The sequence below is a fragment of the Sciurus carolinensis genome, chromosome X (genome assembly GCF_902686445.1).
Source record: "Sciurus carolinensis chromosome X, mSciCar1.2, whole genome shotgun sequence".
Taxonomy (NCBI): Eukaryota; Metazoa; Chordata; class Mammalia; order Rodentia; family Sciuridae; genus Sciurus; species Sciurus carolinensis.
This window is the reverse complement of record NC_062232.1, coordinates 100,449,392-100,520,647: the sequence shown is the minus strand read 5'-3', so window position 1 is coordinate 100,520,647 and position 71,256 is coordinate 100,449,392. Positions and strand designations below refer to the sequence as shown.

The window sequence follows — 71,256 nt, the reverse complement described above, 5'->3', positions numbered from 1 at the left end:
GTGCGGAGACTTTAGCTAGCCAGATGGAAATACTGTTTGGAGAGATGTGACCAGTCTGCCCACAACTGTTCACCCCAGCCTAGGACCCAGACATAATGAAGCAGAAATGAGCCATCCATTATATGCCACGTCTGAATTCCTGACCCAAATAATTTTAAGATATAATAACAATAAATCATTTTAAGTCCCTAGGTTTTGGGATCGTGTGTTATGCAGAACTAAATAACTGGACCAGTGAAAACTGACCTTTAGGATCTGGAGATGTAGTTCTGTGGTAGAGGCTCGCTCAGCATGTGCAAGGCCCTGGGATGGATCCCCCAGCACTGCAAAATAACAGCAATAAAATGACCTTTTTTTGCTAAATTGAATAGATACACTTTCATCTTTACTTATTTGACTGGACATCAATTTGTTACAGGTAGTCATTCCCTCTTTTTGAAACATTCTCTTCCTGTGGCATATCTGACACACCCTAGTTTTCCTCATCTATCCCTCTCTGGTTATTCCTCACTTTTTTTTTTCCAGTACTGGGAATTGAACCCAGGGGTGCTTAACCACTTAGCCACATCTCCAGCCCTTTTTTATATTTTATTTTGAGACAGGGTCTTGTTAAGTTGCTTAGGGCCTTTCTAAATTGCTGAGGTCGGCTTTGAATTCTGGATCCTTATACCGTAGCCTCCCAAGTTGCTGGGATTACAGGCATGTGCCACTGTGCCCTGTGCTCACTTACCTTACTTGACCACTAAATGTTAACATTCAATTTGGTTATAGATTCTTCTCTCACTTTATAAATTCTCTTTAGGAGATCTCACCCATGGGCTTTTAAAAAAAATTGTAGTTGTAGATGGGCAGCAAGACATTGTTTATTTGTTTATTTTTATGTGGTGCTAAGGATCCAATCCAGTGCCTCACACATGCCAGGCAAGTGCTCTATCACTGAGCTACAGCCCCAGCCCCAGACTTTTTAAATATATATATATATATATATTGATTGTACACTACCATTGAACTATATCCCCAGGCTTTATTATTTAATTTTCAGACAGGGTCCTGCTAGATTGCTGGGAGTCTCACTAATTGTCCAGGTTGGCTTTGAACTAGTGATCCTCCTGCCTTAGCTCTCCAGGCACTGAGATTAAAGGCATACACCACTGTGCCCAGCATAATTCCAGCTTTTTCTGAGTTTTAGATTTTCTTTTCTTTCTTTCTTTCTTTTTTTTTTTTCTTTTTTTTTTTTTTTTTTTTTTTTTTTTTTTTGGTACTAGGGATTTAACTCAGGAGCACTCGACCATGAGCCACATCCCCAGCCCTATTTTGTATTTTATTTAGAGACAGGGTCTCCCTGAATTGCTTAGAGCCTTGCTTTGGCTGAGGCTGGCTTTGAACTCCTGATCCTCCCAACTCAGTCTCCAGAGCCACTGGGATTACAGGTGTGTGCCACAGTGCCCAGCCTGGTTTTAGACATTTTTATCCAAATGCCTACTATACAACTTGTGATGGCTAATCTGAATTATCAACTTGATTGTAATAGAGATGCCTAAGATTAAGAGACTTCTGAGTGTGCTCATAGTTCCACAAATGATTGGCATATGGAAAAGCAATCTGAGGGGCAAGACCTGCTCTGAATGTGAACAGCATAGTCCAATAGGCTGGGGACCTGGATGGAACAAAGGTGGGAAAGGAGGAAACCCATGTAGATATGAGCTAGATTCCTCTCAAGAGGATGCTTCAATTGCTGCTGTGATCACTGAAGGACATTGGCCTTTAGTGCCTTCACTCTTCCACAGCAGACTCTAACCAGTGATTCTCCCAGGGGTTTCCAGGCCTTCAGTCCCAGATTGGGACTGCATCATTGGTTCTTCTGAGACTCCAGCTTCTTGGACTGAGTAGCTACTTGTTCTTTGGGCCCTCCACATTCTGCACACAGCCATTGTGGGACAATCCAGCTTGTGATCTTGTGAGGCAATCTAATAAATACTTTTTATGGAGCTGAAGAAATGGCTCCTTTTGGAGAGCGCTCGCCTAGCATGCCGAAGGACCGCGGTTCAAATCCCCTGCCCAGGAAATGACAGGAAAAAAAAAAAAAAAACTACGAAAAAAAAATACTTTTTATGATCATTCATTCACATATATAACATATATACACATTACGTGTATGTATGCATATACATACACATATGTGTATATACACACACACACATATACACATCCTGTTGGTTCTGTACCAGGTGGTTCTAGAGAAACAGAATTGTAAGGATGTATTTGCTTAGTTGCTTTTGTGGTTTCTGGAGTTGGCTTTCTAAATTTTAGTATTAATTATAGTTTGTGCCAGGTGCGTGGTGTGAATTATTTAAAGATATTTGCAAAGTCAATGCATTTAATCCTCTTAATTTGACACTTGTGAGAAGTTGTTTAGTGATTCTATGGATGATACTTTTGAATATTTTTAGAAAACAAAAGAATATAATTGTTGCCAAAAGTTTGGTTCTTGTCCCCAATGCCAATCCAATAATGAGGACATGGTTTTGAACAAAAAAAAAGGAAAAAGAAGGTTTATTTATTGCTTTTCTAGTAAAGAAGAAACACAGGGGACTCCTGTCCCAGAGGCTGTTCTGTCCATCAACAGGAAAGTGGTTGGGGGGGGGGGCTTTTAAAGAGGCGATTCAAAGGCTCCATTCCACATGTTCTCTGTTGGAGTTGTAATTCACTTGTTAATTTGGGAGCTAGTCATTTCTGAAATTTTTTGGTGCCATCCCCAAAGTCTGAATCACGTAGTTGTTCCTGTGTGGGTGTGAACTCAAAGGAGATAAATCTGCCTAAGATGGGGAAGAAAGGTAATCCTGTGTCCCCTGAGATTAGGGATGGGGAGAGATTAGAGAGGAGCAGGGAGAGGAGAGGAAGAGAAAGAAACATGTCCATTTAAAAAAATAAGTTGCAGTGGCAGAGTGGCAAGGGCTACACTCAAAGCATTAAGTGGACACTGTTACATAATGATGTTGACTGGTTGCTTCTGGCTTCACTGGATAAAGGAACAATGAAGAAGGAAGTTCCAGATGCACATAACTAATCTAAAAGCTGCTCAGTGTGCTGTGAAGGAGAATTTCTTTTTTGTAGCCATAGGGCTGAGGTTACCGAAAACCAACACAGACCCTCATTTTGCAATTTGCTGAATTAGGATGCAAGTTTAACTCTCAGCCTGAAAGGGAACCTGCACTTAGAGTGAGGGCACTGCTTGGAAAAGAATGGGATCCTGTAAATTGGGACAGAAATGTGTGGAAGGACCCCAGAGACTGCAGGACCTTAACTCCTACATTCAGATGAGTTTATTTTGCCAGAGGAAGTGGCCCCCCCCAACCCTTAACACACATCCCCACCCCCCACCCTCTGTGAGTGGGTGCCTCCCCCTGAGGGAACTAATCCTGCATTGCCTATGGAGACAGTTATGACCTTTCTTGATGAGGTTGCTGAGCATGACAATGCTGATACTCTTCAAGACCCCCCTTCCCATCCAAGTTTGCCTCCAGGCCTGTAACCAGGTACAAGTCTAAGCAGGCCTTAAGGTGAGGTACACAGTGTGACCCAGGAGGAGACTGCCCTACACTACGAAGGAACTTGGTGAGTTTTCTTTTTAAAAAAATTTTTGTAGTTGTAGATGGACGGAATGCCTTTATTTTATGTTTATTTTTATGTGGCGCTGAGGATGGAACCCAGTACCTCACAGGTGCTAGGTAAGCACTCTGCCACTGAGCTACAGCCCCAGTCCTGAGTTTTATAATTCATACAAGTAGAGGTCTGGGTCTGGGGTACAGGTGTGGGAATGGATTTTTAAGGGGTTGGGATAATAGTGAAGAAACATAAAATTAGACCAGGTTGAATTTATTGATATGGCTTCGTTCAGCAGAGATTCTGGATTTAATGCAGCAGCTTGCAATGTGCAAAAAGGTGTTAGTATCCATGTGTGGTGGCACAAGCCTGCACTCCCAGCAGCTCAGGAGGCTGAGGCAGAAGGAGCACAAGTTCAAAGCAAGCCTCAGTAACTTAGTAAGGCCCTAAGGAACTTAGTGAGATCCTGTCTCAAATAAAATATAAAAAGAGCTGGGAATGTGGCTCAGTGGTTACACCGGTGGGTTCAATCCCTAGTACAAAAAAAAAAAAAAAAAAAAGGTACTCATAGTTTGGTTGACTGGTTGAAATACAGGACCAAAGATGGCCTACTGTGAATAAACTGGAAAGTCTGATGTCATTTCATCTCCAGTGAAAGATGGGATTCAGAGGCTGAGAGACTGCGATGTTGGAGTGGATTTGCCATGTACAACCTTCTTTTTTTTTTTCTTGGAATTAGAGATTGAGCCCAGAGGTGCTTAACCACTGAGCCACATCCCCAGCTCTTTTTATATTTTATTAGAGACAGGGTCTCACTAAGTTGCTTAGGGTCTCAATAAGTTGCCGAGGCTGGCTTTGAACTCAGATCCTACTAAGCTACTGAGATTACAGGCATGCACCACCACACCTGGCCATCAACAGTTTTGGCCAAGATTCAATTCACAGTGGGTCCCCAAACTCATCCTGTGGTTATTTCCCCAATCCCAAATGCATAATTGGGATAGATTTATTTAGCACTTGGCAGAATTCCCACACTGGTTTCCTAACTTTTAGAATGAGGCCTTTCATTTGGGAAAGACCAAATGAAACCCATAAGGGTTGCTTCTACCTGGGAAAAACAATATCACATCCCTTGAAGGGATTTCAAAGATTAATGCCACCATCAAGGATTTGAAGAATACAGGGTGGTGTCCCCATCACTTCCTCATTTAACTCTCCTATTTGGCCTGTGCAGAAGACGAATGAATCTTGGAAAATGACAGTTGATTATTGGAAGCTTAATAAGGTGGTGACTGCAATTGCAGCTGCTGTACCAGATGTGGTTTTGTCACAGGAAAGCAGGGAGCTGAAACTCCAAACCTCAGTTCTTGTGTTCCGACCAAAGAAAACTTAAAGTCAGACACCAAAAGCCATGCAAGAGAACTTTATTATAAGTGAAAGTAAGGAGAAAGTGAGGTGAAAGTAAATAAAAGCAAAGTGAGTCTCGAGCAGAGAGCACGAGAGAGAGAGAGAGAGAGGAGAGAAGAGAGAGACGAGAGAAGCGAGAGAGAGCGAGAGAGAGCGAGCAAGCCGTCTGAGCAGAGAACCACAGAGGAGGACAACCAACACTGTCTCCAAATTTATTACTGTTTGGGGTTTGCCAGAGATCGGGGGACCACCTTCTGTACTCTTTGTGCCAATCAGGTGTTCAACTCCTACGTCACGTTGGGCGGTGGGGGTTTTTGACCTTAGTTGGTGCTCTCTGGAACTGTCCTGGTGGCCGTCCTATTTAGGGAGGACTTCATCTACAAGTCAATCCCATGTTTCACGTGGGCACTGGGGTCAATAGCTGGTCAGAAGTTACCTTAGTGCACCTGCGCTACTAAAGGAATCTTCCTTCCCAGACAAATGGAGGCACCTACAGCATAGTTCCTGCTTCAAATCAACATCAATGGATCCTGTCAAGAGTTAGTCCCATTAATCCTTTTCTCTTGACCTGATTTCCAACTAACTCCCTTGCTTCTGTTTATTTTCTACAAATTAAGTACCACCCTTTGCTTTCTCATCTACTTTAAAAGTAGTTTAAAGACCCTAAAGTAATTTAAAGAACACCTGTGACCTTGCCATGCATTTCACTGTTCATTGCTAGTTACTGCATAACGTTTCTTTGCTTGAGCAGATTAACACATGTCCTGGAATCTGGTATGCAACTATTGATCTGGTAAGTTCTTTTTTCTCCATATCTATTCATAAGGCCCTTTGTACCTATAATAATGCACCTATTCATAAGCAGTTTGCTTTCAGTTGGCAAGGCCAGCAATATACCTTCATGGTCCTTCCTCAGGGGTATGTCAACTCTCCTGCCCTGGTCATATCCAATCCAGAGATCTTGATCCCCTTTCTCTACCACATTGTAACACACTGGTCTGTTAACATAATTGATGACATTATGTTGATTGGACCAACTGAGCAAGATGTAGCAACCACTCTGGACTTGCTAGTGAAGTATTTGCATATCAGGGGATGGGAAATAAATCCCACTAAAATCCAAGGACCTTCAACTTCAGTAAAATTCTAGGAGTCCAGTGGTGTGGGGTCTGCTGGGATATCCTTCTAAGGTACAGGATAAGTTGTTGCATCTGGCCCCTCCTACAAACAAGAAGGAAGTAATGGCACACATCTGTAATCCCAGTGGCTCACGAGCCTGAGACAGGAGGATCACAAGTTGGAAGCCAGCCTCAGCAATTTAGCGAGACCCTAAGCAACTTAGTGAGACCCTATCTCCAAATAAAGTACCAAAAAAAGAAAAAAAAGGGCTGGGATGTGGCTCATGTTTAAGCATCCCTGGGTTCAATCCTCAGTATGTAAAAAAAAAAAAAAGATACATTCTTAGTACAGTAATAGCCTTTTAATTTTTATTGTTCTAATTAGTTATACATGATAGTATAGTGCACTTTGATGCATCATATATAGAATAGTAATAGCCTTTTTAAAAATTTTGTAGTTGTAGATGGACAGCCTGCCTTTATTTTATTTATTTTTATGTAGTGCTAGGGATGGAACCCAGTGTCTCACACATGCTAGGCAGGCAATGTGCCACAGAGCTCCAGCCTCAGCCCAGTAACAGCGTTTTATTTGATCTTCCTGTTTTGACTTTTGCCCCTTATTCAATATTTTCAAGGTTCAAGTGCAACCTTCTTCACTTTAAACTACTGTTGGGCTGGGGAGATAGCTCAGTGGTAGAGTGCTTGCCTTGCAAACACAAGGCCCTGGGTTCGATCCCCAGCACTGCAAAAAATAAAATCAAAAATAAATAAAAAATAAAACTACTGTTCCTAGGATAAGGCCCTGCATACCTGACCAATATCTACCCCTTCAGCCTTATAACATTCTCCACATGCTAAATGAGCTCTAACCACACTGGCAGTCTTTGGTCTTCATAAATACTGGGTTTCCTCCTGCCACAGGGCCTTTTGCACATGCTTTCCCTGCTCTGCCTGGAATGCTTTTTCTTCCTCTTCACCTGGTTAACTTTGGTGCACTCTTTAGATCTCTGAGGAAGATCTGCTTCCTATGAGAACCTTCCCTGACTTTGTAGATTTGTGTACCTCTACTATAGAGCACTCATCACAGTTGTGATTTTACTTTTTTTTTCAGAGCCTCATGTATGCTAGGCAGTCACTCTGCCTCTGAGTTATATTTCCAGATCTTATTGCTTTGTTTTGAGATGATCTTAGTTTGACACAATCTTACTAAATTGCCCAGACTGTCCTCAAACTTGTGATCTCTTGCCTCAGCCTCCCAAGTCACTGAGTGTTAACATTTGGATATGAGGTGTCCCAAAAGGTTCATGTAAGTCAATGCAGGCAAAATGATTTGATTAAGAGATGTGACTTAATGGTGGGTTATCCATTTGATTGATTAATGATTAGAAAGGATTACTGGGTTGTAACTGTAAGCAGGTGAGGCATGACTGGAGGAAGTGGGGATTATATTTTGTCCCTGGTGCTTCTCTCTCTGCTTCCTGGCTGCCATGAGGTGAGCAGCTTCTGCAAAACCCTTCCACCACGATGTTCTGTCTCACCCTAGGCCCAGAGCAATGGAAACTCTGAAACCATGATTCTAAATTAAACTTTTCCTCCTCTAAATTGTTCTTGTCAGGCTTTTGGTCACATTAACAAACTCTGACACACTGGGATTAACAAGTGTGCACCACCATACTCAACTATAATTTTACATGTATTTTAATGAACATTTGAATAATGATTTTCTGACTATAGCTTCATGTGGCAGTCACCAGGTTGTTTTGCTAGCTACTCTGATCGCAGTACCTAACACAATGCCTGATACATACTAGTTGTTAGAGATGTGTTTGTTGGAGGACAGAAGAGGAAAAAGCAGGAAAGGGACAAGAGGAGAAGAGGAAAAGGAGGGAAGAGAGAGCAATAAAGGGGGATCTTCTCATATGTATGGTTATTTGTACATTTTTGTTCTTTTACTTTTGGAACTAGGCATTGAACACAGGGGTGCTCTACTACTGACACACAACGCCAGCCCTTTTTTCATTTTTTAATTTTGAGACAAGGTCTCACTAAATTGCTTATGGCCTCACTAAATTACTGAGGCTGGCCTTGAACTTGTGATCTCCTGCCTCAATTGAATTGCTGGAATTCCAGTTGTGCACCACGGCACCTGGCTTTCCTGGTATTTTTTTCTCTTCTTTTTTCTGGGGGGATGGGTACCAGTGATTGAACTCAGGGGCACTCAACCACTGAGCCACATCCCCAGTCCTATTTTGTATTTTATTTAGAGACAGGGTCTCACTGAGTTGCTTAAGGCCTCACTTTTGCTGAGGCTAGCTTTGAACTTGCGATCCTCCTGCAGAGCTGCTGGGATTACAGGCATGCACCACTACACTGGGCCTTTCCTGGTATTTCTAACAGACTTTGTTTTATATGTCTCTAATTCATGTTGTTGTATGCATAAAAGTCTATGACTATAACATGTTCTTGATGGCTTATTATGCTTTTTATGAATATTAAATATCCATTTATCTCTTTTCATATAATTTTTTGGCTCTGAATTCTATTTTTGTCTGATTCAAATATTTCTCCTTTTCCTAGAATTTGTATAATTCAAAGTTTATTGTTTCTTTGCTCACCACTATTTCTCATGTTCCACATGTTTCTCTTTTCCAGATTATTTTTTTCTTTTTGGTACCAGGGTTTGAACCCAGAGGTGCTCTACCACTGAGCCACACCTCTGACCCTTTTTATTTTTTATTTAGAGACAGGGTTCTCTGAGTTGCTCAGGGCCTCTCTAAGTTGCTGAGACTGGCTTTGAACTTGCAATCCTCATGCCTCAGCCTCTGGAGCCACTGGGATTACAGGCGTGTGCCACAGCTCCTGGCTCCAGATTCATTTTTTATTTTACTGTGATACATACTTGAGCAGTTACTAGAGGTCCTGAATATGTCTTCAGTGTGTTGTGAATGCGTCTGAAAATCAGAATTTGAAAATCAGAGTTTTGTTCCTTCTATTAGTTCACTCCTTCACCCCAGTCCCTTTTCCCTATGTAGGGTCAACTGTTCTACTTATTAGTTTGTCTTTCTCTTTTATTCTGTAGATTTTCTCTAAATATTTCTGGAAGTCCTTTGCTGACTGTGCTTATTATAGTGAAGAAGGGACAAATTGATGAGCAAACATAGCTTGCCTAAGTTCTCTCTGCAGTTCTGTTGGCCTGTGTTCCTGAACTGGCCCGTCTGCTGAGGGAGAGAGCTTTGTGTAAGTGGATTGAATGTGTTGACCTGTGAGACTTCACTTTAAAGTGGGTGGATACAGAGGAGACAGAAAGGCCAGTCCTTTCCCTCCATGCACATTGCCAAAATAACTCCTCTGGCAGTGGAGGACTTCAGTATATTTCTCTTCTGGTCAAAATCGTGTCTATTTTTTCTCTCTGCATTTTCTGTTCTGTCCAGATTATATTGAGGTTTGTTATTTTTTCTCTCTAGGATCCTACACTCACACTAGCAAACTTTGGGAAGAAAATATTTTACTTTCTTTAGTGTGAAATTCTAGAATCAGTTGAGGGAAGGTGGGGCAGGGCAGTCACAGAGGCACACAAGTGGCCTTTCTTTTCTGAATGCAGTTCTTTAATTATCTACAGGGGTCCCTTGATCTTTGCATTTGTTCATTCTGATACTTGGTTTTCTCTGGATTTGCTCCAGTGATTTGTTCTTGTAGGTTTTGGACTGAGCTCTCCTCCTCTCTTATCTATATAATTCCATCTGATTTTCATCCTCAAGGGATTCCTTATACTTTCTGGAGGGCTGATGGTACACTTTTCTTAGAGGATACCATTCTTGTTCTTTTTGTTTTTCTGATGTTTTAAGGGAAATGTGGAGGGAAGGATGGGGACAAAGTTACAAATGCTTTGACTGTCATCTTAATCTAAACTGACCAAAGTAATTTTCTTATTTTGATTTGCCTGTGTCAAGGAGAGTGGCCAGGGCTCACAAAGGAGGAAAGGGGTTTGAGGCCGAGGGTGTAGCACATTGGTAGAACATTTGCCTGGCATGCATAAGGTCCTGGGTTCCGTCCCCGGCACCCTCCCCTACTCCCAAAAAAAAGAGAGCAAAGGGGAAATCCAGTGTCACCTGATTATAGGACTTCTGATAAAGGACTCTTCATACTTAGAAATCTAGTATCTGCATATCATGCTTCTGAGAGAGCCAAGTGTGCAGTTAGTACATAAAGCCCCTTAGGGCAAATTAGAAAAGGGCATGACCCTCAGAGCAGAAACATTGCAAAACATAAAAGCATAGTCCCCTGCCTTGGGTGGATAAATTAGAAAAGGCACCCCTTTGGGTGACCAGTTATAAAAAAAAAAGCTTGCCTTTTTGTGCTGGCAATAGCATTTCTGAATTAAAGCAGAAGTCTTGGTTGACCAGCAGAGTATAGACTAAATTTCATTCCCCTATAAATACCCCTTGTGTAGGGCACATCGTGCAGAAGCAGATCATAGAGAATCACAGCTTCTGCCAGAGCCAGTGACAATGCTTAGAGGCAAGGCCTCTGCCCTCTGGGCCTTCTTCCATGTCCATGGCACAGGGCTGAGAGGGCAGATTGAAACTCACAGAGACTTTGCTAAAGTATAAAGTAGGCCTCCTATGATCACAGCCTTTGCTGCCCACCATTCACCACAAAAAGTGAGAGGCCTCTGACCTCCCTCAGCCCTTGCAGAGCAGCCCAGGACCATCCTTCCAACAATCAGGAAACTTGGGTTTTAAGGATTAGGCCCAAGGGACACAGTGGCACATGCCTATAATCCCAGTGACTCAGGAGCCTGAGGCAGGAGGATCTCAAGTTTGAGGCCAGCCTCAGCAACTTAGTGAGACCCTGTCTCAAAATGAAAAATAAAATGGCTGGGGATATAGCTCAGTGGTAGAGAACCCCTGGGATCAATCGCCAGTACCTAAGGCACCCAGGCTTCTAATTGAGTCACTCTCAGCATCAAGAAGTGTTTTTAGTTCTTAGTTTTTAGTTTTAGTTCTTAGTGTTTTTAGTTTTTAGTCAAGTGCCCCTGAGTTCAATCCCTGGTAGCCCCCCCCCCACAAATGGGATTATTCAATAGACATTGGGCTATGACTTGTTTTACTTCCCAATTAACACATTGCAGGCACATTTCACATACAATTCCATTACATTTTTTTTCCCTGGTACTAGTGATTCAGCCCAGGGCCTTGCACATGCTAGACAAACACCAAATTACACCCCTAGCACATTTGATTTTTTATTTTGAGACAAGGTCTCACTAAGTTACAGAAGCTAGCCTCACACTTGCCATCTTCCTGCCTTAGCTTTCAGAATAGATGGAATTACAGGTATGTGCCTCTGAACATGGCTACATTTTCTTTCCTTTCTTAAAAGTTTCCTTTCCCTTGCTTTAATCATTGTTTCTCCTTCCTATTTACTTACAGTTTTTTTTTTTTTTTTTTTTGGTCCAGGGATTGAACTCAGGGGCCTTAACCACTAAGCAACATCCCCAGCCCTTTTTTATATTTTATTTAGAGACAAGGTCTCTCTAAGACCTTACGGCCTCACTAAGTTGTTGAGGCTGGCTTTGAATTTGCAATCCTCCTGTATCAGCCTCCCAAGACACTGGGATTACAGGTGTGTGCTATCTTACCCAGCTATTTACTTAGATTTTTATGATCCTCTTTAAAGTCATGCAGTGCATGGCCTGTATAATTATACACAGCAGCCCTACTTGTACCTATGGCTAAATCTTCCTAAACTATTCAACAAATTTTTAATACTTTATTTTTTTGGTACTAGGGATTGAACCAAGGTGTATTTAGCCACTGAGCCACATTCCCCAGCCATTTTTTATTTTTTATTTTAAGACAGGGTCTCTAACTTCTTAGGGACTCACTAAGTTGCTGAGCCGGGCTTTGAACTCATGATCCTCCTGCCCTCAGCCTCCTAAATTGCAGGGATTACAGGTGTGTGCCACCACACTTGACTCAATATAGTTTTATATGCAGTTAAATGAATAGATAATCTGACAGTTCCATTTTTTTCTCAGAGCCCTCTGTTCTCCTACTCTCATCTCCTGAGTTAGATATTCTGCCATGCTTTCTCTTTCTTGGTTTACTCTCTGGTTTTAGTGGAGCGTGTCCTCTAGTCACTTCCTGAGAGTGTATGTGTAGGGGAAAAATTTTTTTTCAAAGTTTTTTTCTTTTTCTCACATTTTTTATTGGTACAGTATAGTTGTACATACTGATGGATTTTGTTACATATTTGTACACGTATGCAACACACAACATAACATAATTTGACCAATATCACTCCCCAGTGCTTGGGAGGAAAAAATTTTGAGCACTGCATGTCGGAAAATATATTTATTCTACCTTAATACTCAATTGATAGGTTAACTGAATATAGACATCTATGTTGGAAATTATATATACTACAAATTTTGAAGGCATGACTCCATTGTCTTTCAGTGTTACAGATTTCTTTTGAGAAGGCCAATGTCATTCCTCTTCCTGATCCTTTATATGGAATCTTTTATTTTTTCCCACCTCTGGAAGCTTTTAAGGTCTTTCTTTTAACTCTAGTATCCTGAAATTTCACACTGCTATGCCTTTACACAGGCCTTTATCTCACTCGTGTTTCATGTTTTATGAATAAACAACCTTTCATATTTCTCTGAGTAGTCTTATTGGAATAGAAGCATAGTGTTTGTTTTTTTGTTTTGTTTTTGTCTGTTCCCCACATTGCCTATTTTCTTCAAGTTCCCCTTTTCTTTTGCAGGGGGTGGGGTGGGGAGGTTAGCCTCTTGGCTTTCATGTTGGAACTTTCCTTGAATTGGCTGAAGTCCTTTGTGATTAGTTTATATTTAAAATAAGGCACCAAACAGCTGATGGAAATTCTGTGTGCCTGTGAGAGGGGATGGGCTTGGTTGCATGATGAGTGGATGGCAGGATGGTTTTGTTTTATTTGGTACCAGGGATTGAACCCACGGGGACTTTGGTGCTGAGCTACATTCCCAGTGCTTTTTATTTTTTATTTAGAGACAGGGTTTCACTAAGATGTGAAGGCTGGCTTTGAATTTGTGATCCTCTTGCCTCAGCCTCCCAAGTCATGGGATTACAGGCATGTGTCACTACACCTGGCTTCCCTATTTTCAGTCTAACTTCTCTGCCACCCCTGTTGCCTCCACATCTATAACCTCTATGGTTCATTTTCAATCATTTATTTTTAGTCTATTTTAGAAATGGACAAATCATGTATACAGTTCAATGAATTTCCATAAACAAAACCAACCATATAATAAGCATCCATATGTCTCTGGTCAGTTCTACAAATAATACACTCCTTTGCTGGCATGACAGAAACACTTAGAATAGTGGAAACACATGGAATACTAGTGCTAGCTACTCTCATTCAGCTGCCTGTCAGCTTTCCATCTTCGTGAGTTGTACTTTCATGTAAGATTTTTCTCCTAATTTCATGGAAGGTGGAGTCAGTGTTACAGTTTTTCATGTTCCTTATAGTTTTTGGGTAATTTCTGAACTTCACTATCTGACGCTGTCCAGCGGAGACAAATGAATAGCGAGGCTCTTGAATTCGGAACGGTTTATTGTAGATTCAGAGAACCAGAACCTCGAACCTGGAACCTGGGACCCCAGCTCTCGAGGAGAGCCGGCTTATATCCCCTCCGGGAGGTGAAGGGTAGGGCTGACACCAATTATGCGAAGATCAGGCGAGGAGCCAGCTGCCCAATCATGGCAAAGGTCAAAACGAGCAGGGAGGGCTGGAGAGATAGCTCAACTGGTAGAGTGCTTGCCTCCCAAGCATAAGGCCCTGAGTTCAATCCCCAGCACCCAAAAAAAAAAAAAAATGAGCAGGGAGGATCAAGAGCACTCAAGAACACATGTGCACGCATTGTATGCGTGGACTTAATTGAATACGGCCAATGACAAATCACCTGAGTGTGCTTATGTTAATTAACCTCCTCACCGATGTGACCAAAACAACTTCTGGCTGGCTGCCAGGCGCCATCTTGGCATAGTCCGCATGGCACAGCCCCCAACAACTATCATTTACAAAAAAGTTTTGGGGGGTGCTAATTGTTGAATCCAGAGCCTTAGGCATACAGAGCACATGTTCTACCACTGAGAAATATCCCCCCTCGCTCTAAAATTTTAATTTTGTTGTAGTCTTATCTGTTAATCAATAGCCAAAGGGCACTGAATAAAAATCAGTAGCTGCTTTAGCATGTGAGAGGACCTGGACTCAAACTCCAGCACCAAAAACAAACACCAGAGGCTGGGGAGATAGCTTAGTTGGTAGAGTGCTTGCCTAGCAAGCACAGGGCCCTGAGTTCAATCCCCAGCACCAAAAATAAAAATAAAAACCACCAGTGACTATTACATTAAAAACTCTAAGTAAAATAAGAATAGGAAAAATACTTTAGCTGGGCACAGTGGGTAAACATTTGTAATCCCAGTGGCTTGGGAGGCTGAGGCAGGAGGATCTGAGTTCAAAGCCAGCCTCAGCAACTTAGGCCCTAAGCAACTCAGCAAGATCCTGTCTCTAAATAAAAACTAAAAAGGGCTTGGGGATGTGGCTCAGTGGTTAAGGGCCCCTGGGTTCAATCCCTGGTACCAATAAAAAAGAAAAGAAAAGAGAAATACTCTCTAAACATAATAAAGAGTATCAAGAGGCCATCTCCAAGGATTGTAATCCTGTTATTTCTCCTGAAATTCAGAAATAAGGCACAGATGTCCAGTATAGTGTTATGAAGTTTCTGTGAGGTAATAAGACAAGGAAATGAGATACACTGTATAAGTCTAAAAGAAAAAAACTGCAATTATTCACAGATGATATGATTATATGCATTCAGAATCTAAGAAATGCAACTCAAAAACATTAAAATTAAGTCTATATAGGGGACATCTGCTGTGTGTATTTCCTCAGCATTCCTTTCTCTCTACTTCTAGTAATAAGTCTTCTTCCTTTGATTTCTCTGTCCCTACTTCACTGTTGTTCTGATATACTCCCGGTGGAACAGGCAGTCTCCCCTACTCTTCAGGGCAAGGCACCTAACCCACGATGGATATATCATATCATATATCAAGCCTTGCCGGAACCAGTGGCAGTTTCAAGGGGTAGGCATGAGACCCAGACCAGAGACATAAGACTTTTTCCTTGGAATTTTCCAAAGCAGAGGTAGAGAAGTAGTTTGCTCTCTTTCTTTTTTGGGTCTTGAACTGTAAGGATGTAACCTCAGAGCAGTTAGAAGCCATGTTGTGTCTCTACCAAATAGAAGAGTCTTAGAGAATGAGGCAACACAAGAAAGAAGCTGAGATGAGAGAAGAAGAGATGGAGTGAGAACCTAGAGAGTATTTGAGTCCCTGGATCCTGTTGGGTCTGTATTCTGCCCTGATCTTCTAGTTACATAAACAAGTAAGTTGCATTTTCCTGTTAAGTTTATTTGAGTTGTGTTTCTGTCACTTGCAAAAAAGAGTCCTAACAGAAGCTGGATGTCAGATAAATATACAGTCTCCCACAGCTCTCTCTTTTTCTTTTTTTGAGATATCTTTTGAAGAATTATAAAATAGACCCTTTTTGTTTTATTTTTCAGCTTTTATTATAAAAATTTTCAATCATGCAGAAATATCAAAACGAACACCAGTACACCCAGCACCATTTTGCAGTTATCATCCTATTATTATATTCCAATAGCTTTCTCTTATTCTAGTCATAACAGAAACAAAACCAGAAATACTATATCCCATTCACAATAGTGGAAAAGGTATATGTGAAACACCAACTGCACAAATAAAGCCCCAACAAAATTCTCTTTGGAGACAAAGGACCAGAAAGGAGCAACCTAGCAACATAGAATTCTAATTTTATTTGATCTACGGTAGCCAAGTATTATAGGAAAAAATTCACCCTTGCCTGCAATGGCCTAGAGAGGAGCTAGACTTCCACTCTTGGCAGCCTCTAATGAGACTCCCATTTGTCTCCCCCAAACCCCTCAGTAGAGACCACTTAGTGAGCCTGATGCCCCTCCCCCTCCTGGGGTGGAGTCAGAACTTTCACTACTCCCGCCCCCACCCCACAGCAACAGAGTCAACTCCTCAGTAGTGTCTGCTTAGGAACTGTGCCAGTCAGCACAGAACAACCTTGGCTTACCTGTCGATGTATCATAGACTCTGGGAAGTTTATTGCTATTAGATCTTTTTGAATTTTTATTTTATGCTTTTGTTGCCAGGCTGTGAGCCAAGTGGTAACTCCCCTGTGAGGATTGGTCAGATCTGCTGTCAATCATCTAGAAGGCTGTTAACTGGTCAGTTTCGGTGGGCGGGGCTTACCTGGAACAAAGGGCATTAGTTGTTAGCTTATTGTTGAAAGCTCTCTTCAAACCTCGGGTTTAATTTAAGAGCTCGGACGTTAGATGGAACAAAACAACAAATTCCTGCGGTGAGAGTGAGCCAAACCAACCTTCTGAGATTGTGAAATGTGGGGAGGGTTATCATTTAGAAACTTCCTGAAGGTAGGCCTGGTTTTGGGCCACAAGACTAAGCGAAGTCATGTTATTCTCATATTTTCTTGTTGTAGTTTGTTTCCAAACGTTTAGAAGAGGTTTCTTAAAAAATATAGCCTTTACTCACCTGTGATATGAAGGGAAAAACACAATAGAATTGATCGTAGTTATTTACGGAGAAAACTACCCAGTAAAGTGGTGATCACAGAAGGACCCTTAACAACCATGGTATTGTGACTTGGTGAAGAGGCTAGAATAAAAGAAATTTAGAGACCCGGTTCAGTTCTCATATGAGATAGTACTTTAGATAACCCAGAGAAATAGCTGGAGGACACTTTGAGGGAAGACAATTTCGTTTCTGTTTTTGGCATTCAAGTCAGTGGGGCCTCAAGTCATTGTAATTTGAAGTGTCATTCAAGACTTCTGACTTAATAGTCCGAAAAATATATTTTCCTCCCCAGATTAGCTTTAAATGGAAGATGAAAATAAATAAAAGAATAGTGCTCAGCTCATTGGCATACACCTATAATCCAAGCGGCTCGGGAGGCTGAGACAGGAGGATCGCGAGTTCAAAGCCAGCCTCAGCAACGTAGTGAGGCCCTTAGCAACTCAGCTAGACTCTGTCTCTAAATAAAATATTAAAAATGGCTGGGATGTGGTTCAGTGATTAATTGTCCTGGGTACAATCCCCAGTACCTCCCACCCCAAAAAAATCCAACAAACAAACATGGTAGTATAATTAGAAGGGATAAAAGGGAGGGGTGGGATTAGCAGTCAGTTGGTTCAGAAACCAGTCAATGAATCCCTAACACTATTTAGATATGTGGTAGAGGGTTGCTGCAAAAGTGAATTCTCTGTTTTCTAACATAGCCCTATAGGATAGACGATGTCACACTCATCTGAATCAGGAGAAAAGAATGAGGACCGGGCAACCTCAGAAGACAATGGTGAGTAACTTAGCTAGCAAAGTTTAGAGTGAAGTCTAAATAATTGTTAACAGTAGGTCTAGGAAGCATGAGTAAATTGTAAAGAAATTATACCAAAGAAGATTAAGCATAATGAAACAAAAGTATCAAGGTGGGAAGTAAATTTCCCCAGAGAGAACTGGGATAAGGGAATGGTGGTCAAGAGGGCACCTTTACTTTGGTTGTTCTTGTTTTACAATGAAAATGAAGTCATGTAACATTTTGGCAAAAACTCTTAAGTTTGATAAAATTCAGTGTTGCTAAGGTATGGAGCAATCAACGTTCATTCAGAAGATGGGGTCATATATTGGCACAATATTTCTAAAGGGTATCATGGCAGTCATCAGAATTTTAAATGTACCTTCCCCTCAAACAAATTCTAGTATTTCAAATATATCCTCAGAAATACTCTTGTACATGCAAATAGATAGATGTTATAGGATACTCATTGCAGCATGTTTATAGTCACAAAATATTGGAAATAACCAAATGTCCCCCCATAGAGGAATGGTAAAATAAAATGTGGTGTATATATACTATGAAATAATATGCAGCCCTTAAAAAGAATGAAATTGCTCTCTATACATTGTTGTGTAAATATCTTCAATTTCTATTAAGTGAAAAAAGCAAATTATATAGCTATTTGTATAGTAATGGTACCTTTTTTGTCTAAAAATACCAAAGCTTCCTGATTGTGTGTGTGTATACACATACATATGCATAAGTACATAAATGCCATACATGGTGAAGGTAAAGCACCAAATTTAACAGGGAAAGGACACTTCCACTTTTTATCCTGTGTTCTTCTGTATTGCTGATTTTTTTTTTTTTTTTTACTGGGGATTGAACCCAGGGTGCTTAACCACTAAGCCACATCCCCAACCTTTTTTATATTTTATTTAGAGACAGGATCTCACTGAGTTGCTTAGGGTCTCACTAAGTTGCTGAGGCTGGCTTTGAACTTGTGATCCTCCTGCCTCAGCCTCCTTAGTCACTGGGATTATATGTGTCCACTACCATGCCTGGCTTTGATTTTTTTTCTTACAAGAAGAATGTTTATGCATCATTTGTACAAGTAAACAAAACTGAAAGGTAACCATTAATAGAAAGTAGGTACTGTGTAGAACTTTCCACTCACAGTTAAAAAGGAAATTCAGTCAGTTGAGCCAAAGAAAGGGAAAAAAAGAAACAACACTAAAATGTGATAACTAAAGTGATAGATAAATTTTTTAAAAAGTGATTGGATAGGATACATATATACATTTATACGTATATACACATATAAATATATATAGTATATTATGCTCTCCTTAGAAATAATGAGGGGGCTGGGGAGATAGCTCAGCTGGTAGAGTGCTTGCCTCCTAAGCACAAGGCCCTGAGTTCAATCCCCAGTACTGCAAAAAAAAAAAAAGAAATAATGAGGTAGATCTACATGTAGTAATAAGGAGAGATATCTGTGATAAATATTAAGGAAGTAATAATGAAAATAAAGTCACAGAACAATTCACATAGTATGAACTTTTTAAAGGGGTGCCAGAGATTGAACCAAGGGCCTCAAACATGCTAAGTACACACACCCAGCCCCTCCCCACCTTTTTTGGTAATTCTGGGGATTGGACCCAGGAGCACTTTACTACTGAGCTATATCCCTAGCCATTTTTTAAAAAATTTGAGACAGGGTCTCACTTAGTTGCCCAGGCTGACTTTGAATTTGAGATCCTCCTGCCTCAGTGGCTGAGATTATAGGGCATGCACCACTGCTCCAGGTTAGTAAAATATCTTTGATCAGCAAACCACTAATTGAGGTTCTTCTTTGGAGAATGGGTTTAGTTGGGGATCCAGGAGTGAGGGGAGATACCACTTCATTTTGTTGTCAAAGGTTTGTTGAGATCTAGACATTGCTAAATGTACATCTGATCAAAATCCCTTTCTTGTTAGAAGCCCTTCAGTGATTACTTAGGACCTACTGGTAGAACCCAAACTTGAGCATGGCATTTGATCTGAACCCTGCCTGCCTCTGTCTTCATCTCCCTCCGTTTACACAGGCCTACTGCACATCAGTCACATAGAATGGTGTTTGCCTAAATGGTCTATGATCTTTCTCATGCTTCCATGTCTTTGCATACACTATTTTCCTTTTTGGGGGTGAGGGGTACCAGGGATTGAACTCAGGGGCACTTGACCACTGAGCCACGTTGCCAGCCCTATTTTGTAGCTATGTTATAGATCTATTTCATTTATCTTTCAAGGCTGCATAGTATTTCTTTGTATAATTATCAAAGAATATTATCTTGCCATCCTTTGATGTCTATATTAAAGGACTACGATTAGGAATAGAAAATTCTTAACATGTTTTAATTTTCTTTCTCCTTTGTGCCACAACCAAACATTTTCAAAATCTCTCTTTTTGGTATTTAGTTTATTCAAGTGCAAAGATTAGCAATTTTCTTTCCTGTAAAGGACTGGATAAAAATATTTTAGCCTCTGTGGGCCATATGATCTCCATCAAAACTCTGAACTCTGATTGTTTTAGCGCAAAAGCAACCACAGAAAATATGTACATGAATGAGTATGGCAGCATTCCAAGAAAATTTTACACAAACAGGCAAATGGCTGGGTTTGGTCCATGGGCTGTAGTTTCCCCACCTTGGTCTAATTCATGTGAACTCCTGTAGTCTTGCCCAGTGTCATGGTCATGTTATCATCCTTGTCTTAATTTCCCATATGTCAGCACTTCTTCCCTTTTGTGGGTCTCAGTTATTTCTATGGCTGAGCCCAACCTGTAAGTCAAATTCTTAAACCAGTGTGGTTCAAGGCAGGAAGTATTATCAATAGCCACAGCTCCAACAGCAAATAGGGGGCCTGGAGTTGTGGCTCAGTGGTAGAGCGCTTGCCTGGCATGTGTGAGGCCCTGGGTTTGATCCTCAGCACTGCATATAAATAAATAAAAAAAAAAGATCCATTGACAACTAAATTTTTTAAAAATTAAAACAGCAAATAAGGTATGAGTAATATTTGGTACTAAGAGCCCTAGGGATTACCGTACAAGATTTGAGACTTGGATGCTTTCTTTTTATAAAAAATTTGTAGTTGTGTATAGACAGCATGCCTTTGTGTATTTTTTTGGTACCAGGGACTGAACTTAAAGGCACTTAACCACTGAACCACATCCCCAGCCCTTTTTTTATATATTTTATTTAGATACATGGTCTCGCTGAGTTGCTTAGAGCCTCACTAAATTGCTGAGGCTGTCTTTGAACTCGGGATCCTCCTGCCTCAGCCTCCCAAGTCACTGGGATTACAGGCGTGTGCCACCACTCCAGGGCAGCATGCCTTTATTTTATTTGTTTATTATTTTAATTTTTTTTTAGCTGTCAGTGGACCTTTATTTTATTTATTTATTTGTATGCAGTGCTGAGGATTGATCCCAGGACCTCACACATGCCAGGCAAGTGCTCTACCACCGAGCCACAACCCAGCCCTATTTATTTTTATACAGTACTAAGGATCAAACCCAGTGCCTCACACATGCTAGGTAAGCACTCTGCCAGTGAGTTACAGCTCCAGCCCTTGGATGCTTTCTTGATTTCCCCCCTTTAGCTCTCCCGAGTCTGGTTAGGACTGAAGCTATGCCCTAATAAACTGGTCTCCTTATAATTTCCTGAATATGACTTACTCTCTTTTACCCTTAGGACTTAAATGAACTAACTCCATGTCTTCCTTCTTTGTGCCCTAGGCTCCATTTCACTTTTCTGGCCTGCTAATTCCTGCCCACCCTCAGGGCTTTAAATTGAATTTCTTTTTCTGGAAGTCATTCTTAACTCACTCCCCTTCCTCCTTTCTGCCCCACCCCCTCTACTAGGCTGGGCCAGGTGTCCCTCCTTTATGTTCCCATAGCAGCCTTTATTACTCTGTCCTGTAAATGTCTGCCTCGCCTACTCAGCCTATTGAGAACTGTTTGAGGGCAAGGGTTGTCTATGTATGCTCAGCAACCAGATCGTAATGGGTCTTCAGGCAAGGTTTGTTCAGTGTTTACCTGGATTTGGCCAGGAGAAGGAGCTTCTTTCTACATCCTGTGAAGATCAGCCACAGAATGGATTGATACTCTAGAAACTGATACTCCAAACAACTAACTGTGCATTGCCTGCTACTTCGTCCTACCTTCTAGATGATGGCCTGAACTGTATCCAAGCTTGGTTTCCTTTTGGGCCCTGTGGTTTGGCTCATCTCAATAAAGGAGTTACTTTATTCCTCATTTTTTTTTCTCCTGGTGAGTGGGGCTCTGAATGCCTTTTCCTAACTTTCTACCACTTAAGACTATTATTTGGCATATCATTAAATTGTAAGCTATGAGTGGCATTATATTTGAAGTTAGTGAATAACTGGACTTAAGTCTGTGCATACTTTGTGAGTTTGGCAAATAATTTGTACATCCTTTGCTGAACCTGTTTCTCATCTGTGAAATGGGGATGATACCTGACCTATGTCCTGTGTTGTTATGAGAATAAAATAAGATGTGAAAGTGCTTTGAAAAACTATAACATCAACTACCAATGGAATTTTGTATTGGTTCAGTATTTCCTCATGGCATCTAGCACCGTGCCTTGCTGAGAGTATTTGCTCAATACATTTTTGTTGAATGACTAAATGAATTGGCAAGAGAAATAATGTTATTTGTAGGAATAAAGGACATTTAACAGAATCAGGAAAAATAGATGACTTGGTAATGGAAACTTCCATATGGTGAGTGGTAATTCAGAAGTTGGGCATTTGTTGGATAGCTCTAAACCTATATTCCCAATGTCTACTTTTTGTTTTACTTATGAAAAATAAGTAAAATTTACTTTAACAGGGCTGGGGTTGTGGCTTAGTGGTAGAGCACTTGCCTAGCATGTGTGAGGCACTAGGTTCAATTCTCAGCACAGCATATAAATAAATGAATTAAATAAAGGTTCATCAACAACTAGAAAAAAATTTTTTTTTAATTTTAACATAATTTCGGCAGCTGAGATAAGCTGTCAGACTTGACTAGACCTTTAAGTACATACTCATTACAGAGCAGGATTGGCACTAGGCAGTAATATTGTAAGGTCAGCAAAATGGACTCTCAGAAACCTTTCCCTCCTTGTTGGTAATCTTAATTTCTCCCTCCCCATTGCAGCCTCTTCTACTTGGGTTTACCTCCAGGCAGTTATGATGTTTTATTTACACCCCATCCCTTTTTCTTTCTGTCAGGGTCTCACTAAATTGTCAGAGATGACCTTGAAATTCCAATCCTCCTATGTCAGCCTCCCAAGTAGCTGGGATTACAGGCCAAATATTTAGGACTTTATTAGCCAAGAGGCATTCACCTTAAAGGGAGGAACTAGGTCTCCTTGGCTAATTTGCATTTGAAAAAGATTCCTAGAGAGGGAGGCAATGTTTTATCAAAGGGGTGAATAAATAATTGTGAAATTTCAGGCATTAAAGGGTGTGAAAGGCTTATCAGCCCCATTCAAATCACAAGGCATGCTTACTTCACCTGCAGCTTTGGTCTTTCAACCTTGTAGGTACATGGAATCACCTGGCATTCTTAATACTAATAATTGAGGCCCTACACACAAGAGATTCTGATTGAATTGGATAGGTTTGGACCTGGGCATTCATGTTTTTTTTTTAATACTCCCCAGGTGATTCTATTGTGTAGTCAGAGTTGGGAACAACTGATTTAAACCTAAATTGGCCTTCCTTGTGAGAAAAAGAAAAACCTGAATGGCATTAGACGATCAAACATTAAAGCAGGTTTGGGGGAGGGGACTGAAAGTCATTGATAAAGTGTACAGAAGATTAAAAATAGGCCCTGCAACTCCATAATAAGCAAGTGCTTAGCAGCACCAAAGTGAGAAGTAATTTGTGGCTGGTCTGGTTCCCCATTCCCAGACCCCTGGGGAAAATGGCCTGCCCCTAACTTTTAGTTTTTAAATCTGCTTTCCAGATGGTTCAGAGGTAAAATCTCTGAGCTAAGGGTCTAAGTACTCAATTGGTTGATGTACCAAGTAAATCTTCAGTTGATGAGGTAATTTTCTGTAGACAATAAAAGATTTTATTAAATATGAAATCTGTTATCTGTTTACATTTTACTTAGTACCATAGATTCAGCATTTGTTCCTTCCTTTTTATAAAGCAACCTCAGGATAGGAAAAGGATGTTTGGCCTCCTCAGCCATCTCATAACAGCCCACTGCTGTTGGTAGCACATAACAAAACCCTTATTTTGATATACTATTCAGCATAGTTGGTTAAACTCTGTATTTCCATGCTTCAAAGATGATCCTTCAGAAAAATTGATAGAGAAAATCAACTACCTTTTACCCAGCAGTTCTTCTATCTTTTTTTGGCGGGGGAGTACCTGGGATTGAACTCAGGGGTACTTGACCACTGAGCCATATCCCCAGCTCACTGAGTTGTTTAATGCCTCCTTTTGGCTGAGGCTGGCTTTGAACTTGTGATCCTCCTGCCTCCGCCTCCCAAGTCACTAGGATTACTGGCATTCAACACTGTGCCCGGCCCCAGTTCTTTAATATTGACGTGTGTGTGTGTAAGTGTAAGTAACTAGGAATTGAGCCCAGTGAACCCAGGAGCGTTTTACCATTGAGCTACTCACACGACCAGCCCTTTAAAAAATATATTTAAAATTTGAGACAGGGTCTTGCTAAATTGCTGAGATTGGCCTTGAACTTGCTATCCCCCTACCTCAGCCTCAGATTTGCTGGGATTACAGGTGTGTGCCACTGTGCCTGACTGTCTCTCCCATTTTTAAGGAAAATCCCACTCACTGAATAAAAAGGCTTCCAGGAATGTCTGTCCATTATCAAGTCATGAGATGCCATGAGATGTCTGGAGAACTAAAACCTAGCACCCTGGGGGAATTCCTGTGTTCAAAAAGGAAACAGTTTGTACTCTGCCTTTTTAGGGAGATGCTTACAGAAATGGGAATGGACATTAGGAAAGCCAGTCCTCACTTGCATTCTTTCTTTATGCATATATTTACCTTTATAAATATCTTGGTTAAAAGAGAGTCAGTAATAACTATGCCTCATCTGGACACATTGTAAAGTTTAATTAATGTTTCTGAGCTATGAGTTGAAATCACAAGATGAAAAGATTCTATATATGGAATATGTATTAGGTATCCAATCTGCTCTAGTCTGATAATGGCTATAATTGTATGGTGTTCTGTATTATACATCTTGATTTTTGTGGGTTGAGTTAAACCTTGAAAATGTATTTGAATGTTTAGAATGTGTTTAAGTCTGTTTGGCAAATGTCTGGGTATATATAGCATATATGCTTATGTGTTTACTAGCCCCAAGTAGTTGATTCTTGATGTAAAAGGTGTTTCCACAAAACAACATGGGAGGTTTATCATCTTTTTAAATTGGTTTGAGGATCCAAGAACAAACAAAGTTCTGGTCCTCACACATCATGTATCTAAGTTACTTTGTGTGAAAAAATGTGAATGTTAAACAAAAAAAAATCATTAAAATTATATAACCATATTAAGATGCACTAAATATGTGAGAATTGACCTGGACTGAAATAAAGTAAGCTTGTAAAATGTCAAAAGGAAGATAATTATTAATCACTTGAGAAAAAGAGAAACAGTTATTCTTTCCACAAAATTCTCTTAAGGACATTTCATTGAGAACATAAATGGTAGGTTATACCACTGGGTTGCTGAAAGTGAGCTGTAGCTCAAGAGTCAAAGGATCTGGGCTTTTCAAACAAGACTGAAGGGCTTTGATAATCATTTGAGATTGGGAGCTATTATTACTAGAATGTGTTGAATATTAACAAGGACTCAGCTATCCTTTAGGTCAGTATAAAAGTTTATCTTTATGGCAAATGCAACTTTCTCTCATCTTTATGTCCATTCCCTTTCAGATGCAAAAATATTCATAAATTTAAAAATAGCACTTCCATTCGCCCTTCTAAGGAATTTAACTACATGAATTAGAACAACCTTATTCACTAAGTCCTGAAAATTAGACAGTTAAGCTTCCCTTATAGATATGCAGCATTATTTCTGTCTCATTCAATAAAATATTCAGTAAGTTTTTACACCGCATTTATAGTTGTTCAGCATTGTGTGAAATATAAGACACAGCAAAGTGAGACTTAATGTTTTAGGATATCTTTTCTGATCTTAAGAGCTTACCATCTCATTTTGGGCAGCAAGAACGACGTGGTATATTCAAAACAAAAGTACTTCCATCTGTCCCCTTTCACGTCTGTCTGTCTTTCTTCTTCCTGGCCCCTGGGGCCTAAGTTCCATTAGAGCCTTCCTCTCAGTAGGCTGTCATCAAAGGGCACAAAGGTACGGGCTGACAATGTCCAAAGTAGTAACTTACCAGGAAGATTTGTATTTTAACTGGGACTTTTCAAGACAAAAAAAGAAAAAGAAAAAGAAAAAAAAGTTGAGTCTGTTTAAACGAAGTTGGAAAGGTGATCTTTTTGCAGGATTCTGATTTCCTTGTCCCATGTTATACCATGTAGCCTGCTTTTAGTCTACCCACGATCCTATCACTTCCCTTACAAAAGTCCAGCTTGCCTGTGTCCCTGTTGTCTACCTTTGCCTACCAGGTAGACTCCAAAGTTCTTGGTTTGGTGGACCAGGCACATTTTTTTGGAAGGGGGGTACCAGGGATTGAACTCAGGGGCACTCAACCACTGAGTCACATCCTCAGCCCTATTTTGTATTTTACTTAGAGACAGGGTCTCAATGAGTGGCTTAGTGCCTCCCATTGCTGAGGCTGGCTTCGAACTCAATATCCTCCTGCCTCAGCCTCCCAAGCCGTTCAGATTACAGGCTTGAGCCACCGCAAGGCAGGCCAGGCACTTTTGAACCTCGTTTTCCTTACTCCCAGAGACATCCTGATTTCTATCCTCTCTGCTCTTTCCATGTACCCATAAATAGGCCAAGCCCTTTGACAATTCATTGCTTTGCCTGTTTCCATTGTCCAGAATGTATCCTGTCCCCTCCTTGTCCTTTTTTTTTTTTTTTTTGACAATTCCCATTTTGAGACTCAGCAAAACAGCTGGGTGAAACCCTGACTATTCCAGATTTCCTCCAATCTTCTTGTTTTGCCTCTTCCCAAGTACATTGTACTTTTGTTAAAGTAATGTGGAAATTAATTTTGAGACTTTCTTCCCTGGCTGGCCTCTCAAAGGCAGGGTTCTAGCATAGCATCTGGCATATAAAGTCTTTGGATATGCGCTTATTGTTTCTGCAGTTAGAATGATCAACAGGTTGGCAAAACTTAGTTTTGACATTATGTCCTCTCCCTCTGAGGATACCCTAGAATTAAGTAGAAACTCCCAAGAGGGAATTTGCAAGGTTTATTGTTGCTAGTTTAACCATATTTCTATTTTTTTTTTTTTTTTTGGCACCAGGGATTGAATTCAGGGGTGCTTAACCACTGAGCCACATCCCCAACCCTTTCTATTTTTTTTATTTTGAGATAGTATCTCTTGCTGAGGCTGGTCTGGAACTTGTGATCCTCCTGCCTCTGCCTCTCGAGCGGCTGGGATCACAGGCGTGTGCCACTGAGCCCCGCTGTTCATTTGATTACTGATAAGGAAAAAAAAATGTCCCGCAGGGGTGGCGGTATGACTGTAATCCCTGCAGCTAGAGGCTGAGGCCGGAGGACTGCAAGTTCAAAGTCAGCCTCAGCAATTTATCAAGACCTTAAGCAATTTAGTGAGACCTTGTCTCAAAATAATAAGGGCTGAGGAAGTGGCTCAGGGGTTAAGGGCTTCTGGGTTCAATCCCTGGAACCAAAAAGTCACCAAATGTACAACTTTGGGTCCTGGAACACACTGAGGTTCCCCCCCCCCCTTCTTTTTTGGTACTGGGGATGAATCCCAGGGTGCTATACCACTAGGCAGCATCCCCAGAGCTTTTTTTTTTTTTTTTTTTTTTTTTTTTTTTTTTTTTTTTTTTTTTTTTTTTTGAGCCAGTCTTGCTAAGTTGCTTAGCGCCTTGGGAATTTTGCTGAGGCTGGCCTGGAATTTACAGTCCTCCTGCCCCAGCCTCCGAGTTGCTCAGGTTACAGGGGTGCACTACCACTCTGGGCTAAGACATTGACTTTTGCCAATACTGTTCTCCTAAAAATGTTTTCTTCAATACAGTGTATAAACCGAGATTTGGTAAAAGTGGATCTTAGCTTTGGTCTACAAATTCTGAGTTAATGACTGATGGGGTCAGAGTAGGGGGTTTTCCTTGGATTTGGGCGGGGTGGGGGCTGTTTCTTGACTTTAGATTGCACCCTTGACTCTGGTCGGCCATGTTAGAAAATGTTCTGGTAGGAAGGTAAAAGAATTTACGTCTTTATCACCGAGAAAAGAATAAAAATTCTGGCTCTATTCAGTATTGGGTCTTTGGTGTCCTTGACACAAAAGAGAAACAGTCTGTTGCTACACCGAATCAAAAACTCCTTTTCGTTCTAAGAATTTCTTCTTTTCTATCTTAACATCATGACATTCTGTAGCAGCACGCATAATAGCATGATTATGTTTTCTTCTATTTCGCGTTACTCCCGTCACCTTACAACCCCTCCTTATTCCTTTATCTCTTTCAAAGTTTCCCTTTTCCCTTCCCTTACTTTTTACTCCCCACCTCCTCCTTCTCTCCTCCTCTTTTTTCCCAGCTAGCTCACCCCGCCCCTAGCCGTCACCACCTCCCCTCCCTTCCCCTCCCCTCCCCTCCCCTCCCCTCCAGACTCCTTCCCGCTCCTTCTCCCGCCACCCCCACCCCTTGCTCCCGCCCACCTCACGGTCAGAAATCTCCAATCAGAAGCTCTGTAGGTGTCTCGAAGGTCCGCCCCCTCCTCCCTTTCCATTTCTCTTCCCCCCCTTATTCCCTCCCCCATCCCCCCCCACTGGAGTCCTGCGGACCTGGGGGCTTCGGGATCTGGGCGCTATGAAAAGTGTCTGCCCAGTCACTTCCGGTAAGGGCGCTGCGGCGCGAAGCTCCCCGCGGGACCGTTAAGGAAGGGGTGGGAGTTATGGGTGGGCTTGGGGAGGAACGTGGCAGGGAAGGGGAGAGGGAACAAGAGCCGGAACGAACTAACACGGGCATATGGGATGCTTTGGTTGCCCCTTTCCCGCCGCCCCACCATTAGCCGGCTCCCCCAACCCCCGGGCGGCTGCAGTGTTTCCACCCCCCATTCCTAGGGAGAGACGCCGCCCCTCCTTCGGTGCCGCGTGACCGGAAGTGGCGCCATCTTTAGCCTCTTGTGCTATTGACAATAACAAGCTCTGGTTCTCTCCCCCTCCCCTCCCCCCAACCACAGCATCTCCCCTCCCAGAGAGAGGGAGAAAAGGAGGAGGAGCTGCAGCCTCACAGACTCTCTTGAGTCGCTCCTGCAGAAAAGGGGGGAGAGAGATTGAAAAGCAGGGGAGGGGGGACGGCACGGCCGTTTACCTGTCTGCCTCCTCATTCGCTCTCCCCCCTCGTTCTGCTCACTCCTGGTGTCAGCCTATCCGCCTTCCCAAACCCTCCCATTCCCCCGGTTTGCCCCCCCTTCACTTTCCTTCTTGTCCTCTGTGTTTCTCCTCTCTTCTTTCTTCCCTTCCCCCTCTAGCATTGCCACCTTCTCTCCTACACGCACGCAGGCATATAAACGTAGGGTTTTGATGCTCCTCTGCCTGTTGACCCCGCTATTTTCATGTTTCCAACAGGTTTTTCTTCCCCCAATCCCTCAGCTGCTGCTGCTGCTCAGGAGGTCAGATCTGCCACTGATGGTAATACCAGCACCACTCCGCCCACCTCTGCCAAGAAGAGAAAGTTAAACAGCAGCAGCAGCAGTAGCAGCAGTAACAGTAGTAACGAGAGAGAAGACTTTGATTCCACGTCTTCCTCCTCTTCCACTCCTCCTTTACAACCCAGGGATTCGGCATCCCCTTCAACCTCGTCTTTCTGCTTGGGGGTTTCAGTGGCTGCTTCCAGCCACGTACCGATACAGAAGAAGCTGCGTTTTGAAGACACCCTGGAGTTTGTAGGGTTTGATGCGAAGATGGCTGAGGAATCCTCCTCCTCCTCCTCCTCATCTTCACCAACTGCTGCAACATCTCAGCAGCAGCAACTTAAAAATAAGAGTATATTAATCTCTTCTGTGGCTTCGGTGCATCATGCAAACGGCCTAGCCAAATCTTCTACCACCGTCTCTAGCTTTGCTAACAGCAAGCCTGGCTCTGCTAAGAAGTTAGTGATCAAGAACTTTAAAGGTAACCAAGGCCAAAATCCATAATCACCTAAGGATTTGACACTTGAGCGGTCACGTGCTCTATTTATGTTAATATATTAAACAGTATAGAGGTGGCCTAATGTTTAATGCATAATCAATGAGGTGGAGGGGAGGTCCTTTTTTTTGGTGGAGGGTTCATTTTCCGGGGTGGTTAGTATCCTTGTGCTGAAGCATACACCGGGTGTTTGCAGTGTTTGGAGGTCTTTCTCAACCTATTGTATCTAATCTGTTATTCCTTATAACATTGACAATCTACGGTATGATTGATCCGGATTTTACAGGTGAGAAATTTGTATTCTAAAGAGGTTTATTTAGTTCAGGTGCATAGTGAGCCTTGGCACTGCTGAAATTTTCATTTTTCTGCTTCAGTAGGCCACATTCTCCTATCCCTAGAAATTCAGGTAGCAATGGTCATCTTTCTATGCTCATGTTAAATTTATAATTAGATTTATAATGTTGAGTAGTATATTCATTAAACTCATCGTGGAAGCAGTATTTGGAGAAAAAATATTTAGGGTCTCTGAATTTCTTTCCAAAGGTAGGGTTTGGAAGTGAAAAAATATTGTGTATACACAGAAGTAGTAACTCTGTGTACCACTAGTCTAAAGATAGGAACAATTACTACATGTTTTTCGTCACTTAAGTAGGTTTTAAAGTATTGACCTACAGATTTTAGGAAAATTTGCTTGTATTGTGTTTGAGATACGTGATCAAGAGTATAATGAATGCATTGATGCAAGTATAAAATTAACATTTAAAATGTTTTTGAGTTGAATTAATTTTTATCTGTTGAATGTGTTTCTATTTTTTTTTTACTTACTTTTTCACCACCCCTAACTGGAAGGTAATAGATGGTAAAATGTTTGTTAATGGAGAAGTAAATGAATGAACTTAAGTAATATTTACCAGACAAATGCCTTGTGGCTAAATATTAGCATTGAGAAAATTAGGTCCTCTGTGCTTGTGTTTTCAACATTGGTGTAGAAATCAGGAATATGCTTTATTTTGTCTCAAGCAGAAGGTTAGGATGTTGTCTATTTTTAACCCTTTTTTTATAACATCTTCCCATCCCTAGGCTCTCAAGTGTTGTATTCTTTCTAATTTAATAGTACAGCTGTCTAAAGTGAATATGAATTGTAATTGGTTAATATGTTCATTATTTCACCTAAAGATGCAACGATAGCCAATATTTTTTAAGAAATGAACTGTTATCCTAATTTCATTTGCAAATTAATTTCAGAGATTTTGTTTATTCTTCCTAAAGTAAAAACACATTATTAAAGCTTTTGGATGCTTTAATAAATTTTTTTTTCATTCTTTGCTGCTCAATGAAGTTTAAAGCCTAAATTAAGAGGTTTCTTTACATTCTGAAAATGCTGCATAGGTTTTGGAGTCATTTGGATGTTTTAATATTTTAAGATTTCATTCTGCTTATAAAGGTACTTCAAACACTGAGTTAAAGAAATTTCTTTCCATTTTTGTAGATGCTGCATAAATTTGGGGGGTCAAACAGACCTGGATTAGAATCCCAGCTTTGCCATTTTACTAGCTATGGTGACCTTGGGCAAGCTCGCCAAATGAGTTCCCACCTCAGTTTCCTTTTCCTCAGTTGTAAAATAGGAATAATATTATTTCCCCCAGGGCATTGTGAAAAGATTAAGAAGTTTATAAAATACCTTGCACATAGTAGATACTCAGTATTTTAAATTTCAGATACAAGATTCATGTTGATTTAGGGTTTACACATAATGATCAGAATTGTTATTTTTTATCTGTCATTCTTGAATTTTTATTTTTTTGAAGCAATACAATCAATAGGAGAAAAAATACCTCACCTTCAATTTTAATAGGTGAGTCAAAAAGACTTAAACAGTATTCTGGCATTTTTATTTTATTTATACTGAGCTTAAATACAGTGGTTACTTTAATATTTAGGTATAATAGTTTTAAAAATAATAACTTATCCTAAAAATTGTAATGCTGTTTTATGGATCTTTGGTTACTATATTCTGCATATTATTCTAATACCAATATTTTATATATTATCTAGATAAACCTAAATTACCAGAAAACTACACAGATGAAACATGGCAGAAACTGAAAGAAGCAGTGGAAGCTATTCAGAATAGTACTTCAATTAAGTACAATTTAGAAGAACTCTACCAGGTATGTATTAGTGCAGATAACCACATGTGATGAAAATAAATTGTAATGGGATGTGTGTGGATTTACACAATTTCTGAAATGGGTTCTTAAGAAGGCATTTGGTTCACTTTTAATGATAATTTCTTTATTAATTGGTGTACCCTTATAATCAGACCACATATTCTCACATAAACTGTTTATGGGTATGTACTTGGACCCTTCTAATAGGGATTCCTTTAGATATATCTTGGTATATTTGAGGCTTCACCTTATTATGGAATCCTGTAGCATAGATCCCAAGATGATTTCTGGTGACATGTCATTGGATTGTGACAGTTCTTGCTTAGTCCTGTTATCCACCTATAGGAAAGTCCTCAAGACATGCAGATATATATGTTCAGTCTTTATACTACCTCACATACTAATAAGAGGTAGCTTTTTGCCATTGTTTTTGTTGCTCTTCATGTTTGTTCTATCTCCTGGTCTACAAGATGCACCTTAGCCAAGAAATAGCTTAGCCAGCAACTTAGTCTGAGGTTCGGATTTGTTTTTGCTTAATCAATGAAAGATTTAACTTAATATGTCAAGAGCAATTATTGATTGAGACTTCTATCTTCCAAGAAAGTTTGCCCTACTGTGTTTTTGACATAAACAACCAATTCAAAAAGTAATTTTCCATTATAGCATCAGCAGTTTGGTATTTAAAAATACTTCTGAATATACTGGCTTGTTTTTGTATTGATGAGCACCTTGTAAGAAATTACATTGGTTTGGTGTATCATTATTTGTAGTTTTCATATTTTAGTGGCAGAGGTAGTATTCTGATGGATGAAACATGGATTAGAAGTCAGAAGACAGGTTTGGGATTTAATTATCTAATTTTGAATGCTGTTACCCTTTTTATTTTTTGGTATCAGAGATTGAACCCATGGGTGCTTAACCACTGAACCACTTCCTCAGCCCTTTGTTGCGGTGGGGAGGTCTGAGTATTGAACCTAGGGACACTCAAACATTGAGCCACATCCCCAGCCTTTTTTTTATATATTTTATTTAGAGACAGGGTCTCATTGAGTTGCTTAGGGCCTCGTCAGGTTGCTGAGGCTGACTTTGAACTTGTGATCTTCCTGCCTCTGACTCCTGAGCTGCTGGCTGGGATTACAGGCATGTGCCACTGTGCCCAGCCCTCCCAGCCCTTTTTCATTTTTTTAAAATTTTGACACAGTCTCCCCAAGTTGCTTAGGGCCTTGCCAAATTGCTGAGGCTGACCTCAAACTTATGATCCTCCTGCCTCAGCCTCTGAAGTTGCTGAGATTACAGGAGTGTGCCACTGTGCCTGGTTTTTTTTTTTTTTAAAGTTGTAGATGGACAGCATGCCTTTATTTTGTTTGTTTGTATGCTGTGCTAAGGATCGAACCCAGTGCCTCATACATGCTAGGCAAGTGCGCTGCCACGGAGCTACAACCCCGGCCCAGACTTATTCTTAAATAACAACTAAATACTACTACTACCAGCTGACATTTCCATAGTGTTATTATCTGTGTTGAGCATTGTTTTGAGAGTTTTGCATGCATTGACTCATTTGATATTTACAGCAACAGAAACTGGTTACCTCAATTGACAGATTACACGTGAAAAAATTTGTACTGTGATTTATAAAAAGTTTGACTAATGATAACAGCATCATATTTATCATAGTGCTTCATTAAAGTATTTTTCATAGACATCCAATTCTTATAATCAATGTTAAGTGGCAGATAGGGCAGGTATCCTTTCCTCAATTTTACAGAAGAATAATCAATGTTAAGTGGCAGATAGGGCAGGTATCCTTTCCTCAATTTTACAGAGAAAGAAAGGTAAACTGAGAGGAGTTTCAGTACCCGACTTAAGATTACAAGAGTAATAGGCCAGGCGCAGTGTCTCATTCCTGTACTCCCAGCAGCTCAGGATGCTGAGGTAGAAGGATCACATTCAAAGCCAGCCTCAGCAACTTAGCAAGATCCTGTCTCAAAATAAAAAAGAGATGGGGATGTGGCTTAGTGGTTAAGCACCCAAGGGTTCAATCCCTGGTACCAAAAATAAAAAAGTCCACTTCATTTGGCTTTTTTGCTATATTACATTATGTGGTTCCTAAATTGCACAATAATAAAAGCAGACTTCTGGAATATGTAGTATTTGCAGTATATGTAACCCACTGCAAAGCACATTAACCTTCTGTTATTTAATCATTACAGAAACTTTCTGAATAGATAGATAGTAGTTATAATCCCCATTTGATTGACAAGGAGACTGGGTCTCAGAGAAGTTGAATAACTTCTTCAGAGTCCTGTATTGAAAGAATAGGAGTACTCAAACTGAGATGCTCAATTCCTAGTCCACGTTTTCACTTCCATGCTACCTCATTAATAATATGACAGCACTTCAGATACTACTGTTGTGCGGTGTTTAAAGCAGTTAAATTGTTTTACTTTAGGAAAAACTGTCATCAAATCTGGTCAATTTTTTTCTTTTGTGTATGTATGTGGTACTTATTTTGATATGCTGCTGTACAACATCAATTTTAATAATGTGTTATTTTGTATGTTTCACATATTTAATAATGTTAATTGTAATGGTTAACCCTGTTTACCTTGAATATTTTCTTGATTTAAAAATATTTTTCCTGATACATTGATTCTGTTAAATCTTTTTGTTTCAAGAGCTTATATCTTGTTTTTACTGTTTTTGCTTTCTTGTACTTTAAAAGTTTTACCTGCTGTTCTTCATTTGCCTTCTTTAGCCTAGTCACAAATGTTACAACTTTTCTGTTCTCAGTACCTTACTGCTTCTGCTATAATAAATTCAAAAGCATGTTTGTAGCTCTTTTATTGTTTTTGATCTTAACTTTATAAATACTGCTTTGGATTATTCTCAAGATTATTTTGAGATGTTCAAGTTCAAAAGGAGGTAATAATATTTCATGATGTAATATGGAATGTTACATGTAACAATGTTACTTCATATGTAATGTAATTTTATAATGCTGTTTGATTTTTGACTCAATATAATTAAAAATATTCTCCTAAAAATGAACAACGTAGAAATACATAGATATACCAAACAAGGTCTCCAAACCCCTACTCTATCATCTTTCCCTGAAGTAAACACTTAACTAGCACATATCTTTCCCTGACTTTTTTTCTGCATGAAAAAAAAATTTTTGCTTTAAAGCTGAAGTGTGGAATTCCCCCAGGTGGGTTGCATGTGTTGCTTTGTAAGTTTTAATTTCTAGGACAGAATGTGCTACTCAGAGAGCATTTACAACAAGCAAACATTGTTGGTTATTGTGTGTGTGTGTGTGTGTGTGTGTGTGTGTGTGTGTGTGTGTCTGAGTGTCTGAGCTACATCCTCAGCCCTGCAAGCACTGTCTTTTCAAATAATTTAAAATGAGAATTGTGCCTTGGTTTTAAAATTATTTTTCCTTGACAACCTTGAAATCCTGGAAGAGGGAGGCAGTGGTTAATGTTTTGGTTTTGGTTCTTTCGTTTGTTTGTTTGCTTTTTTTGCGGTGGATACTGGGGATTTAACTTAGGGGTACTTTACCACAGATCTACATCCCCATCCTTTATTTATTTATTTATTTATTTATTTATTTTATTTATTTTTTTTTTGAGACAATGTCTCAGGAAGTTGCTTAGGGCCTCGCTTAAGTTGCTAAGGCTGGCCTCAAACTTGTGATCCTCCTGTCTCAGCCTCCCAAGTTGCTGGGATTAGAGGCATTTACTACCATGCCTGACTGCTTGTTGGTTTTTGATGGATTACAAATAGGATTATGTTTAAATGAACTAACTTGAAAGTTGATTTGGCTGCCATAGAGCAGAGCTTTGTCACTGATCATAAATCTTTGGGCAAGTTACTTTGCTAAGTCTTGGTTTCCTCATTTGCAAAATGGGGTAGTAACACTAACCATATCACCAGGTTATTTACTTATAAATAAAATATTGCAAAAAGTACTTAAGAGATCCTCTGATAGGTATTGGTTATCAATTATAATATATGGTCGGGTCATTAAGAGAAGTCTTTATTTGAAAATTATACTTTATTAGAGCAATAAAGCCACATACATTTTGAAATTCTAAATCAACACTAGGTAAGAACAACTGGCTGATAAATAGATTACATTCCAAACAAATATGCTTCAGCAGACACCATTAGTGAAATTGGAAAAATAATAGGAGTTCTCTAGGAGCAATATTCCTATGTAGCACTTTTTGTTATTTTGTAGAACAGTGAATTGAACACAGGTGCTCTACCACTGAGCTACCTCCCCAATATTTAAAATTTTTTTTTACTTTGAGACAGGGTCTCCCAAAGTAGTCAAGGCTATCCTAGAACTCGCTATCCTCCTGCCTCAGCCTCCTAAGTTGCTGGGATTTCAGGCATGCACCACTGTACCCAGTTAAAAATGATTTTGTGTGTCATTTATAATGGGAACTTTGGTTAGCTTTCTTTGAAATGGATTTTAAAATAACCTTTCTATTAGTGGTTCATTTATAGAGTAGATGACCACAAGACTGGAAGCAGCCAGGCACACTGGTGCATGCCTGCAATCACAGCAACTTGGGAGTCTGAGGCAGGAAGATCATAAGTTCACAGCCAGTCTCAGCAACTTAGCAAGGCTCTAAGCAACTTAGTGAGACCCTGTAGCAAAACAAAAATTAAAAAAAAGGGCTGGGGAAGGCTCAATGGTAAAGTGCCGATGGGTTCAATCCCTAGTGCCAAAAATAAATAAATTTTTTAAAAAGACTGGAAGAAAATTTTGCATCCATCTGAGTATGGGTTATTATCCATTGTAAATCTGGTTATGTAAACAGTCAATGGTTATAGGAGAATACTTAGATTCTAAAGTGTAGAGTTAGATGCTAAAGTGTTAATCACTAGCTATAGTATTCTCTGAGTAAAACTGTTGTTACCCTGTTGATGTTTTAAGCTTAATCATATATATTATGTATTTTTTTCCTTCTTACTAAATTGTTAATCAGTACTATCACTGATGTTTCAAAAAATGTACAAGACCAAATTCTTAGTCCTTGATAATTCTCAATATTATTTAAATCCCTGTTTACTAGATGTAAAAAAAGAAAAGTAATTTAGGTTTCATTGCATGATTGGTTTCTTTTCTGCAAAAAGAGATAATTTTTATTTTATTGTTGTATCAGTTGTTGAAAAGTTCTGTGGTGTGCTTTTTTTTCTTTAAGCATACTGTTGGAAAATGGGACCCAACTGATTTAGGTCTGTGACTATAAATTTCAGCACCATGGTAGGAATTCAGTAGTTTTCTTATTGCCTGTTAAGTGAATGTTTGCATTTCATTTGCTACATGTTTATATTTTCTTTGCAGTGTGTGGTTTTTTTTTTTTTAATTTTCAAACAAGGTTTTTTGTTTTCAGTACTGGGGATTGAGCCCAGGGGTGCTTTTCCGCTGAGATAACATCCTCAGCCCTTTGTTCATTTTTATTCTGAGACAGGGTCTCTCTCAGTTACTTAGGGCTTCACTAAATTGCTGAGGCTGACCTCAGACTTGGCAGTCCTCCTGCCTCAGCCTCCTGAGCTGCTGGGATTATAGGCATGCACCACTACTTCCAGCTCAAACAAGGTTTTGATGTTATATATGGATTTTGGAGGAGAGGGGCTGGAATTTGGAGGAATACATATTAAAAGCTTGCTAAAATGTTTATATTTTATACCCAACTACCTTTAAAGGATTTAAGATTGTGTTTACCACTAATGATCAGGAGCTTAAGTAAAATGATAGTTTTATTTGAAGGACTTGTCAAACTAGAATCTGTTTAATACAAATAGGCGCTTGTGAGATAAGAGGTTACTTTAGTAATAATTATACTCGACAAAACTCCAAGGATTACCAAAGTGTTATTTAGTGAAATACATTTCCAAAAGTACATTTCAAAGATCTGGAATAAAATAGAGATTATCTCAAACTCTTAATTAGTGATTAACATTTTTTGGTACTACAGATTGAACCCAGGGGCACTTTACCTCTGAGCCACATCCTCAACCTTTTTGTTTTTTTGAGACAGGATCTCACTTAAGTTGCTTAGGGCCTCAAGGTTGGCCTTGAATTTGTAATCCTCTTGCCTCAGCCTCAGGAGTTGGTGGTATTACAGGTCTGTGCCTAGCTGTGATTTAACACTTGTTCCTTTTTCTATCCCAGCACCTAATGGGATGCAATAGTGCTTAGTAAACACTCATCCCCCCCCCCCCCCCCCCCCCCCCCCCGCACTAGGGATTAAACCCAGGGCCTTATGTATGCTAGGCAAGCACTCTACCACTAAGCCAAACCTAGTCCTTTTATTTTTGTTTTGGGACAGTTTGTGACTGAGTTATCCAGGTTGACCCTGAACTTTTGATCCTCCTCCCTCAGCCTCCCAAGTAGCTAGGATTATAGACTGCTTATGGTCTACATTGCTGAATAGACACCTCGGTGATATAGAAATCACTTAGGTGTTCATATTCTAGTAGGTTCGTGAAATTAGTAATGTGTAACTGGGCACGTGAAATCCTAGTGACTTGGGAGGTTGAAACAGGAATATTGCAATTTCGAGGTCAGCCATAGCAGTTTAGCAAGAACCTTATCTAAGTAAAACATAAAAAGAACTGGGAATGTGGCTCAGTGTTAAAATGCCACTGGGTTTAATCCCCAGTAAGCCTCCCCCATCTGCAAAGTAAGAAGGTAGTAGTTTGTGATTAGCAGTTTTTGTTTTGTTTGCAGTGCTGGGGATTTGAACCTAGGGTCTTGTGCATGATAGTGCTCTTCCACCGAGCTATACTTAGTCCCTTAGCATTTTTTTGAATAAAGATACAACAGAAGATAATCAGTGTGTCATGCATGGTAATGATTGTGTAGTTTTATGAAAATATTGTTTCAAGTACATAAATTTATGTGCAGTAGATTATAATATATATTTCTTGCCACGTGTGGTGGTACTGGGGCAGCTGAGATATGAGGAACTTGGGTTCAAGGACAGACTGGACAATTTACTGAGACCCTGTCTCAAAATAAAATTTAGAAAGGGCTCGGGGATGTGACTCAGTGGATCTTAGCACTTGCCTAATATGCACAAGGTCCTGGGTACAATCACCAGTACTGCAAATAAATGAATGAATGAATGAATGAATGAATGAATGAATACAGTTCTTTTTAAAATTTTTTGTTTGTTCTTTTTAGTTATACATGACAGTATAAATAAATTTTCTTAATGTGGTTTGGAGTCAAAAAAGTTTTAGAAGCTACTGTTCTAGACACACCTGACTGCTTCAAAGAAAACTTGCTCAAAAGTAAGAAAAGAGTGCTTAGATCACAGGGTGTGTGGAAAGCTTATAACCATAAGGCTAAATAGTAAGATTGAACCTTGGATGTCATGTTAACAAGTGTGGTGATAGGGAAGGTGGAAAGGGCTTTTTATTGGATGAGGAAAATTATTTAAGTTTTTTGAATACTTAATATATTTATCTGGTTTAAAGCCCAAAGGTGTTACAGAGCATATATTGAAAAGTCTCATTTCCACCCCATCTCCAATTCCTCAGCTAGTTCCCCTCTTTAGGAACGTTATTAGTGTCTTCTTTTTCCCTCCCACAGTATTAGGAATTGAACCGAAGTCCTCACGCATGCTGGTCAAATGCCGTACCACTGAGCCCCATCCCCAGCACATTATTAGTTTTTTGGCCATCTTTCCAGAAATGTTTTATCTATATAAAAAACTACTGCACATATTTGTATCCACTTTTTCCTGTTTTTACATAAATGATAGTAGATTGTGAACCACTATTCTGTCCTTTGCTTTTTGCTTGTACCAGTTAGGAGATTTGTCCATAACAGTACATGAAGATTACTTGATGGATGATTTTTGAGGAAGGAAAATTGTTAGATTTGCTATACATTTTGAGTAGCATCCGAAGCTGAATTAGAGAAGCAGTATTCCCTTTGAACTTCACCTCAAAACTCACCTTAGTTTCTCTTGCCTTTCTTGCATCAAACTTTTTTTGCAATATTGAGGTTGGAACATAAGGCCTTATGCATCTTAGGCATGTGCTCTACCACTGAGCCATACCCCCTTCCCACCCCAAACTTCTTAACCACCTTTCAGCTAAAGATAGATGAAGCTATATGCTTATAAAGCCCAGCTTAATTCTCACTCTTTCCTTTAGCTCTTTATCCATTGACCTCTGTGTCTTTAGGACTCTGCCTCTTTACCTCTGCTCAGGAGAGTTTTCCTGACTCTCTGTCCCCTCAGGGCTGGGTTAGGGGCCTCATCTCTCTGCGTATACCCACTATAGCACCTGGCAGACTCTGTTGTAATTAACACATTTTCTGGTTTTACAAGAAGTCCACCTCTTCTGTGTGTGGGACATATTGTTAATTGTCGTAGATATATTCTTTTTTTAAAAAGTTAGTGTATTCACTTGGTTCAAAGCCCAAAAAGTAATGAACAATTTATAGATACATGTCCATGTGATTGCTTGCTATCATTATGTAGAGTCAAGTAGAGAAAGGATATACACATAAAAAGATGCATAGTATTGACTTATCGACAAATCAGGGTGGTATGATTGGTGGAGTTTTGTGTGAGTCACTGGCAGCTGATGCAGTTAAGATTATTGGAAGAAGTCGAACCTAATTGAGTAGTAAGGAAAATATAGTCTTGTTTGAGAAGACTAATAGATGTGTCAAGAACTGTTTTATGGGAGAAAGGAGAACACAGCAGAAGGAAATGGGATAAATAAGATTTGGAGAAGTACTAGAAGTGGGAAAAGTGGAGAAGATGAGGTATGCACTAGATCATATGACAGAATCTAAGCAGGGAAATGAGAAGTGCTGAGAAAATGAATCAGTAATTCAAAAGGAACAGAAATACAATGAGAGGAATAATGAGGGAGGAAGGGGGACAGTCTACAGAGGACCTGTGACTAGGGAGGCTCTTTAAATAAACATACCCTTAGGCATTTGTGGCCTAACCCCAGGTCATGTGGAATGTGTCCAGGGGAGACTGGCTTTCCTGTTCCTCCATGGCTGCTGAATCTAATTGGTTTGCTGTTTCCTGGTAAGGTGTGGTGACTTCCCTCCTGTGGTACAAGTGGGTTCCTTTAAGCTTTCTTTTCATTTGCTAATATATTTGCTTACCTGCATAATTGACAATGTGACTACCTACTACACATTTATAAAATTCTACTCCAACCAACAAAACTTGGATGCTTCCCTGCAGTCCATTTTAATAGAATTTTTGTCTTCTCTTGTGGTGAGAAAGGAATCTTGGTGTTACACATAAGTCATCACCAGTTAGAATTGTAGATTATTATATCATAGTTCACTAGTTTTACCATGCCTATTTTAAATTTGAAAGCCTTTCTCTCTTTTTTTTTTTTTCTGCTTGCACTAGGAATTGATCACAGGGGGTGTTTTACCACTGAGCTACATCCCCAGCCCTATTTAAATTTTACTTTTAAGTGGGGTCTAACTGAATTGACCAGGCTGGCCCCCAACTTTAAATCCTCCTGCTTCAGCCTCCCCCTCCCTCAAGTAGCTGGGATGACAGGGACATGCCACTGTGCCCAGTTTGAAAGTCCTTTTTTTTTTTTTTTTGGTACCAGGTGTTGAACCCAGGGACGCTTAACACTGAGCCACATCTCCAGCCCTTTTTTATATTTTATTAGAGACAGGTTCTCACTGATTTGCTTAGGGCCTTGCTAAATTGCTGAGGCTGGATTTGAACTCATGACCCTCCTATCTCATCCTGCTGAGTTGCTGGGATTACAGGCGTGCACCACAAGTCTTTTGATATACATAAGAAGCTTGTCCTTTTGGGATTTGAGTATAAAATAGTCCAATTCAAATATTAGTATGAAGTGAAAATGCAGTCTTTTCTTTTGTAATTAATGTTTATTCAGTTTGCAAGTTTTAAAACTTTGATACTGCTAGCAGTAATTTCTGCTTTTTTTTTTTTTTTTTGGTACTGGGGATTGAACCCAGGGGTACTTTATCACTGAGCTACATCCCTAGCTCTTTTTTTATTTTTTATTTTGGGACAGGGTCTCACTAATTTCCTGAGGCTGACTTTGAACTTACTGTCCTCTTGCCTCAGTTCTTGAGTTGTTGGGATTCCAGGCATAAGCCACCCAACCCAATCCAACTATTATGTTTTAAATTTAAAATGGAAGCTGGGTGTTGGTGGGTCATGCCTGTTAATTCCAGAGACTCAACCCTGGAAGTTAGGACAGGAAGATTGCAAGTTTGAGGCCAGCCCAGGCAATTTAGGGAGAATCTGTCTAATAAAAAGGGGTAGAGGGACTGGGGATATAATTCAGTTGGTAGAGTGCTTGCCTTGCAAGCATAAGGCCCTGGGTTCAATCCCCAGTACCACAAAAAAATAAATAAATAAATAAAATAAACAGGTGGAATGTAGCTCAGTGATAAAGTGCCCTTGGGTTCAATCCCTAGTACCACAAGAGAAAAACATGGAGTTTTATTTGTAAAAAATGATTGGCATTTTAGAGAACAAGACTATTTTTATTTTTTATTTTTGGTACCAGGAATTAAACCCAGGGGCATTTTACCATCCTTGTCCCTTTTTATTTTGAGTAGGGTCTGGCTAAATTATATAGGGCCTTGCTAAATTGTTGAGATGGCTTTGAATTTAGGATTTTCCTGCCTCAAACTCCTGAGCTGCTGGAATTACAGACATGTGCCATGGTGCCTGACCAGAACAAGACAGTTTTTATACATGGTGGTTGGTATGAATTAGACGTCCTCACAGGGTAGAACTTGACTTGATTCCTCCCATTCTTAACCTGTACAACCATAATAAATACATTAAATTGGTTTTTATTTTGGTACACTATGTTATGAAAAATTTCACCACTCACATTGATGTTTTGTCTTTTTACCTCATGTCTTAAATGGATGAATAATCCCTCTTAATAAACTGACATAGTAGAAATAATAAAATAATAAGAATTTCATATAAATAATTGAGAAACACCCCCCCAATCCTTTCCCTAAGAAAGTATGTGTTTGTTCTTGCAGGCTGTAGAAAATCTCTGTTCTTACAAGATTTCTGCAAACTTGTACAAACAGCTGAGACAGATTTGTGAAGATCATATCAAAGCACAGATTCATCAATTCAGAGAATATCCTTTGAAAAACAAAAAATCCGAACATTTTTGTCTTCTTCCTTCCTGTCCCTTACTGTTTAACCCAGCGTGAAGTGGAATGACTGTGATTTCTAGATTCATTATTTTTGTCCTTCCATATTTCTACAGGAAGAAATAAAATTTTGACTTTTCTGCTTTAATTAGATCCAAATCTACATGTGGTATTCATGTAAATAAAATTTCTCTATGTCTTTACCCTTTTTGTCCTAATGAATTTCCATTGAAGGAAAGATGATCTAAGGGAAATCATAGACTAAAAACATGATGCTCAATTATGTTTAAGACTTGTTTTTAAAGGTGTATTTTAGTGGGATCAAGATTTTTTCTGTGACTTGAGAAATAGCATTTTGTTCTATAATTGGGTGCTCTTTAGATTCATTTACTATATATTAAGTACTGTTTAGTTTCATTTAATTCCATATTTAAAACAAATGTGCCCTCGCATTGCATATATTACTTGTACTAGACCCTTAAAATATCCTTAACACGTATCTCATGGATTCTTTGGATAGTGTTCTTTTTCTAAAGAAGATTGACCGATGCTGGCAAAATCATTGTAGACAAATGGTGAGCTGGGAAAAGTATTACATTTCAGTTAAACATTGTAGTTTACACATTTCTTCACATATAGGAAAGTTGAGACAATCTCAAATGCTCTTCTGAGTTAGAACTTAAGTTTTAATTTTAAAACTGCAAATTATAGGTAAACCAGCATTTTTTTTTTTGTGGTGCTGGGAATTGAACCCAGGGCCTTGTGCTTGCGAGGCGAGCACTCTACCAACTGAGCTATCTCCCCAGCCCAAAACCAGCATTTTTAAAGGACTTGCGTCTTAGTCTTTTTTTGTTTTTACAGGGGACAGTGGGGAAGGTCTTGCTGTGTGGTCCTGGCTGGAATCAGACTTTAGGGCTCAAACTATTCTTCTGCCTCAGCCTCCTGAGTACTGGGACCACAGACTGTGGGTCAGTGCTCTTGGCTTTTAGAGTCTTTTTATTTATTTATTTATTTTTGTACTGGAGATTGAACTTAGGGGTGCTTAATCACTGAGCCAAATTTCAACCCTTTGTATATTTTATTTTGAGACAGGGTCTGGCTAAGTTGTTTGGGGCCTCCTAAATTTCTGAGGCTACCTTTGGACTTGTAATCCTCCTGCCTCAGTCTCCTGAGCTGCTGGGATTACAGGCATGTGCCACCACTCCCAGCTTTTAGAGGCCTTTTTATTTTTTGTCACACTAAAGGGTATTATTTTCACTCCTCCCTAGTTTGGTATTAGGATTTTTTAAAAAATATATATATATATGTAGTTTTTATATAGATGGACACAATATCTTTATTTCTTTCTTTATTTTTATATGGTGCTGAGAATTGAACCCAGCACCTCACATATGCTAGGCAAGTGCTCTACCACTGAGCTACAACCCCAGCCCCAGGTATTGAGAATTTTCCTTATATTCTGTAAATTAAAATCTTAAAATCCATCAACCCAGTCCCCCTAGACTGATACAGGTAGAAATTAAGACAGCTTCACCCCTACTACCATTGTTGTTAAGGAAGACTCGAGTGTCTGTTCGATTCCATTCCTATTTTCAGTTCTCAAATAGCAAAGAAGTCAGAGGACCATTGTAAGTATTTCTTTTTTTTAGCAACTGCAACAAGGATTAAGACAATAGAATGGTTTAATGAAAGTGGTAGGGACATAATCTCAGGTAGATATGTTTAGTCCTATTAGTCTATAGTATATAAACCTTCAGTTTTCTTTATTGAGCAAATATTTCAGTTTAACAAAATATAAAAGTTGTTTGATTTTCCTTTTTCATTGACAGATCATGATCAGGAGCATTTTTTTGTTTCTGGATAGAACTTATGTTCTTCAGAATTCAATGCTACCCTCCATTTGGTAAGGATACCAGGAAAATGTAATGAAGATTTGTTACAAATCATGGTGTAAATATTAATTATACTACTGAAAGATAGCGAGCAGTGCTGTGACTATTCTCTTAAAAATGCCTATTTGGCTTCTAGCCTTTTATTTATAGCAAGGTTACCTTCTTATATTTTGCCTATTGCTAATATCGAAGATAGGTAACTTTCCCTGAGAATATACTACTATATGAAAATGATTTTTTTTAGTTAAGAAGATTAACGTTTGTTCTGGAATATTAGTGAAACATATTTGCTGCTGATTATCAAGAGCATACTCATTTTTTAACAATATTACAGAAAAATCCATGTATAAAATATCCATGCAAAAAGAGAATAGTATAATGGATTCTTACCCCTACCATGTGTCTAGCATATATGTACAGCAGTGTCAGAGTACACTGAGTTTGGAGTACTAAAGTCAGTTAACAAATGAGTAAATAAGCTTTCAGTACCAGAACAGTTAAAATTCTTATGTCTTTGAGCTAATTTTATCTCTTGCTTTGACCAAGGAAGAAATCCACCAGAGGAAATAGTACGACAAACCTTAGTTATGGGGAAAGACAAGAATTCAGCTTCAGTTCTCATTAAAGAGAAAATGAATTTCCTGTATGCTTTAATCTAATAATGTTCAAAATTGAATGTGTGGATGTTATCCTTTTCAATTGCTCCTTCAAATCCTGGAATCATAATTAACATGGGTAAGACTTAAGCATCTTCAGAAGTGGTCTAGTCAGTTAATTCAGATTATATGTTTTTTATTTTAGGGACATGGGACTGGAGTTATTTAGGGCTCATATTATAAGTGATCAGAAAGTCCAAAATAAAACAATTGATGGCATTCTTCTCTTGATCGAGAGAGAAAGAAATGGTGAAGCAATTGATAGAAGTTTACTCCGAAGCCTTTTAAGTATGCTTTCTGATTTGCAAGTAAGTTACTTCACTATCTATAGAGCTGTTTGCTATCCCTAGTTTGGTATTTAAAAAACACATTCATAGTGCTGCTCAAATTGAGGATATTCGCTAAATATTTATTGAATAAACAAACTGATTTATTTTGTTGCCTCCTCCCAGATTTATCAAGATTCTTTTGAACAACGATTTTTGGAAGAAACTAATCGGCTCTATGCAGCTGAAGGCCAAAAGTTGATGCAAGAAAGAGAGGTATTTTAAAATCATAATTAATAAATCTACTGCCTCTTAAAATAGATCTTACTTTGTAGAACATAAACTTCCCTTTGCATTTATCTTCCCAACATTATAATGCTCTTCTCTCACTTAGGTGCTCCTTTCTTTTCTTTCTTCTTAAAGGCCAGAATTCTGGATCATAAACTCTACTTATAATTTTACATATGATTCAACCCTGTCACATTTGACAGGGCTGCTCCCAGGATCTTTTGGACTTGACATTTTCTGAATGCTTTATGGGGAGGAAAGCAATAATATAAAACACTATCTTTGTAGGTTCCTGAATATCTTCATCATGTTAACAAACGTCTAGAAGAAGAAGCAGACAGACTTATTACTTACTTAGATCAGACTACCCAGTAAGTATTACATGCCTAATAGTCTTAAACTGTTGTTAAATCACTTAAGGCACTTTAGGCATGTTAGTAACTATTTTCAGGTATGATTAGACTTTTAACATTTGTGTTCATAATGCAGACTTCAAGTTATTATTTTCCCTACCTAATCAGGGATTTGATTATTGGTTTGTGTGTGTGTGTGTGTGTGTGTGTGTGTGTGTGTGTGTGATTAGGTTGTAATTTTAAAATAGTTTTAGAGGCTGATTAAAAGTCACTGGGTGTTCATAGAAAAAACTATTTCTGTACTTTGCTAAATATTAGCAACCAAGGGGTTCCTGTGAGCTGCACAGATGACTTCTCTACCTTCCTAATAAAAGCAGAGAAACTTTGGAAAAGACTAATCACAGCAAGATCATCAAGACATTCACTTCATTATGTAACTCAAATTCTGAAATAGTTTTTCTTCTTTTAGGCATAGAGTAACTCTGCATTCTATTAAATTTATACATGGAATCAGAATATGGAAATTAACAAAAATGAGGCTATTCGATTTTTCCCCCAAGAGGGTTTAAATTTTCAGGACAGTCAACTGTCAATAATTCTAAACTCTTTTTTTCTTGTAGGAAGTCATTAATTGCTACTGTAGAAAAACAGCTTCTAGGTGAACACTTAACAGCAATTCTTCAAAAAGGTAACTGGCGATTTGTAAATGAAATTACTTTAAAATTGGTAGTAGAAAACTAGTAGGGAATTTTTTAAGTTCTGTTTTTAAATTTTGATAGCATCTCCCCTGTATATTTTTTTTTGTACCAGGGATTGAATTTAGGGGCACATGACCACTGAGCCACATCCCTATTTTGTATTTCAAAATTATTTAGAGACAGGGTCTCACTGAGTTGCTTAGCACCTCACTGTTGCTGAGGCTGACTTTGAACCCCCAATCCTCCTGCTTCAACCTCCCAAGCTGTTGGGATTACAGGCGTGTGCCACCGCACCCGGCATGTCCCTACATTTCTAAGGATGAGCACAACCCTTTCCCCCTACCCATCATAGTAGGCTTTCTGTGGGTGCCTGTTCCCTTCACTGAAAAGTAAAGGAACTGAGAAGAGTAGTACATAAATACTAGTAAACAAAGAATGAGGAAGGTAGGGGTATAGGTTGGTGGTAGGGCAGAGTATACCCTGAATTTTACTTTAATAATGCCATAACAAGTAGGCAAAAATCTTGCCATCCTCTTGAACAATCTTTTCTTTTATATAAATGGGTACTTTTAGAACTTTAATGCAGTTACATTATCTTATTCTGAAAATCAGATAATTAGAACCACATTTAAATCTTATCTATGCTTCCTTTCGATTTATCACAGGCATATTCAGTACTCTGAAATGTAGCTGTGCCAGATAATATAATATGGCTGTTGCATATATGAGGAATTTGTAATATATATTTATGTATTACAAAAATGTAAAAGTCAGTTTTTATAAATTGATTTATCTAATCTATCATGTAAGTGGTATAAACCATTATGTAGTCAACTTTTTTATAGGGACTAAAGTACCTATATTTAGTTTTCACCCAGAAAGGTTAGTTGTAGCTGGGCATAGTAGCACACACCTATAGTCCTATCTGCTGAAGAGGCTGAGACAGGATCACAAGTTTGAGGTCAGCCTTGGCAACCTAGTGAGACCCTGTCTCAAAATTAAAAAGGGCCAGGGAGGTAGCTCAGTGGTAGAACACTTGCCTAACATATGAGGTCCTGGATTCAGTCCACAGTACTGAAAAGGAAAGAAAGGGAAGTCATTGTCTATTTTAAAGGAAATCTTTATATTACAACTCACAGACTAGTCATAGCTCAGACCAGCATCATAGTAATAATTTTAGCTTAAAGTTTCATCAAAATATCTGTGACAGTTTGTTTACTTTCTTGTGTGCTGTATTTTAATGCCAAAATGTTTTTAAATTCAGGTTTAAATAATCTTCTTGATGAAAACCGAATTCAAGATTTATCTCTCCTGTATCAACTCTTCAGCAGAGTTCGAGGTGGAGTTCAGGTGCTCTTGCAACAGTGGATTGAATATATCAAGGTATTAACAATTTATTTACCTGTGACTTTTCTGTCTCATGATTTATAGTCTGCATACCCAGAGTGAGTTTCAGTAAGTGTTATTAGATCCACATTTTTGTCAAGTAAGGGAATTTTAAATTTTTTTAGAAAAATGATGAGAGGCTGGGGATATAGCTCAGTTTGTAGAGTGTTGCCTAGCATGCACAAGGTCCTGGGTTCAATCCCCAGCACCACCACCCCCCCAAAAAAAGAAAGATGTAATGAGAAGTTTGAGAAGCCAGCCTAAGAATGATAGCTGTGTGGCACATAAGCAATAAAACTTGATAGATGTCAGATGTGATTTCTAGCTCTAAATACTTAAAGCAGTGAATGTTTAGAAAGAGAGAATTTTCTTTGAACCCCAAATTTCTTTCCTTCCTTTAATTTGACACTAAAGCCAGAGTTCCATTTAGAAAAGATTCAAAACTGGCTTCTTTAAAAATAAGGAAAACATCTGTGAAGCTTCTAGTGACACACTATTAAGATATTGTGTAACAAGTAGTCATTCTGTATTATTTTTGTGATTTAGATGAATGGTATCAGTTTGAATGTTTTATCACGTTTTCTTTTTCTTACTTTACAAACAGCTTTATTTTATATTTTAGCATTTTTGAGTACATGTGCCAGCTTGGAGTGTGAGTTGGGATTGTTTTTGTTGTAGATAATCAATTCCAGTAAAAATTGGCAATTTTTGTTTTTAGGCATTTGGGAGCACTATTGTTATTAATCCTGAAAAAGATAAAACCATGGTTCAAGAATTGCTAGATTTTAAAGATAAGGTTGACCATATAATTGATATCTGCTTTCTGAAGAATGAAAAATTTATCAATGCCATGAAAGAAGCTTTTGAAACATTCATTAACAAAAGACCAAATAAACCTGCTGAACTTATAGGTATGTTTCCAGTCCTTTTTCCAGTTACTTGATGTTCTTTTATTCATGAACTCTCAATCTGAAGTTTTCACAAGGTTGTAGTATACCAATACCTCATTTATTTGTAGTTGCTTAGCTGGTAATACCAAGTCTAAAAAGTGCATCTAAGTACCTGGATGTAAAGGAAATAAAGTCCTTCAAGCTAAGTAATGTCTGAAAGCCCATGTGTCAAACATGATATGCTTTCTTTGTAACTTTGAACCCCATTTCTTTTTATTGATAATAAGCTTGATTATTTGTTTTTCAAGCCTATAGTGACGTAGAAATGGGGCAGGGTGCTATTTCTAGAGGCCCAAGTTAGGGATACAAGAAAGGGGTGCATGAAATTAGTTGCCTGTGAAAAAGGTAAAAGTCCAGACTGAGATTAAACCTACTAATCTGGGCCCATTTTTTTTTTTGTACAGGTGTGGTATACACTGTAGTGCTTCTCAGGTTGTCCCATCCATGTACCTATTAATGTCAAAGGAGGGTAATACCCTAAGAAGGTCTAGGATAAAAGGATAAAATTTTGCCGAAGTCTATTTTTATTTATCTTTAAACGTTTTAAAAATTTTATGTTCTTTGTAGTGTATTTGGTTTATTGTAATTGAAAATAATTTTTAAGAATGCTTATCAGCAGTGTGAAATGGAAACTCCCAAAGATGCTTTATGTTTTTTTGGTAACATCAGGTATACCCACACAGGGTTATATATGCAGCCCCCCCACAGGGTATTCATATCCCACTTTAATAAATATCATTATAGTGGAAAGTACACTCAATCTGGAATCAGAAGACTTGGGTTTGAGTTCAGGGTCTAGTGTTTAATAGCTGTGTGTTGCTGAACAAAGTTACTCAATCTCCCTGATATGGGAGACTTTTTTAAATGCATATATATCTCAGAAACACTGTAAAACTGGGTGTATCATTCTCCTATGTGTGTATGTGTAGTGCCCAGTACTTCATGGATACCCATGGCCATTAACCAACAAACTCTCCCCCCCATTTTAGCTAAGTATGTAGATTCAAAGCTTCGTGCAGGCAACAAAGAAGCTACAGATGAAGAACTTGAGAAAATGTTGGATAAAATTATGATCATATTTAGATTCATCTATGGTAAGTATGACTTTTAATATTTTTCTTTCAAAATAAAGCATTCAGAAACTAGCAAGTATATGTAACCTGGAGGTAATATTTGGAAATTAGCAGTTTAATAATGTATTTTATTATTTACATTTAATTCATTAGGGATACTTGAGGAATGTTATTTGTCTTAGGCTTTGACATTTCTGCTATTAAGAGCCTGGATTTTTCCTACTTGTTTTAATCTCTTGAATTTTGGTGCTAAAGCTACCTGTCAACTAAAGCTTTTCTTAAGAAAAGTTAATGCACTATTAATTTCTTAAAGATCTTTTGACATGTCTGGCAGAGCAATTAACTTCTATTTTTTTGCAGGGGGTGTACGGAGGATTGAACTCAGGGGCACTTGACCACTGAGCCACACGCCCAACCCTATTTTGTATTTTATTTAGAGACAGGGTCTCACTGAGTTGCTTAGTGCCTTGCTGAGGCTGTCTTTGAACTCATGATCCTCCTGCCTCACCCTCTTCAGACGGTGGGATTACAGGCATGCATCATGGTGCCTGGCTGAGAAATGGACTTCTAATGTTCTTGCATTTAATAAATTGTATAAAATGTATGAAATAAAATAACATGGACTGCTGCTGTTATTGATTAAGCACTTCAAAGCCATTTGTCAGAACCTATTATGAGTATTGTATTTTTTATTTAACATAGGCAAGGATGTTTTCGAGGCCTTCTATAAGAAAGATTTAGCCAAGCGCCTGTTAGTTGGGAAGAGTGCATCTGTAGATGCTGAAAAATCAATGCTGTCCAAACTTAAACATGGTATGTTTGCCATTCTCTCTATTCCTTCTCTTTTATTTCCAAGGGAAACTGTTAGCTTAATTTTTACCCTTAATTGATTGATTGCTTTTTTTTTTTTGTCAATCATGTTTCTGTGGTGAAAACAAATTAAGTAAGCCCATAAAGTTTCCATCCTTATGTACATGTCCAGCACTATTCCTTTTTTAAAAAATGAAGCATTGTTCTTGTTTTTATAAAAAGTCCCCACTTATATATAATAGTAGATAAGGTTACTTATCACTTATCAGAGTTTGATTATGAATTACACTTTTAAGGATTTCTTTTTAGTCTTATGAATAGTTATAGATCATATTTCATACTAAAGTAAGTTTTTATGTTTCATGTTTTTCATTTTAAATTCTTTGTTTTTACCACCTTAAAAATATTATAAATGTACAAACATCTTTAATAGAATGCGGAGCTGCTTTCACCAGCAAACTTGAAGGAATGTTTAAAGATATGGAACTTTCTAAAGACATCATGATTCAGTTCAAACAGGTAAAAGTGAGTTAAACTCTTACTTTCTTCCTCAAACTTTAAATACATTTAGTTATTGCCTTGTGGCAGTTTGTACTAAAGAGGATAAATAGAAACAAATTTGTTATAAGTACTTCATGGAATTAAATGATATTCACAGTAGAGGAAGAAATCTCACCAATGAAATGTAAGTAAAGCTGACCTACTTTAGGATTTATTCCTAATAAAATAAATGCCCAAGATAACACAAAAATAGAAATAAAATGTGTTGAACTGAGTCAGCACCAGAAAAGCTGTGGTTAGACACTGGAAATGGGGCTTTCCCCAGCATCTAATCCCTTCATAATTTGCATGTTCAGAGCTCACAGGGGGTCTGGAGGAAGAGATGATTAGGTGGTTGTATAAAATCTTTGGGGACCTTGACAGTGAAAAGCTAGATCTATAGTTTTAAAGATGTAGATTGAAAGTAGTTTTGAAATATTTAACAACATAGTCTGGCACAATAGTGGGTACCCAGCCACTTGGGGATGAGGTGGGAAGCTCACTCAAACCCAGGAGTTGGAGACCATCCTGGGTAACATAGCAAGACCCCACCCATCTCAAACAACAACAACATAGGCAGTAGTGATAACAAGTTAAGATTTGCTTCTCTTAGGGTTTTAGTAATGACTTCTTTACCACTATATCGATAAGGTGGGAAACGAAAGCAAAAGATGAAAGAGAAAGATCAGGGATAATAGGATCTGGATCCTGTAATAGCTACAAAATAGGGTTTATCTGCTTTGCCCTTTCCCCCCTCTTCTTCCTTTCCAACTTCAGATCACTCCCTGCAAAAAGGCAGTGGAGCAAGTGAAAAACTGGAGACTTGGACTGGCTGGTGGGGTGAGGAATGGGGGCTACCGCAAGGTGTTCCAGACCACGTAGGGGTCTCCAAAGGTGGGGACTGCTGGTGCTATTGGGGGAAAGAAAGGAGAAGAGATTCTAAGCCCAGCTGTATGTGAGAAATTACTTGAGTTAATAATACCTAGAATGATGGTGTTGGATTCTTATATGCTGTTGTGCCAAGATATTAACCTATGTACCTTTCCAGTGCATTTTGTGTAGACTTCATTTAAAGTTCTCTTAATAGTTGCTTTTATTTTCAGAATGGTCAAATATTTGTATGTGTTTTTATAATGAGGAACTTTTAAAATAAGTCATTTATTGTGACATGAAATGTATGCACTTGTATTTTAAGATCCCAGTGTATGTGTTGATCTTATTATAGTATATGCAGAATCAGAATGTACCTGGGAATATTGAATTAACTGTGAATATCCTGACAATGGGTTATTGGCCAACTTACGTGCCTATGGAAGTCCATTTGCCACCAGAGGTAAGATTTACTGTTTAGGACCTGACTTTAGGCATAGTAATCATGATACTTTTGTTTGTTATTTTAAAGTAGATGCTTTTAAAAAGCCTATGTCAGTAAACACACCAACAACAAATGCCACGTCTTTTAATATTTTATACATCTATTTGAAGGTCTAGTTTAGCACATAGCTAATGATGCTGGGTTTCCAGATTGAAGGCTAATTGCCCTGACTCTATCATTTACCCAGATTATATCCCTCACTCCCTAGCTATCAAAAATTCTTGCCCATATTTCACCTGGAGGCAGGATTGCTGAATTGATGGCTGCTTGAGTAAATCCATCCTAACTCTAGGAAAAATGTCTAACTCAGGAATGAAACCTAGACTATGGTTAAAGCTAGAGAGGGAGATATTAAGAGTTTTCCATAGAGGTGATTATGAAGGCCCAGAGAGTAGATTTCCCTCAATAAGAGGGAGAATATGGAGAAGAGGAAGAAAAAGAGTAGAGGCAGAACTTTAGAAAAGGCTTATATTTGGCACATGGTAGGAAGAGGAACTTTCAAAGAAAACCTGAGCAGAAGCAGCAGTGGTAAAAGGAACCAGGATAGTGTAGAGGCACAAAAGCTACTGGTGGTGAATGTATCATAAGACGGGACAATTAAATGGTGCAGAGAAATCAAAGAGTATGAAGGCTGACAAGTACTATTAGATTTGGTGGTTGGGAGATAATTACCTTACATCAAAATGATTGGTGGACCTACTGGGTATAGTCTTTAAAACTTCAGAAATTATTACATATAATTTAAGTATAAAGAGTGATGAATGTGGTATTAGATACAGAGCTTAAATGAAGCCTTGTTTTATTTACTTTAGATGGTAAAACTTCAGGAAATTTTCAAGACATTTTACCTAGGCAAACATAGTGGCAGGAAACTTCAGTGGCAGTCAACCCTAGGACACTGTGTGCTAAAAGCAGAATTTAAAGAGGTAAGTGGATGTTCCCCAAAAACTCCTGAAGTTTTTTAGAACTAATCCAAATCAAACAAGTCAAAAAATGCATTTGAAGTAGTGATTTTTACTGCTTGTGATGAATGTAATGACAAATGGGGCTGAGTTATTAATTTTCATTACTTTGTTGTTCTGTTTTAATTATTAGGCTTAAAAAACCTGTTAAGAGGTTAGCCTAATCCTTCCCCTTATTTTAGGAAGGATCATACCTAAACCCTACACTGAACATACTGTTTACCACCTCAAGTCGTTTTTCTGGATAAAGTTAATCCGTTTCTAAACCCACTAATTGAAAAATGCTTTTCCTAAAAGAGATTTTTAGGTTTGATTAATTTTTCATGCATTTAAAAAAATGAGAGCTAAACATTGCTATTTCTCCAACAGGGTAAAAAAGAACTCCAGGTCTCTCTTTTTCAAACACTGGTGCTGCTAATGTTTAATGAGGGAGAGGAGTTCAGCTTAGAAGAGATCAAACAGGCTACTGGAATAGGTTTGTATGAATCCGTTGTGTAGCAAGCATTATTAGGTGTCCACTATGTGCACACCACTACATTAAGAGCTGTGAGGGATACAAAGGAATAATCCCTCTCCTCCATGCTCTTAATATAACCATGGGGGAAGGGGAAAAGACATTTGAAATAATTTTAAAACAAGGAAGTCCCAGTGTGTGTGCTAACTTAAAGTGTGTTAGGAGTTCAGTGAAACAAGAGATCAATGTGGACTGGCACAGTTGGGAAAGCCCTCGTGAAGGAAGTGGAACTTGAGCTGAGCCTTTATGTTTTGGTCAGGAAGAAGGCATAGGAGGCAAAGGGAAATTGTGTGAGGAAAAAACTTGGACTTAGGAGTGAGGACATGGTAGGAATCACAAAGAGTGTAATTGTAGCATAGAGTAGTGAGATACACAATTCAATAGGTAAGATAGATAAGGCCTGGTAAATCTAGCAATAAATGTATATTATAGGGATGTAATAGAACCAACTTATTTGGACAATTTACCTGGAATCTGTAGACAGGGGAACTTGGAGGACGAGGAGATTCCAGTCCAGAAGCTATTGTGATAATTCCAGCATAAAGTGCTAAGGGGCTTCAACTAGAATGAGGCCAGTGAGAAAGAGGCATCTCGAACGAAGCAGCTATTAGATACATGCAGGAATGAAGAAGGAAGAGTTAAAAGATGATTTCAGAGTTTCTCACCAGAGTAGGTTGGTAGAATCACCACTAACAGTTGGAAAGAGGATGCAGTTTTATGGGGAAAGATGGACACATGTTGGTAGTAAGACAGCCTGGAGGGAGGGGTCCTTTAAACAGGACTAGAGAGGCATGAAATACCATTTTTGAAGATTTGTTATAGTTATCTACATGGAATGATAATTAACACCTTTAGAAGATGACTAGGAAAAATACTATTGGATAGGACAAGGAGGATGTCTTTAGTGACCTTGAGGGGAAAAAGGAGTTTGAATAGAGGGATGGGGATGGGAGGGATAGAAGCTAGATTGAGGCTGAATGTTCATAAGGTTCATGCAGATGAGCTGATAACAGATAACTAAATTGCTATTTCTTTAGAGGATGGAGAGTTAAGGAGAACACTGCAGTCATTAGCCTGCGGAAAAGCTAGAGTTCTGGCCAAAACCCAAAGGGCAAAGATATCGAAGATGGTGACAAGTTCATTTGTAATGATGATTTCAACACAAACTTTTCAGGATAAAGATCAATCAAATCCAGATGAAAGAAACGGTAAATTTTTTGCTTTGCTTTCTCCTAGTCCTAATGCATTAGAATTCTCCATGTTTGTAGTAGAAATTATAAAGAAGATTGTATACCTTAATACTACCAGTACATTCTCTATGCCAATATCTAATTATATCTTCCATATTTGATTCGGGGTTTTCTTTTTGTCAGGGAGTATATATGATTGGGTTGATAGACAATGCAGTTTTATATACTGTTTATTTCATTTAGTTTTAAACCTTGAACATTTTTCTATGCTTATAAATGTCTTCAAAAGTGACAAATGACTGCATACTATTATTTACATTGCTGTTATAAGTTATGCAGTCATTGTTCATTCTTGGGCAATTAAATTTATGACTTTTTTGTTTGTTTGTTTGTTACTTCCGCAATTCCACAGTGCTGGGGACTCGAACCCGGGTCTGGAGCATGCGAGGCAGGCACTCTACAAGTTGGGCTATATGGCCAGCGCTGACTTTTTTTTTTTTTTTTTTTTTTTTTTTTTTGATGTGGAGGTTGAGGGGTTCTCCTGACATTGCCCAGTCTCATCTCAAACTTCAAATTCATAACTTTTTAGTATCATAAATAAATCTGCAAGAAATGTCCTTGCATTTAAATCTTAATATCTCTGATTTTCCCTTATGATAAATTCATGGAAGTCAATTTTGAGGGATCAAAGGGTATGAACATTTTAAGAATCTTAGCAAATAATGCCATGTTCCCCACTATTAAGTGTAAACTATAATATGCTAATAAAAACAAAAAATAATGCCATACTGTGTTTTATAAATTCTAGACCAGTTTATTCTCTGCCCAGCAGCATAAGTGCCTGTCTCACTGTGCTCTCATCAGCACTAAAGATTATATTTTCTTGGGCTGGAATTGTGACTTAGTGGTAGAGTGCTTGCCTAGCATGTGTGAGGTCCTGCGTTCGATTCTCAGCACCACATATAAATGAATAAAATAAAGGTCTATCAACATCTACATAAAATAAAATAAATTTCTTTAAAAAAGGTTATATTTTCTTTTTTAAATCTTTGCTGACTTGCTTGTTGAAGAATCTGAATGATTTAGTTAGTATTTCTTTGATTAATGGTGAAGTTAGATACTTTATTTTTGCCATTTAAATTGTAAGAGTCTTTTACTAAGGAAACCAACCACAGCATGCTGAACAGGTTGACTTCAGTTACAACAAATTATAATGCAATACTGAGGGAAAAGTTTTAATGTGGGACCAGGGTCAGTATCTTCAAACAAGTTCCTTTTTCACATACACATCAAAGCACAATGTTACCATAAAAGATTACCTTGTTCTTACTTCCAAAACACTTATACTGTAAAGAAACTGATGCAAAAGTTCAAATCATTCTTTTAGTCAGTTTAGGTACTAAAGAGTACATTTTTACTTTAGCATCAAGATTGGCAAACTAACTCTTAAACACCTAAATTTATGTAAATCTTGAAGGAATGTAAGCACTAATGGAATGTATTTCAGGTTTGTATATTACCAAAATAAAATTACTTTTCAAAGACTGACTCTTAGTTTTCTTAGCTCAGAAACTGTTATGCAGCTGTTTTTATACAGAAATCTAGTCAACAACTCTTGTAACTGGTACACAAAAATGTATCAGGAAGAGAACAGTAAAAGAAAATTGTAGCTGGTAGAATATGCCTATAATTCCACCTACTTGGAGGCTAAGGCAGAAGAAAAGAATAATATGGTAAAATTTACCTCAACCCATCTGTACTTCTAGAAAAACAGTTACAAGACAGTGTTATTCTATTAACTGGTATTGGTTTTACTTCATTAGTACAGGACAATATAATTAGGGAGGAGTTATGGTGATAAGTTTTTTTTCTGTCTTATCTGTGTTCATAAGGTCTCATTTAGATAATTCAGTACATGTAAAGCATCAAGAATGTCATGTCCCTAACGTGCAATTTGTGTGAGTCATCAAGTTTCATTTCAAGTACAATTCTTTAAGTTTAACTTTTTTTTTTTTTTAGGTCGAGGAGCAAGCAAGCACTACAGAAAGAGTATTTCAAGATAGACAGTATCAAATTGATGCTGCAATTGTTCGAATTATGAAGATGAGAAAGACACTTAGTCACAATCTCCTTGTTTCAGAAGTGTACAACCAGTTAAAATTTCCAGTAAAGGTTGGTACTTCATATTAAGCTACCTATAAATAAAAGAAAATATGTTCAATTTTTGGACACTAATCTTACGAACACAGATTAAGGCCTTAAGACCATTTAGAGAAACAAGTTTTAATTTCCTGTGATTATGCATATGATTAAAAAAGACTTCGTTGGCATATGTGGGCAGCTGTGAAAAAAAGGGAGCAACAGTTTATAAAAGCCTCTATACCTGAAAGTTTAATGGCTAATGAGTCATTGACATTTTCAAGTTTATTCAGTGTATTTCTTGTGAACTTCTTTTCTCCTTGAAATACCTTGGTATTTGACAGATTTGATTTTTTTTTTTAGATTGAGGTAAGTCTTACATTTGATTAGCTTATATAAATGTTTATTAAAAACTACATAGGGGATGGGGTATAGTTCATTGGTAGAGCATTTGCCTACTACATGCAAGGTCCTTGGGTTCAATTCCAAGCACCACAAAAAAACCAAAATGAACAAACCTATGTATAGATAACTAGTCATCATTAAGTGCCTTTTTCATATTTTGCATTTTTATTAACATGTATTAGTTATACATATCAATGGGGTTTAGTGCAGTAGTACCACACATGCATCCAACATGCACTGATTAAATCCAACCTCCTTTTAGTATCTTATAAAAATTCTAGCTAGCTGGGCATGGTGACACATGCCTGTAAATCCCGGCTACTCAGGGGGCTGAGGCAGAAGGATTATAAGTTGCCAGCCTCAGCAAGTTAGTGAGAGCCTGTCTCAAAAAATAAAAAGGGGTCATTGGTGTAGTTCAGTGGTTCAGTGCCCCTGGGTTCAATTCTCAGTACTGCCAAAAAACGAAAGAAAGTCTAACTGTAGTTCTGGTAAAATGAAATTGGCAATTAAATGTTCATGTCCCGGCTGGGGGTGGTGGCGCATACCTGTAATCCCAGCGCTAGGAGGCTGAGAGGCAGGAGGATTGACAGTTCAAAGCCAGCCTCAGCAAATTAGCAAGACCCTAAGAAACTCAAAAGACCCTGTATATGAATAAAATACAAAAAGGGAAGTGGCTGAGGATGTGACTCAGTGGTTAGGTGTCCCTGTTCAATCCCCATACCCCTCATAAAATGTATATGTCCCCATGTAAATGCCCAGTAGTAAAGATGCTTAGGCATTATGATATACTGATTACTCTCTTAAGTTTTAGAAGATTCCAACACTTACTGTAGTTTGGATAGACTCCTAGATTTTGGAGTTCTTAAGAACTTTGGTAAGTCACTTGACCTTGCTGAGCTTGTTTCTTCTTACAAAACGGAAATAATAATTGTACTTATCCCCTAGGATTATGTGAGGTTTAAAGGAGATCGTGAATATAAAAAACTTAAACTTAGCATTGGATTTGGCATATAACACTCAATAGCTATTAATTCTAATAAGGTAGGCCTTTTCTCTTCTCTAAACCTGATATTACCTCATTACCACACTCTTACCCTCATGCTTTGCCTAATAGTCATTTCACCTGCAGCCATAGATAGATCACTGCTAGGAAGGTAAGAGTGTCATTATGATATGGCAAAAGTCTGGGTACCTCATCATAATTAACAGAAAAATCTCTTGGTTTTTCAAACCTTGGGATTACTATATGGAATTTTGACTACCCTCTCTCTCTCTCTCTTTTTTTTTTAGCTTTATTTTATTTTATTTTATTTTTTGTGTGTGTGTGTGGTGCTAAGGATCGAACCCAGTGCCTCACACAATGCTAGGCAAGCACTCTGCCCCTGAGCCACACCCTAGTCCCCTACCCTCTCTTTTCTTTCTCCCCTCCTTTGTTTTGTTCTGTTTTTGAAAGTTTTTTCATTTTGTTTTTTGTTTTGATAGTAGTAGGGATTGAACCCAAGGCCTCATGCATACTAGGCATCACTCTACCATTGAGTTATATCCCTAGCCCTTGTTTTGTTTGTGAGACAGAGTCTCACTGTGTTGCCCAAGCTGACCTTGAACTTCTGGGCCCAGGGGATTCTCCTGCCTCAGTCTCCTGAGTAGCTGGGACTATAGGTGTGAGGTACCATGTGTGGCTTTTCTCCTCTTTATCCATTGTTCATTTTACATATTCTGAAAATCTTATCAGCAAGATTATAAAGTCAGCCCTCCACATCTGTGGGTTCTGTATCTGTGGATTCAACCAACTACAGTTTGAAAATATTCTTTGTTTCTTTTTTTAGTTGTTTGTTTTTATTTTTGGTACCAGGGATTGAACCCAGGGGCACTTAACCACTGAGCCACATCCCCAGCCCTTTTATTTTTTATTTTAAAACAGGATCTTGCTAAGTTGCTTAGGGCCTCCCTAAGATGCTGAGGATGACCTTGAACTTAAGATCCTCCTGCCTCAGCCTCTGAGCCACTGGGATTACAGGTGTGTGCTGCCACACCTGACTTGAAAAATATTCTTTAACAAATTACATTAGCTGGGGCTGGGAGATAGCTCAGTCGGTAGAGTGCTTGCCTTGCAAGCACGAGGCCCTGGGTTTGATCCCCAGCACCGCAAAAAAAAAAAAAAAAAAAAAAAAATTACATTAGCTGCTACAATGGTACATGCCTGTAGTCTAGCTTTAGGAGGCTGAGATGGGAGGATCCCTTGAGGCCAGCCTGGGTAATACAATAAGGCTCCCATCTCTAAAATAAGTGAAATTGTATCTGTACTGACATAAACAGATTTCTTCTTGTCATTATTCTCTAAACAATACATGAACTGTATAGTGTAACAACTATTGGCATAGCATTTGCATTGTATTAGGTACTGCAGATAATCTAGAGATGATTTTTAAAATATACAGGAGCTTGGTGTGGTGTTACATACCTGTAATCTCAGCAGCTCAGGAGACTGAGGCAAGAGGATGGTAAGTTCAGGGCCAGCCACAATAATTTAGCTCAAAATAGAAATAAAAAGGGCTGGGGATGTAGCTCAGTGGTAGAGCACCACTGGGTTCATTCCCCAGTACCACACAATATACACACACACACACACACACACACACCACACACACACACAAACAAGAGGTTGTGCATAGGTTATATGCAAATACTGCAGCATTTTTTTTACATATAAGAGATTTGAGCATTTGGCAGATTTTGGTGTTTGGGAGTCCCAGAACCAATCTCCTGCACATGATGAGGGAGAGCTTAGTATTCTTTTTATAGACTGTATACACAAGACAGTACAATTTTGTCATCTAAGAGCTATGTACAGTCAGTCATGAACACAAGCTATATGAACTTTCTTGATAATATTTTTGTTGTTACAGTGCTAGAGATTAAACCCAGGGACACTTTACCATTGAGATAAATCCTCAGCCCTTTTTTATTTTGAGACAGAGTCTTGTGAAGTTCTTAGGCCTCACTAAGTTGCTGAGGCTGGCTTTGAACTTGCCATCCTCCCGCCTCATCCTCCCAAGTTGCTGGGGGGATATAGGCATGTGCCACTGCACCCAGCTTTCTTGATTTTTAAACCACAAGTTAAGAGTCTAATGAATTGGAACAAATAAAAAAATTATCAAAAAATAAAATAAAAAACCAAAGATTCTTAAATCCTAATCAGATATTGGAGTTAATAAATTAATTATATTAAACCTGAAATTCACATGTGAATGATGATACTTCATTTATTGAGCCATTTGATGTGGTATTTTTAAAATATTGATTTCCCCTGTCCCCTAATTAATTTTATAAAAATGATACCTAACTTGAGACCTAGCTTTTTGTCCAAAGTAAAGTGTATTTATATTTTCAAATTATATTGGTTAAAGCTAAGTAGTAGGTTTTTTTTTTTTTTTTTTTTTTTTTGTGATGCTGGGAATTGAACCCAGGGTCTTGTGCTTATGAGGCAAGCACTCTACCAACTGAGCTATATCCCCAGCCCAGTAGTCAGTAGTATTGTTTTTATAAACTCTAATGTGTTCCTAGTGAAGTTATAAGAAGTTTAGTTTTATATTTAATTGTGCAGAGGATAGCTGCTTTGGGGAAGATCTCTAATACAGAAAAGTGATGGAAAGTATTGTATAATGATATGGGCATGATGGTTAAAAAGGGCTGGGGATGTAACTTAATAGTAAAGTGCCCCATCAGGGTTCAGTCCCCAGTAGGTTGCCCCCACCACCACCAAATAAAATATTTAAGGGATTTATGTAAATAAAAACATTAAGAAATTGAATATATGTAATCTGTTATCCACAATAGTTCTCTTTTTAATGGGGTGTTGGTAAGTGGGACTTTTGCTAATGATTATTAGCTTTGCATTGAAAATTTGCCTTCTTTTACAGCCTGCTGATCTTAAGAAGAGAATAGAATCCTTAATTGACCGGGACTACATGGAAAGAGATAAAGAAAACCCAAACCAGTACAACTATATTGCATAGAATGTTGGCCTTGGTGTCATATGCAGTAGACAGTGGATAAACTAACTTGTTGATCCTATATTCATTTGACTTCTTTATACTACCGATGACCAAATGAAGCATTGTAATGGAAATAGTTGAGTGGACTTTTTCTCAGTGGTTAACATGCCCATTTTAAAGAGTAATACTTAACTTAAGAAGAATGTTGGTGAACTCTTTGCATGTTATTTAGTATGATGTGCAGAAAATTCTTAAGAAAGTACCTGGTCTTCGTGATTCCTCTTTGGAACTGGGAAGAGGTCCTTATGGCTATTAAAAAGGGGGGGTTCTTATACACCATTATGAAGCAAAAGGTTTATTGCTTAAATTGTCATTTAAAGATACTTAAACTGCATGCAAACTTTATTTACTGTACAGAGTTCTGGATGTATTTATCAAATAGAAAAACCACCCTGGACTTGGTTGTTCACCTGTTTTGTGATTTCCCTTGAAAAGAAAAATAAGTTGTCATAGCTATTGATATTTTACTAGGTAATGTTCTGTTACACTGAAGGGGATGTTTTTTAAAAAAAAAGCTTATTTGGAAACAAGTTGTCAAGTAGGGTAACAGTTGCTTATATAGTATCTTGTATATTCACATCCTAAGATTTTCCAATTATGAGTATGGATGTGTATATATGACTTAGCCCCCAGAGTTTACTGTGCTGATTAACAGGTACTTATAAAGTAGCTAAAATTAAAAGATTGCTGATCAGTTGTATTAGAGGAACATCAGAGGAAAGAAAAATCCAACTCTTTCTTCATATTAAAATGCATACAATATGAAAATTGCAAAAGAGACCAAAATCATCATGTTTTGTAAATTATTACAGGAGTGAAAATTCATCAACTAGTTTTAAACTTGATTTAGACTTTAAATATTTTTTTGGACAGTTCTATCTTTAACTGGACCAATCGTAGATCGTTACAGGCTTCCTAGGATTTAGCATTCCAATTTTCTCTACCAAAGTGTGTGGGGTTTTTTTTTCTTTTTTTTTTTTTAAGCATCCCAATTCTTCTCTTTGATGAATGAGCCTTTTAATCCTTTTTTCTAATTTCTTAAAACCCTAGATATAAAGGTCTTCCCTCATTTTCCCCACACAACCTCTATTTGGAATTTCAAGTTCTGTATTCCTTTCAGAATTGCTTGAAGTTGTGAGTTCTCATAGCCACTGGATACCTTTTCCAGGAATGTCCCAAGACTGTTCACACATAGAAATAAGTATTGTTCTTCAATGATAATGTGAGTAGAAGGCTTCTAATCAGTGGGATTTTGTTTTGCCTTCTCATTTGTTTTTCCTTGAAGGGAATTGATCATGGAAGATGCAGAAAGTTTTGGTTTAATTTTTAAAAATTAGAATTACTTTAATGCTTTTTACAACAGTATATTTCCTTGCCTGTTTGGAGCATTAGGAAAAAAAGCCTAGTTCCTAACCTTCAATTGAGGAGACATGGGACTCTTCTGTCTACTGTTGATTATTTTATTGAGTTCTCAAAGACCTGTGGCCAGCTATATATATATTTTTTAAAATTGCCTCTTTTCTCTCTAATTGCGTCAACTTGCACACTGTTGTCTAACTGCATATAGCGTTTTAGAATTCCTAATTCTTTTTGAGCAGCCATTGCCTATATTTTCTCGGCTCCTCCCTGGTTTCCTCACAGGAGCTCATCTGACAAGGAAATGTGACTATTTTGTTTGCCCTCTCTCCATACTGGACCGTCTACATCAGTGTTCTCACTCATCCATGATGGTCTCTGAGATGTGCAGGCCATTACACCAGACTCACTAGTTACTCTTGAGCAATTTTTAGATAGAGTTGGTCCTATTAGAAGGAGACTCTTGATGTCACCTTCAGTATCTTTGAAGTGGGTCCCTTCCTTGAAGTCTTAATTCTTCAAAAACTTGATGCTGTTTCAGCTGAAAAAATGAGCAAGACTATTGAAAATTAAGGGGAGTTAAGAAACTAAAAAAGTAATTGCAGACTACATTGAATATTGTGACTTTCAGTTGTTCTGTATCAGTTGAATTTTTGTGCTCTTTTCCCTGTGTACGTGGTGGTTCTATTTTCTCCAATAAAACTTTTATTTAAAAAAGTTTCTGGGGAAGATCTTTAAAATTCGAATATTGTAAGAAAGGTTGTAAAACTACAAGACTTAAAATATTCCTAATAGTTTCCTTAATGAATTCACATTTTCAATTTTATCATTTCAGATTTCTCTTTTCTGTTTTTGTGGCAGTTTGAGATATGCTGAGGGGACTGTCAGGGAGGGTATAGTAAGAGTAAAATGCTGAAAAATCTTCAAGGTAGGTAATTATTCTTAAATACCATTTTAGAAAAATCAAATACAAGTATAAATATTGTTTCATTTCAGTCCTCACAGTCAAGTATTTTCATGAAGTCAGTATGAAACTAATCTAGAATTGAGAGGTAATATTTTACTTATGGTACTTGGTCTACCTTTTCTGTTACTTTTGTGTTCTGTGTCCGTGCTGTCACAGTACGATGTTCCTCAAAGTTTCTCAAACACAGTTCCTGAGTCTTAACACAATGCATTTGTCATATTCTTGAAATCCATACTCTGTATGGGTATAGTTCAGGAAATCAAGTTTTTCTAGTTTTCTATTTAGGCGTCTGTCTATCTATCTATCTGTATCTAAAGGTTGGATAAGTTTATTTTTAAACTTAATATCTGTAAATTCTTTTCTTAATGGACATATATTTTATTTATTTTTTTATGTGGTGCTGAGGATCGAACCCAGTGCCTTACACATGCTAGGCAAGCACTCTACCACTGAGCCACAACACCAGGCCCTCTGTAAATTCTTTTAGTTCAATTTTTGTTTTAATTACTACTCTGTTTAATACTGCAAATGAAAGGAACGTATTTGTTTTCTTATTTACATAAAATTGCCCAAACAAATTGTTTTGAGTAGTGCCAATAGGAATTTATCTAATTAAGCATTATAAAATGATGTTTTTTGCTAATGCTCCATTAATATAACACTTGCTTTATATTTGAATAATGAACAGGTTCAAATCTAACACTGTTCATTTATTTTCCTTTTTTCCCCTTGATTTTAGAGTATTTCTTTTGAATGGATACATCATAGACTTTAAATATCCTTGATAGAAGTTATGTGTAGCATAGTTTTTAAAAAAAGACCTAATTGTCCTTTTGTAGAGCCTTTTTTGGATACAGATATGTGAATGTGCTGCATTCAACACATTAGAACTATTTAATAGTTTAAGATCCTTCTCATTTTTCCTTTAATTTTTGTAATAAATCTTTCAAAGCTTTTTTTTTTCTTTTGGTGTTACTGGGGATTTAACCCAGGGGTTCAATGCCACTGAGCTACACCTCCAGCCCTTTTATAAATTCTGAGAGAGGGTTTCCCTAAATTGCTGAAGCTGGCTTTAAACTTGGAATCCTCTTGCGTCAGTCTCCTGAGTTGCATGTGCCACCATGCCTGACAAAACTTTAATTTTTTTTTTATCATGGTAAAGTACACATAACAAAATTTATCATTCTAATCATTTTTATTTTTTCATTCTAATCATTTTAAAGGATACAGTTCAGACATTTAATGAATTAACAATATTGTGTAACCATCACCATTACGAAGTTCAGAACATGTTCATCAACCCAAAAGGAAACGCAATACTCATTAAGCAGACACTCCCCATTCCTCCTTTACCCATCCTCTGGAAACCACAAATCTGCTTTCTGTCTCTGAATTTTCCTATTTTGAATATTTCATATCAATGAAATCATGACCTTTTGTGTTTGATTTCTTTTAGTAGTTTTCTAGGTTCATCCATGGCAAAAGTATGTATCCTACTTAATTCCTTTTTATGGTGGAAAAATATGTATATACCATATTTACCCAATCAGTTGTTAGACATTTGGATTGTTTCCACCTCTTGGCTGTTTTGAATAGTGCTGCTGCAAAGATTTGTGTACAACTATTTGTTTGAATCATTGGGAATATAATCCAGAGACAGATTGCCAGGTTGCATGGTAATTCTGTGCTTAACTTGCTGAGAAACCACTGAACTTTTCCACTGCAGCTGTACCAATTTACACTCCCACAGCAGTCTACAAGGGTTCCAGTTTCTCCACATTCTCGTCAACTCTTGGTGTTTTGTAGTTTATTTTTATTATAGCCATCCTAATGGGTAAGAAGGAGTAGTTCATTGGGGTTTTGAATTTCATTTCCTTAACAGCTGTTGATGTGAGTTCTTGTCATGTGCTTATAAGCCATTGTACATCTTCTTTGGAAATGTCTTCACATCCTTCAGCCATTTTTTAAATAGGCTGTCCTTTGTATTGAATCGTAAGAATTCTTATATATTCAGGTACTGGACCTTTAGCTGATAGAATGATTTGCTAATATTATCCTCAGTTACAGAAGTTCTCTTTATCACTCAACTTGGCAGTGTCCATTGGACTAAAGCTTTCAATTTTAACAAAGTGCAGTTAGTCTATTTTTCCTTTGTCACTTGCGTTTTCAGTGTCTCACACTTAAACCATTGCCAATCCGAGTTCATTTGATTTTTGCATTTTACCATTTTCTTTTTATCTATATGTAATATCTTATTTGTTGTAGGTACAGAAATAATTTTGCTGGCCAAGCACAGTGACACTCACCTGTAATTCCAGTGACTTGGGAGGCTGAGACTAGAGGATCATGAGTTCAAAGCTAGCCTCAGCAACTTACCAAGCAACTTAGTGAGACCCTGTCTCTAAATCTTTTTAAAAAGGACTGGGGATGTGGCTCAGTGGTTAAGAGCCTTTGGGTTCAATCCACAGTACCTCTAAAAAATAATAACAACCTTGTTAATATCATTCACAAAACTTAATTTTGTGTGTTTTTAGAATTTTACAATTTAACTTGTGAAACTTCTAAAATAAAGGACATTGTTTAGAAAGAAATAACAAAATATTTAGAATTAAGTATGTAAACAGTCTTCCAACTTGTAGGATTGTGTATGAGTTGTGTGTTTTTGTTTTATTAATGCTGGGTTTCTAGGAGTTGTCCCTATATTACAGGAGGTTATTTTTCAGTCAGTGTTTGTTCAGAAGTTGTATTTAATATCCCTGTGCCCATGTTGTTTGCTTTTCCAGTCCCAGGGGTTGAACCCAGGGCTTCATGGATTCTAGGCAACTACTCTACCACTGAGCTACATCCCTAGTCCTTTTTTTAAAAAAATATTTTTTTAGTTGTAGATGGACACAATGCCTTTATTTTATTTGTTTATTTTTATGTGGTGCAGAGGATCAAACCCAGTGCTTCACATGTGCAGGCAAGTGCTCTACCACTGAGCTACAACCCCAGCCCATCCCCAGCCCTTCTTAAAATTTTGTTTTGAGACAGGATCTCACTAAATTTCCCACACTGGCCTTGAACTTAAAGATCCTCCTGTGTCAACCTCCCAGGTTGCTGTGATTACAGGCATGCTTAGTGGGCCTGGCATGAGTTTTTACCTTTTGTTGAATCTGTGTGTGACTTGGGAGATACTTTCAAATCTGCCCCATGTCGTCCTCTGATAAGTCTTGAGTAGATGCAGTTTACCATATGCAAACAGGTTACCAGACCCTGGACTGTCTGCAGTCTCAGGAAGGTTCCCCCACCCCGCCAGGTATGGGAGATTGAACCCAGGGGCCTTACCCACTGAGCCACATCCCAAGCCCTTTTTTATTTTGTATTTTGAGGTAGGGTCAGGCTAAGTTGCTCAGGGCCCCTAGAAGTTGCTGAGACTGGCCTTGAACTTCTGATTCTCCTGTCTCAGCCTCCCGAGTTGCTGGGATTACAGGTGTGCACCACCATACCAACCCAACTTTATTCTTTTATGTATTTTTACGTATGATATCCAGTTGTTCCTACATCATTTGAAGATGAGACTTTTGAAAGAAGAGACTTCTTTCCCCATTGAATTGTCTTGTCACTCTTGTTTACAGTTAATTGACTGTAGCTGCGTAGGTTTATTTCTGGACTCTGAATTCCATTCCATTCATCTATATGGTGATCATTATGCTAGTACTGTTATTTTAATTGCTGTAACTTAATTTTAATATCGGATGTGTGTCTTCCAAATTTGCTGTTCTTAAGATTGTTTTAACTATTGAGACCTATACAATTCCATGTGAATTTTAGGATCAGCCTTTACTTTTTTTTTTAAAAAAATATCTATTTATTTTCATTAATTTTTTTGACTGATATTTTTTTAAAAATTGTTTTCATACTTGCATATAGGGTAATAAGTCTGTCTCACAATCTACCATCCTTCCCCTCCCCACCAACCTCACTGCTTCCCTCTGTACAATCCAAAGGTCCTTCATTCTTCCCTATCCACCCCCACTGTGGATCATCATCCACTTATCAGAGAATCATTTGGCCTTTGGTTTTTGGGGATTGGCTTATTTCACTTAGCATGATAGTCTCCAGCTCCATCCATTTACCTGCACATGCCATAATTTCATTCTTCTTTAAGACTGAGTAATATTCCATTGTATATATGTGCCACATTTTCTTTATAGGATCAGCCTTTCATTTCTGTTAAAAAAAGCCATCGTGATTTAAAAGGGATATGTTAAATCTATAGGTCATTTTGGAGAGTATTGCCTTTTTAATAGTAAGTCTTCTAATCCATGAACAACAAGAAAACTTTCTATTTTTAGATCTTTTTAAAATTTTAGTAAAATTTCATACTTTTCAGTGTGTAAATCTTGTATCTCCCTAAATATATTCCTAAATATTTTACTGTAATGGTCTTATGAATGAAATTGTTTTCTGAATTACTTTTCACGTTGTTCATTGCTAGCATATACAACCCTATACAATTGATTTTTGCATGTTGCTCTTGTATTTTGCTTTTTTTTTTTTTCTTTTTTGGTACCAGGGTTGCTTAACCATTGAGCCACATCCCCAACCCTATTATTTTTTATTTTGAGATAGGGTCTTGTTGTGTAGAGCCTCAATAAGTTTGTTAAGACTGACCTTAAACTTACAATCCTCCTGCCTCAGCCTACCAAGTCATTGGGATTACAAGCATGATCCACCCTGCCCAGTTATTAAGCATTTTTGACAGATTTGTAGTTCTAATATATTTTTTGTGTATTTAAGGATTTCTATTTATAGCGTCTTTGCCATCTTTAAACAGTTTACTTCTTCCTTTACATTTTGGGTGCCTATTTCATACTCTTGCTAGTGTCTCTCGCTGGAGCTTCTAATACAGTTTTGAATAGAAAAGGTAAGTATAGGCATAATTGTCTTGTTCTGATCTTAGGGGGGAAACTCAATGTTTCACATTGAATATGACGTTAGCTATGGGTGTTTTATAATGCCCTTTAGGGTGTTGAGGAAGTTTTCTTTCTTTCCTAGTTTTTTAGTGTTTTTAAAATCAAACAGTTTTGGATTTTATCAAATGCTTTTTGTCAATTAAGATGAGATGATCGTGTGGTTTTATGTGGTTTTCCCCTGTACTCTGTTAATGTGGTAAATACATTGTTTTGCTTTCATATATGAACCATTCTTGCATTCTTAGTATAAGTCCCACTTTATCGTGGTGTTTAATCTTTTTTTTTTTTGGTGGTGCTGGGGCTTGAACCCAGGCCCTTGTTCATGCAAGACTAGCACTCTGCCAACTGAGCTCCTATCCCTAGCCCCTCTTTAATCTTTTTGATACATGTTGAATTTGGTTTGCTGGTATTTATTTTGCATCGTGTGTTTATAAGGAATATTGATCTGTAGAATTCTTGTGGTGTCTTCCAGTTTTGATATCAGGGTAACACTAGGGTCAAAATGAGTTACCCAGTGTTTCCTCCTCTTCTGTTTTTTGGGAAGACTTTGAGAAGAATTAGTGTTCATTCTTATTTAAATAGTAATAGAATTCACCAGTGAAGTCATCAGGTTCTGGGCTTTTCTTTAGGTGGAGGTTTTAATTACTGATTCAGTCTCTTGTAGGTCTATTCAGGTTTTTGGGGTTTTTTTGTTTTTTTTTTTTTGTTGTTGTTTGTTGTTTTTGTTTGGTGGTGCTGGGGATTGAACCCAGGGCAAGCACTCTCCAACTGAGCTATATCCCCAGCCCCAGGTTTTCTATTTCTTGAACCCAGTTTAATAATATGTGTGCTTCTAGGAATTTGTCAGCTTCATCTTGGTCATCTCACTTGTACACTTGTTCATAGCCATCTTTCATAATTCTTTTACTTCTTTAAGTCCAGTAGTAAGGTCCCACTTCATTTCTAACTTTAGTTATTTGAGTCTATTCTCATTTCTTACTTTAGCGAAAGTTGTCAATTTTGTTCATTTCTTTCAAAGAATCAACTGTTGACTTTTTTTCTTTTTTTCTGTTGTCTGCTTCATTTATCTCTGTTATTGCTTACCTCTGCAATGTTGAGTTTAGTTTGCTCTTTTTGTTTATTTGGTTTTTAAAGTATGAAGTTGGCTTATTGTTTAGAAAATTTTTTAGTATAAGCATTCACAGCT

General features: G+C 38.2%; 1 protein-coding gene, 1 long non-coding RNA gene and 1 other non-coding gene across 3 annotated transcripts; 1 reads left to right on the top strand and 2 right to left on the bottom strand.

Annotated features, from left to right (window-relative positions):
* Positions 1-15,799: 15,799 nt before the first annotated feature.
* On the bottom strand, positions 15,800-29,140 carry LOC124971721 (uncharacterized). The gene is made up of 3 exons (XR_007106335.1): positions 29,076-29,140; positions 25,809-26,027; positions 15,800-16,471 (listed from the first exon to the last, which is right to left on the bottom strand). It is a non-coding gene; the product is annotated as an uncharacterized LOC124971721 (long non-coding RNA).
* Positions 17,516-64,865, top strand: Cul4b (cullin 4B). Its single transcript, XM_047535376.1, is given in 23 exon segments — positions 17,516-17,591; positions 29,333-29,878; positions 31,949-32,064; positions 43,118-43,221; positions 43,743-43,812; positions 45,067-45,140; positions 45,931-46,093; positions 46,238-46,327; positions 46,628-46,710; positions 47,313-47,380; positions 48,655-48,773; positions 49,495-49,687; positions 50,716-50,820; positions 51,502-51,612; positions 52,043-52,128; positions 53,375-53,482; positions 54,337-54,450; positions 54,856-54,961; positions 56,038-56,100; positions 56,103-56,156; positions 56,159-56,208; positions 58,210-58,362; positions 62,655-64,865. Coding segments are annotated over 23 exon segments (2,733 nt in total). The 5' UTR covers positions 17,516-17,530; the 3' UTR covers positions 62,751-64,865.
* Trnam-cau (transfer RNA methionine (anticodon CAU)) lies at positions 62,177-62,250 on the bottom strand. Its single transcript has one exon. It is a non-coding gene; the product is annotated as a tRNA-Met (tRNA).
* Positions 64,866-71,256: the final 6,391 nt, after the last annotated feature.